General features: G+C 28.5%; 2 protein-coding genes and 1 long non-coding RNA gene across 4 annotated transcripts; 1 reads left to right on the forward strand and 2 right to left on the reverse strand.

Annotated features, from left to right (window-relative positions):
* Positions 1-6,490: 6,490 nt before the first annotated feature.
* Positions 6,491-31,933, reverse strand: LOC119687576 (putative oxidoreductase GLYR1 homolog). 2 transcript variants are annotated; one of them, XM_038101934.1, is made up of 13 exons: positions 31,712-31,933; positions 31,528-31,650; positions 30,812-30,848; positions 18,537-18,619; positions 15,679-16,438; positions 15,450-15,560; positions 14,647-14,790; positions 14,450-14,576; positions 13,542-13,631; positions 13,303-13,392; positions 11,450-11,631; positions 7,018-7,046; positions 6,491-6,661 (listed from the first exon to the last, which is right to left on the reverse strand). In XM_038101934.1, the coding sequence occupies exons 2-13, from the start codon at positions 31,605-31,607 to the stop codon at positions 6,628-6,630; spliced, it is 1,767 nt and encodes a 588-aa protein (XP_037957862.1). In that variant the 5' UTR covers positions 31,608-31,650; positions 31,712-31,933; the 3' UTR covers positions 6,491-6,627. The 2 variants fall into 2 exon arrangements, with proteins under 2 accessions (XP_037957862.1, XP_037957863.1); XM_038101935.1 differs by lacking the exons at positions 6,491-6,661; positions 7,018-7,046 and having other exon boundaries at positions 11,044-11,631.
* Positions 31,934-38,241: 6,308 nt separating this feature from the next.
* LOC119689703 lies at positions 38,242-43,509 on the forward strand. The gene is made up of 4 exons (XR_005253474.1): positions 38,242-38,517; positions 38,588-38,733; positions 40,350-40,550; positions 42,768-43,509. It is a non-coding gene; the product is annotated as an uncharacterized LOC119689703 (long non-coding RNA).
* Positions 43,510-51,023: 7,514 nt separating this feature from the next.
* LOC119689706 (retinaldehyde-binding protein 1) lies at positions 51,024-57,496 on the reverse strand. Its single transcript, XM_038104595.1, has 6 exons — positions 57,333-57,496; positions 55,164-55,409; positions 55,006-55,094; positions 54,863-54,903; positions 52,216-52,390; positions 51,024-51,211 (listed from the first exon to the last, which is right to left on the reverse strand). The coding sequence occupies exons 1-6, from the start codon at positions 57,415-57,417 to the stop codon at positions 51,029-51,031; spliced, it is 819 nt and encodes a 272-aa protein (XP_037960523.1). The 5' UTR covers positions 57,418-57,496; the 3' UTR covers positions 51,024-51,028.
* Positions 57,497-72,089: the final 14,593 nt, after the last annotated feature.

The raw sequence follows: 72,089 nt of genomic DNA on the forward strand, positions 1-72,089 counted from the left end.
AAAGTTATGCTCACTGTTTTTTTCGACTACCTCGGTGTTGTTCATTACGAATTCTTGCCAGAGGGTCATACCATCAACAAAGAATATTACCTCGCCGTTATGTAGCATTTGCGTGAGTTCATCCGTAAGAAAAGACCAGATTTGTGGAAAGCCAACAATTGGATTCTTCACCACGACAATGGTCCATCGCACACGGCTCTTGTTGTACGCGATTTTTTGACCAAATACGGCTGTCAACACCACTGTCATCGCTCAGGCACCATATTCGCCAGATCTGGATCCGTTCGACTTTTTCCTGTTCCCGAAACTCAAATTGCCCCTTCGTGTTAAGCGTTTTGAATCGATTAAATCGGTAAAAGAGAATTCGCCGAAGGAACTAAAAGTCATACTTTCACCTACGAAAAGTGTATGGAAGATTAGGTTAAGCGTTCGCATATGTGCGTCGTTTCAGAAGGAGCATATTTTGAAGAAGATATAATAAATTTGGAATAAAATTTAAATTTGTGTGTTTTATTTACAAAATCCGGGTACTTATTGAGCAGAAGGTACGTCTATAAAAGACGTGTAACAAAGACGTTTAACAAAGTTTTTGTAGTATTATTTTTTTTTGCTTATTCCCATTTCTAATTAAAATCCATCGAACTAATTAGCTCCTACCTCAATAAATCACTGAATTAAGGGTTTAAGAGATGACCAAATTATCGTTCCGCAAGAACTCGATTATGTTTTCGATCAGGTTTTCACAAGAGAGATTTAACAACTCTGGCTACAATAACAGTTAAACTTAAAATATGTAAATGTAGTCCACACTGTTTGTGTAGGATGATTAAATACATGTGCTTTGAAAAAAATTTATAGGCCACATTTCTATTAACAAAAGAATGAAAGAGAAGAAACTTTTAACCACACTACAATGTATCAATCTTCACAGATGGACTCCGGGGTAGGAGCAGGAATTTTCGTGCCATTTGCATACATAAACCATTATTTGAGGCTACTTAATTACGCCACGGTTGTACAGGTTTGAGTTTTAACGATTATGGAGGTATGTCGACAAATCACATCAAGAACTGATGTAGTATTGAAATTTTTATTGTCGATCAATCGGCAATTGAACCCCTTCAATCCTTCATCATAATATCAGAACAAGTTAAAGAATGTAGAGATAATATTGGTTAGCTAAACCGGCTAACTGATATCAGTCTCATCTGAGTTCCTGAATAAATGAACATTGATGTGTTCCTTTGTTGTTTCTCCAGATGTATACCTACGGGTAACCGATTTATGTTTCTCTGAAAATCATAAAGAGAAGTACTTACCTCTATTTTCTTTGGCTAGGTCATGTGTAAATCAACTGTTAACATAGCCCTCATATAACAGGATCATGTCTTGGGAACTGATTAAAAGGGACCACGTAAACACTGCTAGGTTTACTAAAGCTCTAGCGAGTGCGAACCCAAACAGAGAGACTGTGAATTCCTTTTAACGAAGAAGTTGTGGAAACTTACTGGAAAAAGAAGAAATTGAGCATTTGCTTTGTCAATCTGCAACTTTGGCTTCCAGAAGAAACAGATTTTTAGTGAAGCAATTTTTGACAGTTTGTCAAAACGCGAGTTCTGTTGAATCACACTAGTTTAATCTACCTAAATTACAAAGACGAGATCTACATTTTCTATAGTGAAATTTTCCGTGGAATTCTAAAATCTCTGAAGATTCTTTTTTCAGTGTACCGTTTTCGAGCTATGTGCGAAAAACAGTTGATTGATGTAGCTGATGTGGCTAAAAATGTACAGATGAAAAATTAAACTGCTAATTTCACATATGATACTATTTTATACTGATTTGATATTATACTGACTTTGCAGTTGAGCTGGTTGTGCCTACGAAAGGCATTTTGTGGTTGAATATGCCTGAACCGCGTATTGAGGATGATATAGTCAACATGAGGAATGAAGTTGTGGTGGGAGGATAGTACAACACCAAGGTATTTTAGCTTGGTCACATGCCGAATGGAGGTATTATCAAACTTGATGACAAAGGCGTCAAAGCCACCAATAAGATTTCTTTTTAAGCATTGAAGAGCTGTGGCTGAGATCTTGCCGGGGTTGAGCTTAATCTTCCACCTGGTGTAATAGTCAAGGAGATTCCTAAGGTGGGAATTCAGCTTGTTGGAGATGTGGAAAGGGTTAGGCGACAGCATGGAGACGAAGCAGTGAGGAAAGTCGAACTGGCAGAGTTTGTGGATCAAACCTCCGAACTATTTGATGTCGAAGCCTTTTTCAATATCAAGACTTACTGCCACAGTTGACTGCTTGTTTTGCAGGCCACTCTTGTCCACAACGGCAATGTACTTTCCACTATACCTACCATTAGCGCATACCGTTGGGATAAAGAAAACCTATAATAAGTCATAAAAGCTTTGAAGTTAATTCAATATATAAAATTTATCTTAAAGGTTCGTTTGTGATTAAAGCACAATCAAAGATAACAAAAATGTACTTATACGCACTCTTTCAGTATTTTCTTTATTCAGGGTAATTGGAATAAGAACTGGTCTTTAATGTGATTTTAAGAAATTTTGTTGTTTTCTATGTTTATTAGGCAGTAGAGTGACAAAGGATCATTTTATACATTCATTTTTCCCAAAAACAGGAGATCACACCATTGGAAGTCAAAATATCGCGAATAAAACTCTTATTAAACCGTGTCAGATAGTTTTGCCACCTTTGCATATAAAACCTGACCCAATGAAAAATTTTGTTAAGGCTGCAAAAATCGAAAGCTCTCCTTTCAAATATCTTATTGATTTCTTTCCCAGGATCATTTTTGCCAAAATTAAAGAAGGTATCTTTGTTGGACCACAAATCAGAAAACTGATGAAGCAGGGCTTTCGTTTAAGCAAATGTTTATCGGATTCTTGAGCACGAGAGATATTCACATTATAAAGAAATTCTTTTATTTCTGTTTGAAAATTGCAAAGTTCTTGGGACAATTATGTCTCTAAAAATGCATTTCTTGCACTCTCATTTGGACTTTTTCTCTTCAAACCTCGGTACAGTAAGTGGCACACAAGGTGAAAGGTTCCATCAGGATATCTCTGCAATGAAAAAAAGACACCAAGGATATTGGGATGCAAACATGTTGGAAGATTAGTGTTAGACAATTACAAGAGAAATTAAGATATATGTGAACGCACACATAGGTATACCTCATTATAATTTATAAATACACTTTGCAATAATGCAGTTCCACGTTGAACGTTAAACTTTTAAATAAAATGCAATATTTTAATATTTAATAATATTATTTTATTTTTAAATAAATTCTGTTTAATTTTAAATAATGAAGTTTTGATGTGATTTTTCTGACTTGTCGAATAATAACTTCTGCAATTTTTAATCGATTTTTATGTTCAACCACTCAAAATGTTTGTATTAAAATAGTCCCAAGCATTAACTAAAAAAAAAAACTTTTCAAATATTTTTGTGGGAGTCACATCACATCTGTATATCATCTGTATATTTTTAGCTATAGCAGCTAAACCTATCAAGCTACATAACATTGACGTTATATTTCTTATAACATTCGCACAAATTGCATCCTTACCTCATATCCTTACTATATGAGGTAACTTCACCAAAAAAAGTAATGGGGGCACATGCAGGGTGATGTTTTGAGAAAAATCTAAATAACGGTTTTTGCAAATAACTCGAAAACGGTACACAGAAAAAAGAATCCACAGATTTTCGAATTCTACGGAAAATTTCAATATAGAAAATAAAGGTCTCGTCTTTGGCAATGTTTGGCTGTAAACAAGTGTCATTTAAATTCATTGTCATAGAATCAGTATTTTTTTTTTGTATCTAACATTTCTGGCCAGGAATGTGGTAGTAAAACGACGAAAAATCGGTCACAATCAGCGACGATATATCCGCTGACCTGTCACTGCAACTTACTGTGACCCACAGAACAGAAACCGTTTTTGAATTAGCTTCGCTACTTACCTAGGGAAAAATGACGTCTATACATATGGTATCTGTGGGAATTGACGGAAATAATTCCAATACGTCGGTAATACGAGTGTTAATAACACATTTATATAACGCCCATTATTACGAACACTGTCGTATTTAGGTAGACATTGCGGCAGCTGATCACTTAAATCATAGCAGGTTAAATTCCAAACAACCTCCTCATCCTCTCCTACAGTACCAGACTCCCTACCCTAATAAATATATTCATTTTCTAATCCATTCATATTAGGTCCTCTATAGTGTACCTTCTGCTCAAAAAGCACTCGGATTTTGTAAATAAAACACACAAATTTTAATTTTATTCCAAATTTATTTTATCTCCTTCAAAATATGCTCCTTTTGAAGCGATACACATATGCCAACGCTTAACCCAATCTTCCATACACTTTACGCAGCTCCATGCAAGTATGGCTTTTAGTTCCTTCAGCGAATTCTCTTTTACCGATTCAATCGACTCAAAACGCTTAACACGAAGGGGCAATTTGAGTTTCGGGAACAGGAAAAAGTCGCACGGATTCAGATCTAGCGAATATGGTGCCTTAGTGATGACAGTGGTGCCGTGCTTGGTCAAAAAAATGGCGTACAACAAGAATTTTCCATAGTAAAAATCGCTAAATGCACTTGAGGTATTGAGGTAGTCTCAAATTAACAGCTGCTGTAAACAAACTAATTAACAGATGGCGTTCAAATTTGTACCATATGTCAAGAAAGAGTGTGCCAACTTAACAAAAAAAATGTTTGAAAAAGGTCTATTCCTTAAGGAGTAGTTAACAAACAACAAAATCAAAATACTTTTTGAGCAGAAGGTACATATCATGTAAATGTTAAACTTCATTAACTCGGCAAACTTAGCGATTAATATTGAATTAGTCAGGTTAGGAAAGCTTGGTATGGCAGCCAAAAATTTAATTGAGCACAAATGCAATAATCCGTTGTGATACCAGTGCAGAAATATTGTCCGTATTGCTATCCTGAAGAACAACTTTAGACTTTCGAGATGAAAGTCTAAATAATTTAGTGCACGAACAGTACCCCTTTGCTTTTTTTTAATTGAAAGCAAACTAATTTAATTTAAACTCTATATTTAAATTTAAAGATTTTTGACTTTGTCAGGTCACTTAGAAAAGGTTTCAAGGTGCTTAAATCTTCACCTGGTCAATTATGGGTACTGACACAGCTTTGCTTCAAGAAGGCACGACGTCATTTTGCATTTAAAATAAAGGAGAACCAAGCCCGACTAATCTATATACTTGATGATGACAGCTCTGTTAATTCGTTTAAAAACATTGTCCCAAAGATGTGGATTATTCTGCTAACTAATGATTGGCGCTGATACGGCGTTCTTTTTCAACTCTCCTATTCAAGTAGAAAACAGACTATGTCCACAGATTTTGAATATTGTTCTAGGCACTGATATATGAAGTGGAGGAGTGCAGACTCCTAAGACTTAAGCCGTTGCATATATAATAGAACGAGTTAAACAAATCCTTTAAAAACGAAAAAAAGTGAAAACGCGCAGACATATAGACAAAGTGAGTATACAAGAGTAATTATAGCAATGCTTAATTTGTTTATAAAAATAACTTGTATTTCTATTTGTATTTTAATGTATAAGTGTTGCTAAAAAAAAATGTAACACACATTTTTTTGTGTTATATATATATATACATATATGTATAACTATATATATATATATACACGAAATTTTTAGTTTTTAGTTTTTAATTGAAAATATATTAAAAATTATTTTAATAACTACGTATTTATATTTTATATTTATATTATTACAAATGTGGTTGTACAACATATATATGCTAAATAAAATTTTTATATAGTTTTTATAAACGTTTTCTCTAATGATTTCAATTTGAATATAAAATGAAATAAAATGCTACTTAGTATCTGTGTGAAAGATACTAAGTCTAATTTCATAATAACATTATAATAATCCAAAAAAAAAGTAAATAATAAAAATAATAAGAAATTTTAAGTATAATTTTGTTTGCTTTTTGTTTTTGGTTATACAAGTTTAGATTTTGTTTCTTTCTTTCTGGAATTTGATGGATTTGATTTATTAAAAACAACTTAAAGTTAAAAGGATAGTACATAGTTTTTAATAAATTTTACTGACATTAGTAGTGTCCAGTCCCCTTTCAAGTGTTTTGTTTAAGTTAGGCATACATTAATTGTGAACCAAACAACAATACTAGCAATTTTTTTATTTTGCATTTAATTATAATTGAGTTTATTAAACAAAAAATCAAAAATGATTACAAACATGGATGCACTCAAAATTTGAACTTTCAATTAAAACTCGATATAATTCTCAAAACTATTTCAAGCAACAAATTATTTTCAAATAATTTATTTTATTTCCCATTTATTTAAACATTTTGCATTTGTTTTTGTTTTTGCGTTTGCTTTTGCTTTTGCTTTTATTAATTGTAATTAATTGTAATTAATTGTAAATTATTGAGCTTAGCTTGCGATTAAAGTATTTTTAATTAAAATGCTGTAATCAAATCAATTGTAGAAATTGTAATTAAGTAAATAGTCACTAGAAAATTGTTTTACTTTTAAGCAATGTTGAACATTACGGATACCAACTTGGGGTTTCGCTATCAGCTCTAAAAAAAGATATTAATTATATTTATAAAAAAATTTTTAATAAATATAAGAGAAAAATTAAAAAACAAAAATAAAAATAAAAATAAAAGGCCGCATTATTGATATTATTAAAATTTAGTATTTTTTACAACAAAACACAAAAAAGTACCTCATTGAAATGTGGTGGTGTATGAATTTATTTAAAAAGTAAATTATTTTACTAATAGCAATTAATTGTTATTTATTATTTTTGTTTTTTAATCTTCAACAATACAAATTCATTTAAAAAGAATTTTTTTGTTTTTGTTTTAAAAAATTATTGAACATTTTTTATATAATTATTAATAATATTGCATTTAGATTATATTGCAAATACCTTTTTGGAATTGTTTGCTCAAAGAAAGACTAAAAAAAAAATTATAAACAATATTATTTATATGAAATGAAATAACATGAAAGAATTACATTATTCAATAAAGTAATTAAATTACATACTCTTAAAACAATTGTTATTGTTATAATTATACATTTATTATACTTTATACTAATATTTTAACATATAGAAAAGAAAACTCCAAACTTAGCATTACAGTTTTAATATTAGTATTAACCCAAAATTTTATATATGTTAATATTATATATTTATACTTTTAAACTTGTAAAATTAAATATTTCATAATGTTATTAAGAACTGGGTACATGTTATTTTATTTTAAAATACACTAATATTTACAATGCATTTTATATATTTATTATTTATTTCTTTTTTCATTTATATAAATTTATATATTTTATACCCCCCAAAATATTCAATTACACTATTAAATTTAATTTAAAAATTTTAAACATTATGTATCTTATAATAAGAATGTAATTTTTTTAGTTATATTACAATTTTGTTGCTGAAATAATTTTTTTATTTTGTAAATGATAAATAAAACGATGATTTTATGCATGTAAAGCAGAAATGTATAAAAAAAATTAAATAGCAATGAAAATTAAATAACTTTAGTTATTGCTTTTAAAAATTAAAAAAATTTTACTTTTATAAATTAAAAAAAAAATTATTTTTAATCTTAAAAAATAAAAAAAAAATTCGCTTTTATAAATTAAAAAAAATTAGTTTTGATTTTAAGATTTAAAAAAATTTATTTTTGCTTTTAAAAATTGAAAGAAATAATTAATTTTATTTTTAAATGATTTAAAAAAAATTGACGGCTAAAAACGGAAGTAAAAAGACTAACGATTATAAGCAATTACAGTAATAAAAAATTTTGATTTTAAATAATATTGAAAAAAAAAAAAAAACAATAATTATAACGATAAACTAAAACGAATTAAATTTTTTATGATAAAAACAAAATAGAAAAAAATTTATTTAACTCTTAAAAAAAAAAGTTTTAGAATTGTGTCTGAAAAGGATTACTTCTTATTAAAAAAGCAAATAATAAATATATAAATGAACACTCTCTCAAGTGGACACTGGCAGAATCAACAATTCTCTTCAGTTCAGAGAACTGCCCGTTTAAAAGAACGTACGTTAAGGGGTAAACTTTGCTTAAGGGGTATTGTTGCAGCCATGTTAGCCATGGCGTATTCCGGCAAGCAAACTGTTTATGAGTTGCTACGTGATGGAGAATGTGGAATCCATCAAACACCATTTTCATGACAGAATTATTGGTATTATATAACTGCATTTTGAAGACAAGATAATATGTCAAGAATAGTATATGAAGCTATAATGAAAACAACGATTAATCTGGGATCTAGATCGATTAATCTAGGATCTAGATATTGTTTCAATAAATATCCCCGACTCAATATAACTCTAATGGGGGGAAAGCGCTGATGAGAGTTAAAATTGCCTACTCCTGTCAATTCCGAGGGCATCACAATGAACAATATATGTCTCTCCGAGTGGAAATGTTGATAATTATATTAACACATGTCCTGAGATTAGATTGAAAATCTGACGTTTTTATTTTAAAAATGAAACTTATCAAGAAATGTGCGCCTATGAGAGTGTTCACACTGTATTAGGAAATACATTTGGTAGAAAAATAATTATAGTTGCACAAAATTAATTTTAAAATTGAAAGCAGATATAATAATTAAAATCGTTATTGTAATTTCAGTTGCAAAAAAAAAAAAAAATTCGTTTTAGTTTCTTATTAAAATTTGTCGATAATTGAAAATAATAATTAGACGTATTCGCTAGCTCGCAAGTGTGGCAGAAAACAGCAAGCTGCTGGCCTATACTGGCCGTTCCTCTTAACTCCGTATTCATTTTAATTTACAATTTATATTAATTATTTATTTTTATACAAAATATGATTTGCTTGATTTATGTGCAGATATACAAGATTTACTATTTGCTATTTGCCAAAGTATAACACTTGACAGCTTGCAACAGTGCTGCCAATGTCTCGCTTAACGAATATAGGCTGGCTAGCAAGCATGCGTTTTTTGTTACAATTGCGAGGCACCGAAAACGCCTCAAATTGTCAACTTTTTTTTTTCAAATCAATCAAATATGGAATAATTTTGCAAATTACTTTTTAAAGAGACATTTTTATATAAAACTATTAATTAAATAAAAGCAAAAAGTATAGATAGAAATATTATTCAAATTTAACAAAATGGTTGCATTGAGTTGTGTATCAAAAAATTAGTGTAAAAAAATCCTTCCTTCGAAAGGTAAACTCTATTCTTTTTTTTGTTTAGAATTTAATAAAGAAATAAAGGTTAAATAGTATTTCCCTGCTATTTTTATAAGTGTGCAGCACGACAAATGAAAATGCCTTATTATATTGAATAAAAAAATCTAATTTTATATTGAACAAAATCGTTTTATAAACTGAAATGCCTTATTGTAAATAATCGCACTTAGAGTCATAACGTTCATAACAATTGGTTTTAGAAAAAGGCAACTTTGGTAAGGAGAGAGAGAGAAAAAAAAAAAAATACAGTGAGAACTCTCTTCAGCTAACACAGACGGTGACGGTACCGGACCGGACCAGCAATACCGTACGGTTATGCGAACATTCCGTTTCAACGAACATACTTTGTATGAAAAATAAGAACGGGAGGTAAAAACATTGCACGTTTATGAGAGATTTCCGATTTCCTTTTATGAGAGGCGTCCATTTGAAAAGCTTTCAATCTTTCAACTGTGAGTTCGTCACTAAATTACTGAGTGTACCCAAAAATGGCAAAATATACTTCTTATTTACTAGTGATATTTATATCAAAAAGGAAATATAAGAAGGTAATATAAAAGACATATTATGTCTCTATTGCACATATTACATTTTTATAAGAAATACAAAAGTGTATAGAGCATTCAAATTTAAAAATGTGTAAAATTAAAAAAAGTCTTACACTTGTTAGGATTAAGTTTCGTTATAGATATTGAAAAAATATTTAAATTTTGTTAAAAAAATAAAGCTCGAGATTTAAGGAATATATATGTCAGCTAAGTAAGCTTTCAGGTAAGTGGTAAGTATTTAACAATATGTTAGCTGATTTGTATCAAGCTAACAATATTTGTTTTACTCCTTACTTCTTGACAAAGTAATTTTTATGGATTATTAATCAAAGCAAAAAGTGGAAATTGTAATATTCCTAAATAATTTTATGGTTTCGAATTATGTACCCAAGCTTAAGTGTTATATACTAACTACACTATCTACAACCATTATATTAAATTGAATTATTTAAACATAATTATTAATTACTACAAGAATTAATATAATTATAGTAACTAAATATAATTACGTAAAAAATTTTAATTAAGTAAATAAAAAAAAAAACAATTATATTATTAATAGCAATCATATTTATAATAATCATCAAATATATCAACTAAAAAAGCACATAAAAAAAATACGAAATTATTTAAAAAATAATGTAAAGCAATAAACATTTATTATTCATGTTTTGTGTATATGTGTGCATCATCATGCAGTCTATGTACTGTACAGTTGACCAGTTTTAAAACCACGTTTTCCGATATCTTCAAGAGGTGCTTAATAAACATATTGGCCAAATTTAATAATATTCAAAGTATGTATTTGTATACATATTATATGCACATATATATATATATATATACATATATATTTATATGCAAATTCGTGCATATATAGAATTTAACATTCTATACATATAGTACATTTTAAGTGAATAATGCCACTTTCCTCATCCTGTTAAAATGTTTTTGTCCATAATGTACCAATGTACCGCACGGCGGTAAAGTTTCTTCAATTACTATTATCATTATGATTGTTACCATTATGATTACATTTATTATATTGACATATATTAAACTTCTTATTTATGGTCTAATAAAAGTGATTGCTATCACTTACTTATGTATTTTTAAAATATTAAATTCAACTAAAATGTTTGAGAAATCGCTTAATTATAAGCAATTGTGGATATATTTAAGCACGTCTTAAATCTATGGTTTAGCATACACTCATTTCAGCGTACTTAACTATACGACATACAATAGATATTACATATATATGTGTGTATAACGTCAGTTGTTTGTCAGTTTTTGATATTTTTGTTTTTTTGTTTTTTTGAATTTGTAAAATTTTGTGTAAAAATACAATATTTTTCATTAAACCTCACTATTTTCAAAAATAAAGTCAAGGAGACATTCTATAACTAATAGAAAGAATAATAGAAAAAGGAAAAAAGAAACTTAAACAATCATTCTTGTTGTGTGTAAAGATAAATTTGTAGAAAATTATTAATTAATATGTCGCAGTATTAAATAAATGTTAAAATCTGGATCTTACGAAAACAGCGCTTGAATCATGTTCACTATATCCCAGCCGCTTTGTATGCTTAAAGACTTCATTCGTTATTGCTGTAACAGGCATAGACTGATCCAAATTTTCTGCCATACTTAGCACAAGACGTAAATCTTTCTGCATGTGACTTACTGGTTGTTGTGGGTTAAAGTCACCTTTGGCCATCTCTGAATGACAGAAAAAAAAAAAAAATAATATTAAAATGTTATACATTAAAATAATATAGATTTCAATATATATTATAATAAAAACAATGGACTTTTAAATAATTGCAGTAGACTAGAGGTACTGCTTGCTATTATGTTTGGTTATTGTGTTCGTAACTCGCAGAGATCTATCAAGCAGATAACATGTAAGGAATTACAAAGACTTCTACATGGGTAATCATGTGGGTAAGATGAATCTGAAGTGTGAGAGGAGAGAGAATTGTTTTTGCGTCAGAATGGATCGTGAATGGGTGAAATTTAAATTCAAATCAGCCTTGATCAAGGCGGAGAAATCTAGCTGCTTCAATAGGGCGACTCTATGTTGTTGTTATTGTAGCCAGCTGGGAAGTAGGGAACGGTACTTGGCCATTGAAACTGACAAGTGGCTCCGTAGCTCTATAGATGGACTGGACTTAAGTTAGTATGTGCATGGAAACAGATGGATGACATCATGGAATCTAGTACGTTTGGCGTTTATTGTTTGAGTTTACATTAAGTCCCGAGAATGGAAAATATGCTTTATGAGTACTTTTTAAAACAAAGACACAACAATGTCCTCATATCAGCAGGTATTTTGCGATCAAAAGCTATTATTGAGTTGCATTCCAAAATTTACCAAACCAATTCAAGTTTCAATGCTACTAATGGATGGTTTGAAAAGTTTAAGCGTCGACATGGAATCAGATTTTTAAAAATAAACTACGAGAAATTGTTTTCGAAACCTCATGCTGTTGATCCATTTGTGCAAGAGTTTAAAGATTACATTGATTAGCGTGGCTCGACGGTCGACCCTTGAACAAATCTACAATGCCGGCTAAGCCGGTTTATATTATCGGATGCTCTGATATCATACTCTTGTCATATGTAGTGAGACAACGGCATCCAGAAGAAAAGAACAAATAACTTTCTGCCCTGCGAATGGCACAGAAAAACTGAAATTGTTGGTGGTTGGAAAATTAAAAAATTCTCGTGCCACTAAAAGTTTTTTCAATAATCCAGAAATATACAAATCTAGTAAGAACGCAACGATAATATCATTTATTTTTTAAGATTGATTTTATTGCGAAGTTTTTTCACATATTTGTTAAGTTTAATATATTTGGTAAAATTAAAATGTACACAAAAGACTTTTTTTAGATCAGAGAATTTTTTGGAATTTTTGGAAAAGATTTGTCACTAAAAGCAGTGAACGTGACATGTCACCAAATTGCGGAATTAAAAAGCGATGATGGTTTAATTGTAGCAATGCATCTACCACTCAATCTACCACTTACTGAAATTCATAACGAATGGAGCAAAGAAGACAATATGCCATTAAATATTTTACAAATTAAAATTCGGAGAGAAAACGCAGAACTTTCAATCATTAACATTTATATAGCTGAGAACATAACTTCACAATATTGACAAAGAAAATTGAAATTTCGTAGAATATGTGAATAAAAAGGTTTTAGTTTGCAATAATAACACATTATTTTTTCAAGAAAATTTAAGGTTTGGTTGTCGCGAAAATTTAGTTTACGACACAGCTCTGATTTTTAATTAGTCGCGAACACCGAACGCACCTGCACTAATTTTAGTCGTCACCATTGTGACCAATAACAACGTTTTTATATTTTATAATTTACACACCTTTTCCCTTTGCGAGCAATAGTTGTGATTTCATCGAAGTCAATTCAAAAATATCAATTATATCCTTTAGTGAAATTGAGAAACGATCAGCTGCAAGTAAAAAATTTTTGTATATATAATATATCACAATCTATGCAATAAATTCATTTAATTCTATATATATACTTTTAAACTTTTAGTAAACAACATTAATGTTGGTATGTATACATATGGAAATAAATCAATTTTAAGAGATTTACCTAATGCGAGTGCTTCTGCCAATCCGACCAAGCTTACACCTACAATAGTTTGTAGAATAAGGTTCACCTTGCATGCATTCCCGACCTCAGCTAAAATAATGGAAATAAAGAAAAAAATATCCAAATTAACTAAAATTTTAACAATAGCAATTGTTAATCAATCGACTAAATCAATATTAAAAACACATATTAAAACATATTTTATATGAATAATGATTGTAATTAAAATTATAATATAAGGTATGTTTTATATTAAATTGTGTGTGCATTTGGACAAGATTACAGATAGACGACGTCATGAGTAGAGTTACTCATGACGAATTGGGAATAGACGTATTTTTCTGTAATCGTCAATGGATACAAATTACCTATTACTTTTTGAAAATGACCAATTTGAAAAATATGCCCTATATAGATATATATGTTATACGTATTAAATATAAATACACACAAATTGAAATGACATTATAATATCAAAATGAGATTTGGTATTATAATTAATAATTATAATATATTACATTATTGTTGTATTATATTATATTATGTTACATAAATTATGTATTGTATACGTAGTATACACGTTGATTTAAATACAATGAACAAATAAAACATATACATATATAATGAACAGATAATACATAATATTTAAATTTTTATACATTTATATTAATAATTTTATTTATGAATGTAAAACTAATATACATATATTTAAAATTAATATTCATAATTTATACTATATGAAAATGATTAAAAAAATATACAAAGTAAAATGTAATATTGTTCAATATACATTATATATTGAAATTTTCAATTTCTAGGGATATTATATACGATATATAAATATTTTATAAATAATGATTTATAAATTTTATACTAAGACAAATAATCAATTTGCTTTTAAGACTTACCTCCCAAAAAGAAAGTATTCTTTGCAATAGTTTTAAAGCAGGAATGACATTCCTCAAAAACAGTTCGGTCACCACCAGCTAAAATAATTAACATGCCATCTTCAGCTTCCTGTCTGGTGCCATGGATCTATAAGCATTAAGAATATTTATTAATCAATTCGTATTTCACATACATATAATGTATTGTTGTGACATACCTGTACTTCTAAATAACGACCATTACACTGTGTAATACCTTCAGCAATATCCTGTGAAGTTTCTGGATCTATTGTTGACATTTCAACGTAGGCCTTGTTGCAAAGGTCCTTAAACTGTAAAACCCCGCAATTACCAAAAACAAGCTAAAAATACAAAATACGCATAAGTTCATGATATCTAAAATGAAATCTAATAAGATACTTTCATATCATATCGTGCGTGTGTGTCGCACCAAACACATAACTATAGTTCATTGACTTAGACTAGCTTAGGTGGTAAGTTTAATTTTGATTAGTAGATCGAAATCACATCGATTTATAGATTTAAGTCCATTAAGTTAAAGTAGTAAACTGCAGATTATTAATTATATGAAAGTGGATATAAAAATCATGAATACCATACATCCAAGAAAAATACAGGACTTTATTAAGGTGTATACAGAATGCATTTGCAAATTTTTAAACTTAGAAGTGCGTTTTACTATGTGTAGAGGAGAATCGTTTTGATAGGCTGGAGGTTTGGGCACAAAACAAATATACAATTAGATTTTGTTAATAGTCTATTTGTGTAGAATAAAAATACAAATCTTTTTAATGATAAGTGTGCAATGTAATATCATATATAACTAAAATCCTACTTTTAATATACTGTGTCCACCTAAGTAAAATTAATTTGTTTATTGCTACTTCCTAAATTTGGATTACAGTAAACCAAATCGTACCCGAATTTAATTCCCAATATATTGATACTTTTTCAATTGCAAGCATAACAATACTTTAAAACTTAATTTGTTAAAACTTACATCCTTCGAAGCTTTAGGGTCAGAAACACAGCAAAATATGATATCTGCAGCCTCAACTACATCCATTGGAGTGTCTTTAACATCGGCTCCAGCTTCCAAGAATGGTTTGCACTATAAATAAAAACAATTATTATTATTGACAAGCATAAAAATAAATATAATTAAAAATTATTGTGTGTGTGATTTTGCTGCATATATATTGCAATACCTAATTAAAATATATACTTACTTTAGACATCGTACGATTCCAAACGACAACTTTGTGTCCTGTGCAAATTAAATCCTTAACAATGGTTGAACCCATTACGCCTAAACCAAGAAAGCCAAATGTCAAATTAGATGGTTGTATATCACGTTCAACTAATGTCTGCGAACGTACATTCATATCAATAGCTTGAGCTTCTGGGCGTGATACCACCGGGCGGTCCAATAAAGCAATGGTGTTCATATTACGACGAGATGTGCTGCCAATAGCATTTAATGCATCAGTGTTAATTTTGCGGCGTATTGGTGTTGCATTTATTTCAGCTGCACTGTAGTCATCATTAATGCCATGTCCAGCACTTTCTGAGTTATCACGCTTACGTTTGGTATTTGCAATAATTTTGGATGAACGACGACGCTTTGTGGCCGATTTTGATGCTGAATTAGATTTAGCTTTTGATGTGCTAGCAACTACAGTTTTAGATTTTGGTGTACGCTTTGTTGCTGATTTATGAGCGACATCATCTTCAACACCATTATCAGCAGCTCCATTTTCAGCATCTTCATGGGTGTTATTAAGGCCGTCGCGTATCTTATCGAAATCAGCTTCAGAGGAATGATTAGCCACATTAAGCATCACCATAGCGTCTATCTCCTCTGGATTATTTATGTATTTTTCAATATCATTCATAGCTCCTTTAAATGAATTGGGTTTACCAACTTTTGATAACTCCTCTTTCCATGTGCCCTCAAAGGGTCTTATACTAGCAGTCTCAATCCAAGCACTGAAAATAAAGAGCCAAAAAAAATATTTTAAAATTTCTGCTATTGTCTATTATGCAGATAAATTGAAGCAATTGATTGGAAGGCAATAGTTCGCTAGCATTTGTTCGATACTTATCGTTTTGGTCGGTCTATAACCGAAAAAGTCGATAAAACAGAGAACTAAATTTGAGAAGACTAAAGTGTAAAGTGTACGTAGACACGACATTGCTTGTTAAGTAACTATCACAATATTGCGTTGATAAAATGGCCTATGGCTTATAGTGCCATATGGACGTTTTAAGAAAAAAAAAAACAAAAAAAAGGAGGTAAGGAATGAAATCAAAATTAAAAGCAAATTTTCCTGAAGACACAGAATTGCTTTTATAGCATTAACCTTGCTAGATTAATTTCTATTTATAGTCACATAAGTTAAATACTACTTGGGATCAGAGCAAAATCATCTGTTGCGCTCAGGATGATGCACAAAGCGTATTGTTTATTTTTTTGACTAAACTGTTGGTTTAGCGCTTCGATGCTTCAATTGCTAAAAATAAAACGCACCCCGTAATCATTATGCGCTGAGCACTTCAATAGCGCTTTATATTATTGTTGTGAATAACATCCCATGTAATGTGCATTAAAAGCGTTACGAGTGTACTTCCAATGACATGACAATGGAATAAGTTGAGATAAAAGGCATCATAAATTAAGATAAAATTGAGAACACTGACATTTTACTCTCTGAATATACCTATATGTGTTGTTGTGAGCTTCGTAGCACTAGGACAGTAAAATTAACCTCAAAGAAGAGGATTGTGAAAAGCAAACGTTAATTTTATGATGATCAAACACTTGAATTCTATAATAATGTGCTTTCCCAAATATGGCAGAATTTGATGAAAAAAATGAGTTTTTTGGGGTTCTTAACACATTTTTTAAAATAAAAAAAAAATTATTTTCTTAATGATCAAATATTTTTTAATAATAAATTTGTTTTTTAACGGACTAATTGGTCGTCAATAGTTAAATAACACACTTTTAAAAAAAATATTTGTTTTTTAAAAGATTCTATTTGAAACTATATGATGACTATAGATTATAGTCGAAATATCGGCTCAAGTAAAATCTTTTAAAAAACAAAAAAATTTTAAAAAGTGTATTATTTAACAATTGACCAATTAATTATCAGTTAAAAAAAAATATATATATATATAAATTCTATATATATAAATTATATATATATAAATTATATATATATAAAATTATATATATATATAAATTATATATATAGAATTTATATATATATAATTTATATATATATAAATTATACATATATAAATTATTTATATATAAATTATATATACATAAATTATATATATGCAGATAAGGCAGTGAAGCGAAAGAAAGAAATGACGGGAGAAGAAAAGAGTTTTTTTTGGTAAAGACACACGCGTTTTTTTTGAGAAGTTGAGAAGTTTTTTTAAAAAGTTTTGATAAGTTTAATATATTTTGAAAAGTTTGAATTTTTGGGGTTTAAAAAAGAAAGAAAGACACTAAATTTTACTTTATTATTAAAGAAGTTTAATTTTGATTGAATAAAAGTCTGAGACTCTGTAAGAGTATCGAAAAATATTGCTTTTGTTTTTTTAAAGAAAATAACTACATATATATAAATCATATATATATAAATCATATATATATAAATTATATATATAAACTTCATTTTTTTTTATTGTTATATTGATAATATACATGGATTTTAAAAAGTGAATTCATTATTATTTATATATAACATATTGTGTATACTAACATAACACATGGAAGATAATAAGGAAGAATTAACATAGTTAATAATGTTTAGGTTCGATTTGTGTGTGTATAGTTATTATTATATGCAGAATTCCATAGTTTTGAGAATGAGTTATACAATTACAACGATGCTCACTCAACAGTTCAATTACCCATGACAACACATTTTTGTATCTATGTATCTGCTTGCGTGTGTATTTTTTACGACTGTGACCAGTAGCAAAAAGCGGAAAAGAATTGAGAAATTAAACAACTAAACATTAAAACAGAATTACAAAATTTCAAGAAAAAATAGTTTTTTGTACTTACAAATTTCTTGTGCCAAAGAAGAAAACGCATTTAGACTCAGCCTTACGAGTTTGGTTTATTAGATCAACTGGCGGTTCAACAACCTTAAATATATAAAAGAACTTTGTCAAAATATATGTGTATTCAAATATATAGAGTGAATTAGTTAAAGCTTATATATGCTATGCTTCTTTCTCTTAGTTTTCTTTTTTCTTAGTTTTGAATCAGTTAATATATATTAAAATAAAATTAAACTATAAAAACATAATAGAGTATAACAAAATATATTATATAATATATAAAAAATATAACTAACAATTTATATTTCTATAATATAACATAGAAATAAATGTTATTAGGAACAAACTAATTTTACTAATTATATATCTCTTATCGAAAAATATATCTGTACTCTAACTTTATGAATATATATGCATAATAATATATATTCGTAACAATATATATTCATAATAATATATATTCATAATAATATATATTTGTAACAATACATATTCATAATAATATATATTCATAATAATATATATTCGTAATAATATATATTCATAACAATATATATTCGTAATAATATATATTCATAATAATATATATTCATAACAATACATATTCATAATAATATAAATTCATAATAATATATATTCATAATAATATATATTCATAATAATATATATTCATAATAATATATATTCGTAATAATATATATTCATAACAATATATATTCGTAATAATATATATTCATAATAATATATATTTGTAACAACACATATTCATAATAATATATATTCATAATAATATATACATAGTATAATTCAAAGTATTGAATCCATAACAGCTCATGTTATTAAAAGCACTCTTAAATCCAAAATACTTATAATCAAAAGGCAAAAACCAATAACAAGAACTGAGATTACTACTTAAACTAAACTACTTCATATCATATCGGTTTCCAGTTTTTATTAATTATCAAATTCTATTAAGATTCATTTGCAAAGCAAATGTTAAGCATATTTCTGGAATCTAAATAAAATCAGTATTTATATGAAATATTTGCTGATTATAATCGAGCATCAGTTATTTAAGAAAAACAAATAAATTTTTAGAACAAATTGGTAGTAAACAATTGGAACAATCTGGTAGGCCGTACTAGAAATTTGTCTAGTACGGCCTAAGTTTTGACAATCTTCAAAACCTAATTTTGTAATTCCGCTTGATAACAAGAACTCATGTACAGCAGCAACTACTTAATGCAGTGGTTGTAATTCGCAATAGTTAATCGTCTAAAAAGACGAATAACTCCGGTATATATACGCGGTCCCTCCTGGAACTCTGAAAGAATTAAATCCAGATGAACAGTTAATGAAGATTTTACTTATATCGTGTGGATAGGCTATTAGAGTAACTACTACGGTCAGTTAGTCAATAAGCAAACTTAAGGGTGAGTCCACTGAAGCGTTAGTTAAAAGTTGTGAAAAATATAATAAATAAGACAAACACTTTAGACATAAAGAGAAAACTGTATTAAAAAAAATTCAAAGAATACCGAACATAGCTTTTAATATACGCAACTACAGATATATTACATATTCTAGACTAGATATTCCTCATGAAAATTATTAATTGACAATGAGTGTTTTCCTACAATAATGACCATTTATAATATATAGTGAAAACTGTTCTTATGGACACTTTTGTTAAATGGATTACCTCCATTAGGTTAAAATTTGCTTAAAATTAAGTTATTTTTATTATTATTTCGTACAGTCTTATTTCTTTTACCAGTTACTTTTCAACACTAAGAATGACGAGAGTAAAATGAATACTTCACAACTATAACTAAATTAATTTTTTCGAATAATATTCAATTATAACCAGATTCCTCCAAACACACTCCTTCCACACGGCCTAGATTCTAGATTCATATTTTCTCAGTAATCAATCTGCTGCGTTGTTGATCTGAATTAAATAACTTCCAAATAAAAACAACTCTTCAATGACAATAGTTGTGATAGTATATAACAGAGTCTACATTTCGTAGATGCTTAGCTACATGAACAGCCTAATTGAGAAAGGTTAGCGGTATTTTATCGTCTTAAGATCGTTCTTACCACTCGGAAGACTTAGTATCACTAACGTCACTTGTCAAAGATATCACTGTTCGTCGATAAGGTGACCTTCGTTCAAATCGAACGAAAACAAATACCTACTATTCTAGTAGTGCACTTCTTCACAGTTGTCGATAGGACAGATACAGCTCTAGATATATAGATAATCAATTTAAACCAATTAATCAAGTTATGCATACGTTATCTTAATATATGAAAAATATCAAATTTATGTGATATAGATTAATAAGCGCCTAGTAAAATAAATCTTAAAATCAATAAATCTTTTTAAATAATAAAAAAAATTAAGAAAATCGGTTAGGGTGATTTTACCAAAACAGTCTAATAGTGAACTACTGACGGGTTAAAAAAAAATAGAAAGCCAAACTATAAAGGTTAGACATTGGGATTAATGTCTGATTTAATAATCTTGTATTTACTAATTATGTACAACAAAAAAGATGTATCATAAAGCGGACGATCTGACATGCGGACGTCTAGCTTAGCCTATCAATTTGTTATTATTTTTAACAAATTAATTTAACATATATTTTAACCGAACATAAATGCTGAATCTGTTGAAGTACGCTTAAGAGGGCCTTTAACTAAATTACGAGGCCTTCCTTGTTACAACTACGAATAGTTAGACTTTTACTAATGAAGAAGAGTATATCGCATATAAAAAACCGATATACTATTAAGTATATAGTATATAGAAAATGTAGCTGTTAGTGAAGTGACGTTTTATTGTTTCAAAAACTCAACGTCATTTTAAGTGTAAAAAGAAAACACTTGTTTATAATAATATTTCAAATTTTATCATACAAAAATTATAATTCACATTTAAAAATGCTTTCAGAAAAGAGACGCTCTTGCCTACAGAACAAATACACTGCAAATAACAATTACTTTCAATAAATAGAAATCTGTTTTGTATTAGCGATAATTTGTTTATATAAGCAAAAATAAACACTTTTCTTTTTATTTGTTGTTATTTGAATAAAAAAATAAATTGTTTGACTTATAGGTGGATATGCAATATATGTAGACTATAAAAATATAAGTCATGAAACTAAAGTTTACAGAGTTAAATTATGATTTTCAATATATATATATATATATATATTTTACCAAAACAGTCTAATAGTGACCTACTGACGGGTTAAAAAAATAAAAAGCCAAACTATAAAGGTTAGAGATTATGATCATTATGCCTGATCATTATAATGTCTGATTTAATATTCTTGTATTTTCTAATTATTTACAACAAAAAAGATGTATCATAAAACGGACAATCCGCATGTCAGATCTTTTATATATATATATATAAATAAAATATCGAAATATCGAAATTTAATTTGAATGATAGAATAAATGGGTTGAATTGAGTGAATGAATGCAGAAGACAACACTGTATTGTTTTTTATTAAAAAAAAATAATATAAAAGAAATGTTTATAAATTAAAATGGCAGATGTAATAAGGCAATGCAAAAACAAACAGTTTTGAAAAACAGAGCTGAAGGGAACTAAAACAAAAAACACATTATTAACTAGAAATTTTTCCGAACCCTAGACAATCCTCAGATATACTTTCTGCACTTTTATATCCAATCTGCACTTTTTAAATCCAATTTTCTTAGGAGTGATTTAAACAGGTAACTGAGTAGAAAACTCAATTTTAATGTCAAAATACTTAAGGCAATATTTGCGTTAAACTGAGGGAATGCTGTCCTAAACTAAACATTAGATTTATATGTCTGTACTTAATCAATTCCTGTCTTCTCGTTTGTCTATATTGTGATATGTTCTAGAAAAGGTGATTTATATGAAACCCTTTGACAAAATTCAGAATTTGATATACAAAAAATGTTAATTATAATTATTAATAACTGTCATATACTAATTGTTGTCATAATTATAACTATTACTGTTACTATATTATTATTATTATGTTATTGTAATATTATTAATTTCATTATATATTACACTGTTATATTACTATGACATTATCATTATTATATTATTACTATTATATTATTTTGAGAGGGTGTGAACATACAAGGTAGCTGTATCAGCTATACCGCCACATTGACATAGTTAAGCACGTAAAAATTCAGCGGCTTGTCTGGCTTGGTCATGTCGTGCGAATGGAAGAAAGTGCATCGGCTAGAAAAGTATTTGATTTGGCATCCGTAGGTGGAAAACACGGTAGATGATATCCATATCTTCAGTGGAAGAACCAGGTGACCAACGATTTGGAGGACGCTCGGTACTATCAACTGGTGACAGCAAGAAATTAATAGGGCTGACTGACGGAGGCTACTCGACGCGACCAAGGACGACTCACGTCTGTAATGGCCAACTAAGTAAGTAAGTATATTATTTGTATTATTATTATTTAATTGATATTATATTATTAATATTTATTTGTTATATTATAATTATTAATTTGTTATAATATTATTATTATGGTTATGTTATTATTATTATATCATTATTATTATCATATTATTATTATTTTATTATTATTATTATATTATTATTATTATTATATTATTACTATTATATTATTAATATTATATTATTATTATTATTACTATTATTATTATATTATCATTATATTATTATTATTATCATTATTATTATTATTATTATTTTATTATTATTATTATTATATTATTACTTTTATTATTATTATTATATTATTATCATTATATTATTATTATTACTATTATTATTATCATTATTATTATATTATTATATTACTATATTATTATTATTATTATTATTATTACTATTATTATTATCATTATTATTATATTATTATTATTATATTATTATTATTATATTATTAATATTATTATTATATTATTAATATTATTATTATATTATTATTATATTATTATTATTATTATATTATTATTATTATTATATTATTATTATTATATTATTATTATTATTATATTATTATTATTATTATATTATTATTATTATTATATTATTATTATTATTATATTATTATTATTATTATAATATTATTACTAAAATGTTTTTATAACAGCAGCCACGAGATCTACGACAGAGACAGCAAATTCTGTACCTTTTTCCCCATAACAATTCAACCTTACAGATTGCTGCGATGGCTTGGATCAGCAGACTTAACTAACTTATATAGAAGATGAACGAGTAAAGATGATTAATTTATAATCATCTCATTTATATGAAAGCTCTTTGTATGGTTAACTATCCTTATAACATAAGCGGCCTTAATAAGCAAAACTGCTTAAATATGACAAATAGAACCATGGTATATAAAAGAAGTAATATTTTTCAATACAGTTGTGTTTTTCAAGTTGAAATGTTAAGGTCAATCATGAGTCAGTAAAGATGATCGTGGAGATCTATACACCATATCATGATGGACATTTTTATAAACTACTAAGAAAACGAAATAAATAAACATTCTCCTAATTTGAGCAAGGAACTATGACCGATCTGCTAAAGCTCATATTATGTAGAGTGACACGGGAATATTAAAATCAAAATTTTTGTTACTTTTAAAGCAAATAAAAAACTGAGCGTGAGAGAAAAAAACAAATGTCGGTTTAAACGCGATCATGATAGCTGAGGCTATCTGTGTCTCGTCATCATGTCAAAACCGTGTTTTATGTATATATATATACGTCCTTCAAAATTTAAGCACAACCGAAAAGTACAAAAGTAATAGTAAAAATACGGAATTGACAAACTGGTGTGACACTCTGCATAACATGCATTTTCGTCATAGCCCAAAAGAGCCAATTTTGACGTGTCCGTGAGACTATATAACATGGGCCTAATGGTCCATGTAACCTAATGGTTACAATTTTACTATATCCTACCCAATAGTTCGTTTTATTTATCATTTTCTAAAATATTATTTTTATATAAAGCATATATTAATTTGGCAATTACAAATAAAACCAAATCTGTATTATCAAATTATGATTAAAATGAGATTGATTTGATAATTCGATAATTTAGAACTATTCTATTCAAATATAATAATAAACAAAAAGTAGTCCATTGTCGTAACTGATATTTATAATAGAAATTACAGACAATTTATTACAAACAAGTTTAAAAGAAGAGCTTATTCTATTGAGATAATTATGAACTCATATCCCTCAGGACATGAATTCATAGTTCAAAACCAATGTGTCATGAAAATATATTAACCTAGCACTAATTTATGTAAACCTACAATAAAAACAAACCACAGGCTTGACAAAACGAGATTAATAGAAGAACTGTACTGTTGTAATATCACTGTGCTATAGAGACCTATGTGTCACACCTATTTTACTCGTTTTCCAGACATAGATATGTTAAACCGTTTTATCTTAATATTAATATTATTAATATTATTGAAAAAACACATGAATCCTCTCCTAGTAAAATTTTAAGTTCAGCACAGTCTTTAGGAGACAATTTGTCCAAATTGATCGTCTTTTGAAGAACATATTTTTTACTTGACCTAACTTTTAGAAGTGCCCGGATCTACGTCCCGGAACCATTTATTATTGCTAACCAAAAGCTAATTACACTTCCATTAATTTTTATACGTTTGCGAATTGAGCCATTTTCTTAAGGAGTATAGACACTCTCAAGTCAGGTTAACACTATAATTCACTTTAGATTTTAAATTCCAAAGAAGGTAGGTAATTGTGATAAATTTCATGACATTCGAATTTTATGAGAGCAGACAATTTATATAGTATTATTTTTATATGATGCAACGTCGATATCCAGTATGTTAGAGATAGATGTTGAATCTATCAAATAAAAGAACATAAGGTTAATATATGTTTTTATGATTTACACAAAAAAATATAATAAATTTAAAATGTAACCTAAAAGTAAAAATTAATAGAATTAATTTTTAAATAAACAAAGTCACTTATAACTAAAATAAGAAATAAAATTATGAAAATTTAAAAATATTAAATTGTTAATTAATTAAAAACATTGATTATTATTTTTATAGTCTTATCACCCGCTGTCTTATCATATACTAGATGATAAGACTAAATTCCAATCCTTGGTTATTAGACATCTGAGAAACATAATGAGAAAAAAGTGACAGCACTAAAAAACTATGCAAATCGTATGACGACATACTCCAGTTACAAGCCACTGTGACCAAACATGTATGACTTAAAAAAAAAGTGTACTGAACGAAACCTGATAAAAAATACTATAGTGGTTTTTAATTGCCTAACTATAAAGGACATGTGAGAACTCACATTTAAATATAATACCATGTATTACAAAATAATTCCACACGAACTAGTCTAACTATACAATTCTCTAGATCAAAGCCATTTTCTGTAATCAGTTGGTCCACAACTGAATCGTTTGTTTATATCTAGGAAATGCGTTACTATTGCAGTGAAACTCCAGACATCGACCATGTCAAACAGCTGGTTCCTCCAATTGATTGCAAAGATAGTTCTCAATACAGAACTAATGTTACTACCTATCAGAACAACAACATCTACACTACTATCTTAATAAGATCCTGAGTAATATAATGTCATGCCTGAAAAAGGACGAGATGCTTAAAAACATTCTTTAAATAATTAAAATTATGCAAATGAGTTTTTGACCCCTTCTGACATCAGAAACTTTCCAATATTCTGATTTTCATTCGTAAAGCGATATGTCTTGTGAGGACGGTTAAAGACACTTACATTAAGAAACATCTAATGTTATAGTACTAAGCTTTAAATTAAAGCTCTTGTCCGTGTACTTTAGTTTTATATATATCTTGTATAATATTATTAAACGCAATATAAACTATATTTGTTTTCGTATTTCTCATGTTAAGACCGCTTTCAGTAAAATTTAATCTTTATTCATCTTTATGGACCATATTTAATGTTAATTTATTCATCGAACAAATTATTTACAAAAAATTACATTATAATAACAATTAATTTTGTTTTTCATGTTGGTCATTTGATTCTTAGTGGATTAGCATTCAAAGTTTCATAGTTGAAACATATGGTACTAAATCTGCTTTTGATGACACATTGCTTCACTGTTAATAACTTAGCCATATGCTTAAAACGCATATCTACAGCGAATATAAGCGTCAACCTTAACCACGCTCATTATATTTAGCTGACTCTGCGATTTATAGAACATAAGCACATTAATTAAAAACTGTTTTAGATAAAGCATTATTTATTCCTCACAAATATATCGAAGCTCATTGTGTCCTTCTACACCAATATTTATTGAAAATATAATACAAGTGCTAAATACCCACTCTCAAAAATCTTATTACCAAGACAAAATAATAAAGCTATAAAAAATCTGTTCCAAATGAAGAATTATGAAAATTCTCAGTCAAGAGATTATCAACACATTAGATTATCGGTATTGAAGAAAAAGTATGGTTGGATTGGTCGTATTTTACTTAAGTTTGTGATAATCTTTTTCACACAGCGTTGACTACGAGCCCATAAGCTACTAGTCATCATGGAAGATTCCGAAAAACGTGGAAGGTATCCTTACTGAAATGGATAAACCATTTAAACGAACTACGATTAACAGCATATAATAAAAGATTAAATTAAAAATCTTTTCTGGAAACCTTAATATACAGCTCTTAAAAAGGAAGCTGTAGTAAATAAAAATATATTTTCAAAAACATATTAATAAATATTTATAAAAATATATTAATAAATATTTATGAAAATTTATTAATAAATATTTATAAAAATATATTTAAAAATATATACATATTAACAAAAATATACTAATAAAAGTATATTAATAAAAATATATTATCAAAATATACTAAGAAAAATATATAAATAAAAATAAATCAATAAAAATACATTAATACAAATATATTTAAAAAAATAAATTAAAAAAAAATATACTATAAACATATAAAATATAACATATAAAATATTTATTTTTAAAAATATGTTATAAAAAATATATTATAAAAAATATATTATAAAAAATACATTATAAAAAATACATTATAAAAAATACATTATAAAAAATATGTTATTAAAAAATATATTATAAAATATATATCATAAAACATATATTATAAAACATATAATATAAAAAATATATTAAAAAAAATATGTTATAAAGAATATATAATAAAAAACATATTAACAAAATATATATTTATATATATTTGTTGGTATAATTTCTTTTGGAAATAGTGAACGGAACGTGGTCGTCAAAAGTAACAAATGGTTCCGGGACGTTGAGCCGGCAACTCCTGACAATTAAGTAAGCTAGAAAAGTGGTTACCTTAACCTACATATTGTTTGGATAACCTGTTGGATCTCTAGACACACTAGATGAGAGTACTTAAATGTGTTAAGCGAAGGCCCAATATCTCGTTAGTCATTAGTGTATTTTAAAAAATAGTTCAATGAGTTATTAAAAGCGATTAAGATTAAAATTGATCTATTTAAACAAATTATAGATATGGAAAATGAAGTTAAGCCACTCTAAATATGATACCAAAGCAAAGACAATACACTTTTAAATAGTTAATTTAAGAGTTGTAACAAATGAAGAATGCAGACCATTTTTGCACTATTTGTGATTTTATGCCAGACCATTTATGACTACATCATATCTCAGTCAGATATCATGGCTACATCTTGTTACAGGCTTAGTTGGTGAAAACCACTTTTTTTAATAGAAATATTTCTAAAAGCTTAGGATTTTCTTAGAAAATATTTTACCTCAAGTATTGATTTTAAGGAACCAAGATAATTACTATAGAAAGTTTAAAAATTAGTGTTTGTGAATCTGCACTATAACTTATAAAACAAAATAGCTTAGCAAAATGCTTAAAGCGGTTCAGTCAATAGATTGTTTTATAATTTGTGAAATATAAGTTTTAATGATTAACAAAGTTTTTAAAAATGTGTTAGTTTTATTATAATAACTAGCACAGGAACTATTAATTTATATAAAAGCAATATTTAAATCTGAACCACAATTGGTACTGGGCCTAAATGATCGCAAAATTTTTTTTGTTAGATATTGCCATAATAAAAGTAATATCCAAAACTATATCGACCTAAATAAAATATTATTTAATTTGTTAAATTTATTAAAAAGATAACGCAACAATAATAGATAGGGGGAAAAAATATAATTAAAGATTAACTTTAGAGAGCCTCCAAAGACTAAAAATACATAGACATATAACTATGAATAGGAAAGAGGATAGTGGCAACATCAGCAACAACTACCTGATTGTGATTGTATATTGCTTCTACATATATTGTATTGTATATTGTATAGCATTTAATTTATTATTTATTATTTAAAACTGAATTTGACTAATTTACAATTTTTTTATTTTATTCACATTAGGCTTTTCCAAAAATCAGAAATATTTAAAAAAGTGAACTCTTAACTACTCTAAATGATTAAATTTAATTTTAAAGAAAAAAAACTGTTTTCCTAATATAATTTATTTTTTTTTTTAATAAAGAGTTTTATAATAGAAATGAATTATTTGTACGTGTGACATTTCTAATTTTAACGAAATATATTTATAGATAATAAAGTCGGTTATATGAGTGATCATAATGATCTACTTGTTTCGTGTTGAAATAAAAGAAAAACGTAAACAATCTTATTATATAGCAGTTAATGGATATAGCTAACCGATTTCAGTTATTTCAAGAAATAATGGCTAATTAAACACATACCTAAACTTTGAGTTCATGTTGAAAGGTATGAGCGGCACTTAGTTATGTGAAATGACAACTACCCACAGGAACTAGATTCAACTGTTTCAGAAATATCTGCCGTATTAAAGAGATACGATTATTTGACTTCAGCCCGTACCAGTTTTAGTACTCCATCTACTTTAAGGTAATTATCAGTTATTTTCAACTATCTCTACATTTAAAAAATAACAAAAATATATATCCTTCATATACTTCCGATGAGATTAGTGAAAAATAGCTTCAGGCTTCAGCTTTTAAGACACTCATATTAGTTACAATAGCAACAGATAAAAACTATATCGTCAGTTTCTAGAAATCCATTATGACATATTATATTATTTCAGCATTGCTAAGTATATTTCATTTAAGCTTATTGTTTGTCACACAAGAATCTATAAAGGAGTTGGTTCGAAGAACGGAGGGTTCTACGTCTCGGAGCCACTAGTCGCCAACAACGACCAAGTACCGTTCGCCAGCCTCCAAAGGAGTTTTACAAGGCGGTTTACAACAACAACATAGAGCGTATAACATAAAAGGAATCACGAATACAGATATATGAGTTAGGATGTGGATAGGTAATGGTATTGTGAGAGTGCAGGAGATTATTTAGTAGTAAGAATGGGTTTAAAGATAGTTGGGGGAATCGACTATGGTGATGTTTGATGAATTAAGCAATTTTGTAGTTTTTTTCAAACATTATCTTGTTTTGTGTTGTTAAAATTAAAATATTTTAATTGATTTTTAAATACAAAAAAAAATATTGTAGTAATAATAATATTAGACTTAATTTAGAGAATGTAAACCCGTTAAATCCAAGTTGAATATATTTTTTCGTTTATTGCTTTGTCGAAACGACAATAAAGGTTTGTCAATACAACTGAAAAATTGAAATTAGTAACAAGGATTGTTGGCTGGATCGATGTACATCATTGAACTAATGGAGACTCTATATACTTCACTGCATTACAAAATAATGTTAGAAAACATAATGTGTTAACGCTTATTGAACATAAGCGTAGTCTATAAAAACAAATTTACAGAGAAAAAGGAATAAAAATTGAATACAAAACTTCTATTATGTATTAGAAAATAGGTCTATACATAATATAAACCTAACCCACGCTCACAATGGTTTCCGGTAGCCAAACCAACGTTCTGTTCATCAATCGCAGACAGTTTACGTTGCTGCATTTATATAAACCATATATTATTAATAATAAACAATTAATTAATACACTAAATATATATATAAGATATAACTCTAAAGTTAAAATACTAAAAAATAATTTACAAAAGTAATAACAGAATAAACCAAAATTTTAATCGGTATAAAAAATTTGAAAACAAAGCACAACATAAGCACTAAAAAAAAGTACAGTCAATAAAAATAGAGCACAGCGCGCTTACCATAGCAGGCCACGGTGGGAAGCCTTTCATTTTAGCCCTGTAAAAAAGATTGAAAATATTAATATAATAAACTTTTTTATTTTAAATTATATTTATCAATTTAGAAATAATAGTTTTTGTTAATAAAATCATACAAGTTCAACATAAAACTTTAGCATTTTTTATTTAAAAAAAATACCAAAACTTTCCATGAGAACGAAAAACGCGCGGGAAAAATTGCTTTACTGGCAGTAGCAGAAGTAGAAACAAATATAAACGAAGCTGCAGCAGCGACGCACAGAAACAGCGACGCTGTTTCGATTGACACACACACATCCAGCAAGCCAATAAAACAACAATAATAACTAAAGCAAATGCAGGCAAAAGAAACGCAGCACGAAACTACAAAAAACACAACAACAACATAAGCACATACATTTAACGAAGCACGGAGCGCTAACGCTGCACATAGCAGAAAATTATATTTAATATATAATACACTTTATATATTATATTATATATTAATTTAACATCATAAATATAATCTGTTTATTAATATTTTCTGACTTCAAATTACACTTTTCCAATGGAATTTTTTCACACATCACAATGAGGTTATGTGCGCCATTTTTATTATTCCGCCTTATAACTTATTCCATATATTGTAATTATATATACAACTTTAATATACACAAAATTTGATTTTAATTATATATTTATTTTGTTAAAGTGCTTACCAAATTAGATCCTTTGGTTTGTAAATTATTAAATCCATTGCATCGATACTCGGCAATGTCATTTTTTTTGCCTTTGACATCTTTAAGAATTTGTCAAACTTCAATTGAAATTTAATTTTGTAGCTAAAGATTTACAAAACTTTAAATTAATTGATTTATTATGGGCTACTCTGATGTTTACAACCTTTAATTAATATTTATGTTGCCTCAACAATTAATATTTTTCGCTGTGTTTGCTTTAACAAATTTACAGCGCGCAGTTACGATTTTTTTTATTTTGCTCGTATTTCTTCGTTATGCTTCTGTTCCTTTCATTAAATTTAAACACTGACAAACAAACTACCAAAAATTATACAACTCATACAACCCACTAAATTCCGTGGCCAAAAATGTACTGACAAGTATGAATTCAATACCAAATACTGAAATTTCTAGCGAAATGTGCATGTAGATAAGTAAGAACGCGTCACATTGAGCAGAGTTGTATTTTCAAGAAATTATTAAATTCTTAAATTTATTGATACGCAATATGTAATACATACGAGCATATATTTTGTATTTTCATATATCAACTAATATATATAATTTACATATATATACAAATAATTTATTTATAACTTAATATGTATTTATATTTATATATTTAATATATTAAATAAATTTATATATATGAAACAAATTTTATAAATAATTTGTTAAATTATTGAACTTATTGATGTGCAAACCATACGAGCTCATGTTTTACATTATTATCTATGCTTATAGGTTTATTTAATATTTTAAAAATAATAAAATAAATGTTTTACAAGTATACAGCATACAATTTTTCATATATATCAAAAGTACCAATATTGCATTCAGAATAATATCGTGAACATTTCATGTAATATACACACATATATAGTATACATATGTAAATATATTATGCATTTATTTATATATACAAAATTTATTAAAAATCATTTATTTAGACAATAACCAGTAGAGATATATAATAATATAATCACCATATGTAATACATATGTTTTAATTACAAAAATAATTATGTATGTATAAGTAATTTTATTTTAAATGGATTTTGTGTGTAATAACTATTTTTGGTCAAGTACCTAATTTATGAGAGATTTATAGCATTGACAGACGAGCGCACTAAATTATCATTAAGCATCCTTAAATGATCATTTTAAAAATACCCTGACAGACGGTATAAATTATTATATTTTTTGTTATTGAAGGAGCAAGAGAATTTTAAATTCAAAATGGATAAGCAAGAAAAATTAAAGAAACTTGCTTTCATTAAATATAAAATATAATAAAAATATATAAAATATATAAAAAAAATATAAAATCCAATGTTTTCAAATATATTTTGTTTACATTTTGACAACCAAATAACAGCTTGAAATTTGTTCAATTTTTTATTTCGTTTCACTTGCATATGCAGCATTACCATTTCTAAAAACCTAAATGACGAATAAATTGGGTTAAATTCTGTCATTTAAAGACCATAAATGATCATTTAAAACTGCTAAATGAGCAAATAAATTATAATTTAGGCTCTTAATGATAATTTTGCTCATTTAGCAGTTTTAAATGATCATTTATGGTCTTTAAATGACCGAATTCATTGTAATGCTTCATATGCAAGTGAAACGAAATAAAAAATGGAACAAATTTCAAGCTATTTGGTTGTCAAAATGTAAACAAAACATATTTGGAAACATTGGTAAATGTAAGTACTTGTAATATTTATATATATTTTATATTTTTTTTATATATTTTATATTTTTTTTATATATTTTATATTTCTTTTGATTTTAGATGACTTAAATTAATAAACTTAAGCGCCACGCATGGACGGAAGAGCATGAGATTTTCCTTACAGAAACTTCTTAATGATAATTTATACCGTCTGTCAGGGTATTTTTAAAATGATCATTTAAGTTTGCTTAATGATAATTTAGTGCGCTCGTCTGTCAATGCTATAAGTTGCGTTCTAAATGAGGGAAATTCTAAGTTGTGCCGATAATGTTATGATGTGTCGATACGTGTTGATAAATGGCTGAATGTGTGCAGTGCAAAAAATCCCAAAAAATTTCCCATTTGGTTTAGCATCAACTTAGCTTAACTCGCACATGTCTTTAATTTATGAAAACAAAAAGCTTTATTAAATACTATTTTATAATTTTTGATTTTTTGACTTTTTGATTTTTCGGTGCTTTCTATTTAAAATAAATTAACTTCAATTAATAATATATTACACAATAAAATAAATATATAATTGAAACATTAAAATATATATACATACATATATTATATATCCTATTAATTGAATAAAAAAAATATTTTCTTAATTATTTTCTTCAGAAAATAAATATTTTCTTATTTTATCGGTATGTTTTTTAACAGCTCAGCTGTGGTTTGTTTACATTTTTAATATGAAACATATCACAAATATTTCAAATTTCCCAGAAGGGAAATTTATTTTTAATGGTTTCATTTGACATTTTTGGTCCCATTTTCTTTAATATATTTATAATGAGCTCATTTATAAGACAGCTCTTTATATAGTAAATTATGCTCATTAGCGGACATAAAAACAAAACTGACCAAATGAGACCAGCGGATTTATGGTATAAGTATAAACGTTCTAAAAATTAATACTATAATACTGTTAATACTATATACTATATATGTTTATTAAATATTTATTTTAACTGGATTGTTGCTGTCGTTAATATATTTTATGTTTTCAAATTACTTTACGGAAATCGCTTTAAGAAAGAGATTTCCATTAAATTTTATAATTGCTGGTGCGCTTTATTTTTAAATATTTCATTCTTTTTATGTAATTATATGTTTCCTTGTTTATATGTATTTTATAAATTTGTGATTACACTTTAATAAGTTAGTTAACATATAGCGAACATCAATTTAATTTTGATTCCAAAATAGCGATTAACTGCAATTTAAATTCATATACCATATTTACATAACACATTCACACTGTCTTATTTAGGCACTTGCTCATTTATATTAATGAATGAACGATCACATTATTGTTAGCTCATTTATACAGCTGATACAACTTTAAAAAACTTTTATAGACTTTACTTAATGATATATCAACCAAAAGAATTAAAGAATTAAATTAAAGAATTAATATATTAAATAATTTTTACGCATTTTTTATTTAATTAATAAAAACAACGGTTTTATTACACATTTACTTTAAAAATTTACCTTTACTCAGCTGTTCTTTGTTTTCATTTTACATATAAAACTTATGACACATATTTCAAATTTTGATAATTTCCCCTGTGGGAAATTTATTTTGAAGAGTTGCATACGACATTTTTCGCCTTATATTAGATGATATATTGATAATTTCATTTATATAAAAACACTTTGTATAGAAAATTATCCTCATTAGTGACTATAATGAGCAAAACCACCTTAATGTGACGTGTGAGTGTGCTATTACGTGCGAAAATGATATAGCTTAGTCCTTAAGATATATGAATTTGAAACTGTAAATTTTTACACAGATTATATTAAAAATAACTGGACGCGCTACATGAAACAAGTGGAATATTTTAAATAAAAATCCTTTTATTTATATATATAATATGCATAAAAATATTATGAACGCCATACAAAAATAAAACAACGTGTACGTTCAAACAAATTATAATTTCAACGATTGTAAGAAAATATGGTTTTTGCAATAACGGAGTCACAGTTTTAAGATGTACAACATTATTCACATATGTAAATTTTTACTATAACACATTTAATAATAAACTTCATATTATTAGTAAAATTTCTAACTATGTAAAGATTACAATTATTTTTTGCTAAATTAAATTGCTTACTCTCAATTTGCTCTTAACTCTATTTAAGTTTTCTATTAGTAATGTTACTGCAATCCGAAGTGTATATCCTTACAACTAATTTTTGATTTGAGTAATCAAGTAAAATATTACAAAGCATATTAAAAAATTTAAAATCTATATGCAGTTATACTCTATCTACTCTAAACTCTATTTAAACTCAACTGCGTTAACGTGCTTGAAAATATCTTGAGCGAAAATATCGCATCCTTTGGTACCTTTTTTACGACGGAATTTTGAAATTATAAAACATTTAATTAAAATTTGAAAATACTGTATATATTAACTATATAATATTCGTAAAAATAAATACATGCATATTTGCACATAATTGTATTATTATTAAATATAATTAAATACATTTTCTATGTGCACAACTTATTCTTATAAAATTAGAGTTGTATTTAAGTACACATTGTTTAGTAAAAACGTTTTTAAGAAGAGTATTTTTATACTTTATACATCATTTTAATTTTCTATAATGAACAATTACTTTTCTATTAATGCTTCTAAGGTTATTGATGTGAAAACAAATAATATCTATTATATCAAATTAAATATTGATCGTTTGATAAGATAGTTTTAAGGACTATTATTTTTTCTTGATATTATTTATACATCAAAATTATATAAGACCCTTTGCATTCACTTGAATTAAACAAAGTTTAATAGGATCCTAAAATAACAATAACAACAATTATACAGATAATTTTTGTTTAATTCATTAATTGTGTTAATATAATAATTCAGCATACATAAAATACACATTTTTTTATATGTACCACAATCATGAGTACCGTCCAACTGGACATACAGACGGCTTTTAAATATGCAAATAAATAATGTTTACATTCTATATTTAATAGTAAACAAATTATCACTTGATTGAATAAATAAATATTGTGCCAGTAAAATTTTTATTAATATAACAAATATTAGTTAATAATATTTAGCAGCAACCCAGATTTTTAGTATGCGCCCTAATAGTCCAATAATTTGCAACTCTGAATTGTGCGTACGCTAAACCAGTTTATTACAAATGCTGGCATAAAAATATTTAAATGTTTTTAATATTTATTTATTTTTTAATAAAACATAATAAAATATGATTTGTTATGTTTGCAAATGAATTATAATATAATGTGTTTTTCATTTATTATAATTGGTTGGTTTGAAATTAAAAATATTCATTATATAATAGTTGGACCCTTTTTTGGGCAAAACGCTATTCTAGATAACACCATTGATTAAAGGTCCATTGATGCTGCTGTGTGATAAAACTTTGGAGTGTTATAAAAAACCTCACATATTACCCATATTAGGACAAATAATGAGCAATCAATTTCTATTTTATTATATGCATTAAATTTTAAAAAATTTATTTTTGTATTTGTTTATATTTAAAAATGTATATATAAGTTTTATGAAAATACAATTTTTATAATTTATTAAGTACTAAAACAAAATATAAGTGCTCGTTTAAGGTTACAATAACCTGCTGTAATTATTCAATTTAATTTTATGTGGAGATTTAATAGGACGAATACTTTCAATTGAACATAATAGCCAATTCACACAGTACTGTAATTGTAATTTAATTCCGATTTACTTCATTACAAATTCAAGTTTATATTAATTAAAATTTCACACAATAATCCAACAACAAATATTGTAATGTGTATAAAGTTAAGTTGAAATTAAATTAAGAACCAATAGCAATTAAATTATTTCTGCACAAAAGATCTTTCACACCGCAGTGCATGCATAGCTTATCCATAATAATAATAATACAATTATTTAACGAATAATAAGTCATATGAACTTAATATATTAGCGCAAATAAAAAAACAAAATTGAAAAACAAAATTATGATAATATTATGATTTACTGTGTGAACATATTTATAGCGAAGCGAGTCACATGTGCAAAAGTATATTCCAATTTACTTGTGCTGTGTCAATAGGCCAAAGTGGAGATATGTGGAGATAATAGGATAATATATCAGGTTTAACTATTGACTACGGTAAAATATTATCAATTTCATGAAGGAAGTATAGTGATGATACACTACAAAAGACATTGTTAAACAGATTAGTTATTTGTTGTGATCTTTCTTAATGAACTGGATATAATTGTTTATATGTTTAACAAACAAAACATTTGAATACAGCTCTGTTTCTTCAAATGTTTGTTATTCATGGCATGATGAATAAATTAATAATATTTTTTTTATTAAAACATTTAATTTCTAATACAATAAAAAAGATTTATTATTATTTATTTAGTTATTATTTTTTCAATGCAAGATTTTATATATGTATTCAAAAAAGAACTCATATCATTTTTATCAATTGGATAAATGCAAAGCAAATAGTTGCATTTTCCTTAAGAAATTTACACTTAAATATGCCAAATAATAGCATTCAAATGAAACAAATGCTTCCACGCCAGATTTCTATTTGACAATCAATTCAGTTATCAGTTTTGATAGTATGAAAATATAGCACACATTATATCGGAAAGCAATTAATGAACAAATCCGAACAGTAGTGTTGACATAGATGTAATTTCAAAAATTAAATTTACTATATGTATTATATTAAATTTAATGAATTTTTAATAATATAATTTAGTTTTTCGTTTTCTTCCTATTTTTGTTTTCAAGTTTTGCTTAGCTATTCAGTCATTTCATGGCAATAAAAAATTAAAGTGTAGAATGTCTTCTTTGTGCCCATACTCAATACACATTGCAAAAATAATACGCTTTTGTGTAGTACCATTTTTGCTTATTGTGCAATTTTCGTTAGGGGCAACCCGCAAAACCTAGATTGCTGTCAAAGAGCATTTGTCAAATTTTCGCAATTCGCAATTGGTTTGGCGCCACTCCTAATACATTTTCTATGGATAAAGAAATATTTAATATGTGGTTTAATATTTATTTATACAATGCAAATTTTGCATTCCAAATTGAAAACGAAGGTGTACAGCAAATAGCGTAGAAACATGGTTTAGAATGTTCCATTTGAGTTTGTGAAAGTAATTCGATGCGAAATATGGCTATTAATATTACAAAAAATGTCATAATTTTGAATATAAAGTATTGTATATTTTGACTTTATAATTATAATTATATAATTGGCGTTTACTAATGGGTATTTTGTTTATAGGTGACTACTAAATATGCAGTTGAATGATATAAATGCGATTATCAATTTTTATAACTTTTTTGATATCAGCTGAATTGTAATATGAAAGGACAATGGTTTAACATGACTACATTCATAAACTTCTAAATATATTTGTCATAAAATATGTAAGTACTTAAGCATATATCTATGTTTTCTAACTATGCTAAGAGTAAAGCGTTAACATTAGGTGTTCTATTGCAAAATAATTGTACATTCCATAAGTTTATATATTTACTAACTGCCGGCATTCTCTCCTAAGTGAAGCATAGGGCCTCTTAAAGTTTTAGTTTCAGTCATCTGTATACTCAAACGTGCATTTGGCGCCTCCATATCCGCTGCGCCTGCTGCCGTGGCAGGAGATTACCCTTGTACCTGTTGCCCCGTGGAGACTTAGTTCTGTTCTGGCTTTAATTCGTGTTTGTTACGTGTATATATAAAGATTAGTCAGTGAGTAATGGGTTCAAAGACTATGGTGATCCGCTTTCTCAGTGATTTCTTGAAGAGTTGTTTGTCCTCACCAACTTCCTGTGACGCTATGTCTTTAAAAAGCCGTTCAGATTAGTTGGTCATGTTCCCTCCTCCTTTTTCAACCGGTCTTGGAACCGACTGCGGCAAAGTGGAGTTTATATTGACTTTTTAATATATTAATAATAGTTTTAAAGTAATAGGAAATAGATATTACACCTTTCTATTGTAGAAATAGAAGGGTTAAATAGAAGGTTAAATAGTTTTGTTTTAAATAAATTTTGATTTTATAATAACTCTGCACTCAGATTCATTGCCCTTTCAATACAGGTCAACGTTTCACAATTTTTTATTTAAATTTTTTGTAATTACATGCTGTATACTTGATATAACTATATTAATTATTAATCGCTTTAATTTGTTAATTATTTGCTGGGAATAAAAAATTTTTTAATATATATTTAATTTTTTCCATTATAATTTTAAGCAATAACAGTTTTATGCTCTTCAAATATTTGCTTTCACACTTGTACAATATAAAAAATATTCTGCAAACCAACTTCGTCTCCAATGTCCGGAATCTATGTGGCATAGTTTCTCATTTCATAGAACCATATAATGAGTAAATGTTGAAATTATATCATTATCAGATAAAATCGATCATGCTTCATTGTTACTCAGTCTGATATTAATTATTAGGGAAGTAAATAAAAGTATTCTAGAGAATGAACTATGGACTACATTTTTAGATTTTACAGATAAAATTGTTTTCTGATTTGATGCATGCGACATATTACTACCTATTTTCAAAATTCGGACCTATACAGATTGTCCTTGCATTTTATAGGTAGTCATAGCGAATTGAAGATTTATTGGAAATTAAAGTTGTTAGAATTCGAATGTCAAGTTTGCCGAAACAAAAGGTGTTCGTGTAAGTAGTCCCGCTGGGACCTGCTTGTGAAGTCTCTTTGGGGAGTGTTGAACCGCACTTAGTTGTTGTTGGCGACGAGTGGCTCCAGGACGCATACCTGAACGTTCGTGGAATCTATGAGGTCTAATCAAAATAGTTGCTTCGATTATTGTTTATATAGAAAACTATATATCAATACAAAATCAGTATAAACAGTTTATTGCATTAATAGTCTTTAAATAATATGGTAAATAAAGTCTATCTAAACAGTAGGTGGTATTACAATTAATTTCTAGTGAAATTTTTTTTTATAATACTCTATTGCCATATTGTTTCTATTCCATCTAATTCGTTTTTTCCTTTTAGTTGTTATCATTGCTGTGGAACTTAGTCGTGCACCAGTCGTTGATGAAACTAAACAACACTTACAATACCTTGTTCTAAGAGCAGTCAAGTTTACATCATGGAACCACTTACCAATACAAAGTAACGCTCTGAGCTTTAGTTCTACTTTCATAGTTTATCTGACAGAAGTGCTAATAAACTTGTTAGCAGCATTGCTTAATGGTAAATAATAATATAACCTAAGTTCAAATCGTGGTTAAGTCATGTTTGATAATAGTTGTCAACACGAAATAATATTATATATTATCTTTAGGTTAGGTTAGGTTAGGTTGGAGTGGCGGTCTTGTGTACCAAGAAAGCAGACGCCGGGACCTGCTTGTGGAGTCCCATTGGGGATGTTGAACGGTTCTTAGTCGTCGTTGATAACGAGTGGTTCCGGGACGTAGACCCGACCGTTCTTGGAACGTGTGTGATTTAGTTCGTTGAATGCACTTTCCACATAGTAAAATTTAACAAAAATCTGCTGCAATCCTTCGGGCAGTTCTTTTAAATCAAAGTTGAATCTCTATTTATTCATAAAAATGTTCCGGTATTTATACCGTTCAAAACTTATGTACTAACAATATGTAATATTTCTTATTTACTATCTGTAACCAATCAATGCATTGGTTATCCCCTTATTTTCACAAAATATTTATTAATATTTAGATATATAATCTAAATCTTTATTCTTTTTTCTACTTATAGCATTTCTTTACTTTCTTAATTCAATTTGTTTATAACTATATGAATACTCTAATGTCACCTTTGTCCATTGAAATTTGGGTTATTTTAGTGCTACGACCACATATGCTTTATCATTTGGCTTGCGTATTATGTTTTTATGTATTATTAAAAAACAATTTCTTTTCATAATCATTGGACTTTACTAAACTAGATGAATCTTAAGACTAACTTATATCTAACAATTTCACTTATATATATATATATATAGGAAGGAATCGAAGTATCAAATCCTGTTAAAAGAATTCGTTGTTTGTTTAGGACACACAACGATAATAAAATATGATAACATGCTGTCGGTCACTATTTGATAAGGCCAGGACCGATTATAAAATGACGTGTTTCGGAGTTTAAAACAATATGTATTATCTCATACTGTTTAGGTAGTTAAAATATAATAACATAACATATTGGTCACTATTTGATTAGGCCAAGACCGAATTTTAAACAAAATGTATTATCTCGTATTGTTTTTTTAGTTACAATATTTACACAATATGATATTCTATAAAAATACTATGTGTGTTACTGAGGATTGTTTGTTTAGCAAGAAACGATCTTCTGTTATTTTTATAGTTCTGATGTTTTATATTTGTTGATTATATCGTCTACTAGCGACATATCTCGCGCGTTATGTTAAAAATGCATATTTGTACCTGCATGACTCAAACATATTTAAAATGTAACACTATAAAAAGCCAAAGCGACAGATCGACAGAAGTGCATTCAATAAATAATGTCACAATTGCTTTGCCAATAATGCAATGATTTGTCATATTAAGCTTTGATGTAGTTCATGGGCACAACACCTTCCTAGTTTCTAGTTTTTATTTTTATAAAAAGGACACTGTTTTATATGTACAGTTCTTCTGTTTTAGATAATTAACAATTACTTATCTCGCAAGAAACCTTTGTAGATAAATTAGATCCATCCAGTTGTATGTATATAGTTTAACAAATCTTTTGTTCTTATTGATGAACGGTCTGACAGACTGCCAAGAAAGAACTTCTCCAATAATACATAGAAAATGTGTGACTCCTTGTTTCCTCTTCGTTCAAATTTTCGCAACTTTAACAAAAAGTGATAAACGGTCTAGCAGTTTGAACTCGGTCCCTGTAAACAAGTTCCCCTGACCTGGTCTTGTTATGCAAAGGTCAAATCGAAAGGTTTCCCTGACCTGGTCTTGTTATGCATATAGTTTATATAGTACTGTAATACATAAAATACATTATGCGTAATATACGTATATGTTGTCTTCAACTTTTTACAATCTTTGTTAGTGAAACATTTCTCAGAGATTAGCATGATGTATGTTGTATTTGTGGTTAAAGCATATCTAATTTTTTAAACTTCAGACAGTTTGGATTGCGGTCTTTAAATTCATGGTAACGATATACAATTTATTATGATTAGAATGGCACTTAGTGCTATCTTTATTTATTGAAATCAATAAACACATTTACATAGCACACTTATGCTTTAATGACATGGATGTAAATCTGAAGATTTGGTAATTGTAGAATGTTAATAATAATAATATTAATTATTGTAATAATTTTTTCATTTTTAATAATAAATTAATCATTTCTATAATTATAATATAATTATATAAATATATATATAATATTATAAATAATTCTAACTTTTTTTTATAGTAATGTTACCCAGCTGAAAAGGAGTGAAGGAAAAGAATGAAGCATCTACAAGAAAGTAGCCAGTGAATTAAAAACCAATAAATAATGTTTAAAATAATAAAGAGAGGATATCTGCTCTGCCACAGAAGAATGGCGTTGGAGTGAAAGAAGGGGGAGACCTGCACACACTTGGAGAAGACAAATTGATATGGAAATATCACACATGCGAAAAAGCTGGGGAGAGTTGAAGCTGTACTATCCAACAATCGTACTGAGTGGAAGATCTTTGTTGCGACCCTATGCTTCTCCTAGAAGTTAAAGGATTCTATATATGTATATATATCTTCTCTGCTATACATACTAGATTTAAAAGATTCTTTGTTTCTCAAAACCAAACAGAAACTTTTAATTTTATTGATGTATTGCTGGATCAATAAAGTAATAAGAAAACAGAAGAAAAAGAAATGAGCTGATAGGAAGAAAATATAAGAATATTATATATAGCAAGAATAAATTGATGCTAAAGCGGCCAATAAGGTAAAGAAAAAGTGGAAAACAAAATAGACAAAAGTAGTGAATAAGAAACTAAAATAAGCAAAGCAAAAGATGAATAGAAAGACGATTAACAAAATTACGAAACAATAACAATCAAAGATATTGTAAATATGAACAAATCTAGAAATAAGAAGAAAAAGCTGGAGGTGAATACCAAGATGAAACCGTTAATAAATGAGAATAAAAATAAAATTAAAATTGGAACAGATCAGACAATCTTTAATTGGGAAATATACATATGTGCGAATATAGTGTTCTAAAAAAGAAATTAATGCAAGTAGACTATTATGTCTATTGAGAAGTGGCTATGGGCTGTCTTTAGGTGCAACACCATTATTTAAGTTTTTCATTATCACTATTACCAGGCATTTAGCTTACCAGAATATAACCTATATATGTACATTCATAATTAATGCATTATGTCTGTAAGATAAGTTAAAAATTTCTTTGTAATTACTGAAATTATCTGAAAAACCGACTCGAAGTAAATTTCTGGCAACGGGTCTTTCTTCATTCGCTATCTTTTGGTTTAGTAAAAGGAATAAATATTTTTAAGCTTAAAAAATATATTGTTCATAAGCTTCACACATATAATGTATATTAAAATTATGAAAATGTTTGTAATTTGGGGTTGTCATTTAACGACCGCAAATGTCATATTTTTATACTTTAAGTCTAGCTTTTTTAATTTTGATGTATTTCAGTTTGTATACTATATTTGCTCCATAGCATCAGTTTTCTATCTGGTCATGGCTATTTTCAAAAATATCTATACAGAATGCAAAAAGCAGAGCAGCCCAACTGTATATATTGCGGATCAGTCGAGGACAATGCTGAGCATAATTTCTTCAACTGTGAAAGATGGCGTGGAGAAAGAACACTACTTGCAGGATATATAGGTCACTTTACAGTCGATAATATTGTAGAAAAAATGATAGAACGAGCAGAAAATTGGAACAAAATCATGCAATTCATCGGAAATGTTTTAAGGTAAAAAAAAAAAGATCTGGACGCAATCTAATCTTAAACGAAGAGCAGGAGTGAGAGCCGGAACACATACTCTGAGATTGAAAAAAGTAGACAAAATATTAATAGAAGATTAACTATCTGCAACAGTAGCGGGGCCTTGACACAGGGCACACCGATGGAAGTCTTAAATGACTGATAGGGACACTACCTCCAAGCAATACTAACGGGGTAGAACAAGGTCTCTAGGAATGAGGGGGAGTGCTTTAGCCCGTGCGAGTCAGGCACTCACCTTCCGGGGGATCGGATTGTGGTCAGTGCGTAGGTATTCCACTCCTTGCTGCAAAAAAAAAAAAAAAAAAAAATAGCATCAATGTGGATTTATATCGAACTTCGAAATAACATTCTTGAGGTTTCATTGCAAAATATTTAAATAAAAATGAAAATAAAATATAATTTCGGTATTACACCGCATAACTTTGCAAGTAATTGTCAATAAAAGACTTTGTCAAATGGCTTCCAATATACTTCTTTTTCCAGTGTCCGTTGAATTGTGTCTCTTGTCCCATAGATTGGTTCACAGCTGAGTGACAATTTCTAAAAACCAGATTGATGAGATGTTATTACTTTCTTTGCACTGATCATTGAAGTAAGCTTTTTGATTAGAAGTCTTATAAACACTTTTTACAAGACTGATAGAAGCTACTTTGTCCTATAAGAAGAAACATGGTAAGCAGATTTATCCGGTTTAAGAATCATAACGATCTCAGGAAAATATACTGGTTCCAATAAAACTGCAGTTATTAGATGAAGATTTCTTCTAAATGAAAACATTGTTAAGTGATATGCACAAAAGCGTCACTTAAGTATCATTTAATCATGTCCAGAGCGTTTTACTGCACTCTAAAACTGTGGTTTCTTATCTGAACTGAGTACAGTTGGAAATTATTCAGAATGTGTATCTGTTTCTCGACTTTAGTTTTTTGCCTATTCGTTCTATGTGATGTTCTATGTGATTTTTAGCGGGAGGTGCTGAGTTGTCGGTCTTTTAGATTTTTCGTGTATTTTAAGGAAGTATTTTTTTCGTTTGTGTGTTAAGTAAGTTGCTTTAGTTAGTCCAACAACGATGTAGTTGTCGTTTTTAGGCTATGATCGCCAGTGTTAAGCTGTATCCTATCCACTATCCAATTGTGTAAACGTCCTCAATTTGCCGGATAGTTCAAAGCACTCGCAGTCTATTAATTTATTTGTTAAATTTAGTGATAGTATATACGGAAGAATGATCAGAACTCAATTCTGCCCTATCTTCAGACACATTTACGAATAAAAAGAAGTTAATCAAATCCTGTTGTTTATCTGTATCTAATCATATGAAATTTCGCATTACCATTTTTTGTGTCCACAGAAATACAACACAGTAAACTGCTTTACAATTTTATATGGATCGGCAATAATTGAAAGCCGCATTACCTAATACCTACCTTACATTGTTATTGTACAAAAAATTCAAAATTAGTTCAGATTTGTTATTAATTAATTAGGTGCACTAGATTTTACGTTAGAGACCCAAATTTCAAAATTTTGTTGAAAAATGTGAAAGTGTAGCAAAAGCTTCTGTTAAACAGAGATTTTCATAAATGGACATCTCTTTTAACCGATCAATATTGCTAGTCTTTATTTTTCAGTTGTTATAAAGAGTACGTTATTCTGAGCAGACGAATCTACTAACTAGGAAGGATTTATTCCCCGGTGCAAACCTGCTTAACAGAGCTTAGAATGTTTTATTATATTCATGTAGATATTAAATATGTGACTTGAATATATGACTAGAATGCAAATTGTCAAAACTCCATTGGTTCATATTTTCTATGGAAAAATTTAAAATATTTTTTCCGAAATATGAGTATTTTTATTTTAAAAACTGAATGCTCTTTTAAACAGGAGCTCACAAAATAATTTCATCCAAATGAGAGATGTTGAAATCAATTTCTGTTAAAAGAATGAATGTTACTTTTTATTAATCCTCTTCTAATTTAGAAATTCTAAAAGGACATTAGACTTGATTTACATTCATCATATACAAAAGAAGATAAGAATAACAGTCAATTAATTTCTAAACTTCTGGAAAATAAAAAATTTTCAGGATTCGTCCATCTCTAACTTGTTTTTCTTACAAATTCAACTTAATAATTTAGCTCAAAACTTGAAGAAATTATTTCTGGTAAAATATACAAACACATATAGCTTAGTAATATGTATCTCGCCAAATTTATTAGGAATATATCGATATACTATGATGATGGTAAATAAGAAAAAAACAAATTTGTTGACTTTATTGCTTTATAAAAGCAAAATGCATGCAAAAATAAGATATCGATGACAATTCGTTATTTATCACAAATAAAATCGCAATGTTGTTGTCAATGGTTACATTATTAAGTCCACCAGTTGCCAGTTAATCACCTTAAATTGAACAGTTTTTATTATTATTAAATTAACTTAACTACTATGCAGTAGGTTAACCTCTGGGTCTCAAGCGTCTACGGTATATGATTCCATTGATTCCATGCCGAAAGAGAATTTCTCTTGGAAATAAACGTCTAGGGTACACTCTTCCGTTGTTTCCATGTTGACGATAAAGATTTCGAAATTCCAATAAAAAACGGACATACTGTTGAACTTGTGCTCTTCTCCTTCGTCGTGCATATTCCCTAGTCATATCTTTAACCTATCAAATAAGAGGAAACATTAGTTTAGGAATAGAATTATTAGCACCTTATTAAAATGGTTCTCACGACTAAGACCACTTTGACAAGTGTGAACGCGATCACTATAATTTTAACTGCGGACATGTCGTTCTTAAACAATTTTAATGCAAATATTAAAATTTTAGACAAAATTAGAATTTATAAAATACAATTTTATGAGAAAATTGAAAATTGAATTAAAAGTAAATGTAAGTTTCCGATCTTTGAAATATTTGAAATTTTTCTTTTGAAAAATCAAACTGCTTTGAAAATTTTTCTATGAAGAGATGATTTAAATTTTCACATGTTGTTAGGACGTGTGCGAGTTAGGCTAAGTTGCGTTCTAAATGAGGGAAATTTTAAGTTGTGCCGATAATGCCGTGATGTGTCGATACGTGTAGATAAATGGCTAAATGTGTGCAGTGCAAAAAATCCCAAAAAATCTCCCTTTCACAAAATTCCAAAAAATCCCAAAAAATCTCCCAAAATATCACTAAATCGATTTTAAATAAAAAAAGTTGCCAGGGTTGCCATTTTAATATTTTCATATGATGTTCGATAAATAAAAAAGCGAAAGAAAATGGTAATAAAAAATAATTTTATTAAAATGTTTTGTTTTATTTATATTAAAAAAAAATTAATTATCGTTATTAGAAGACTTTTAACCGATAAATGATCACTTCTTCCATGTATTTTTCATTATTGAATGAGCATTTGCAATAAATTTTGTAAATACTTGTATTTTTTAAAATTTTTATTACTTTTTTATAATATTACAAACATTTTTTGATAAAATTTTGTTATAGCGGCTGTTTTCAAAAACTAAGTGGATTTTTTTCATTGAGTTGGCAATATTGTTTTAGAAGTTTTTGGCGTTTACATAATTTTAAAAATACATTGAAATACATATTAGTTGTCAAAATGCAACTCAAACACTTTTTCAACTTTGTTGCTAAATGTGTACAGTACAAAAAATCCCAAGAAAAATCCCATTTAGGTCGTGTGCGAGTTAGGCTAAGTTGCGTTCTAAATGAGGGAAATTCTAAGTTGTGCCGATAATGTAGTGATGTGTCGGTACGTGTTGTTAAATGGCTAAATGTGTGCAGTGCAAAAAATCCCAAAAAATTTCCCATTTGGTTTAGCATCAACTTAGCCTAACTCGCACACGTCCTTAGTTTAGCATGAAATTAGAAAAACTCACACACACCCTAAATAACACAATTACTGAGTCTATAGTTGTTTATGAAAGTATTGCAAAAATATAACAATAGTTATAAAATAAAAACTGATAAATTTTATATAAATAGTTATAACAAAATTCTAAATATCATTTTTAATGATTTTATAATTATTGATTAAGGTATTGTAAAAATACAACAATAGTTTTGAGTTATCTAGATGCATAATAAAATTCTAAATAGAAAGGCATTATATGAATATAATAACTAGTTCACACACTATTTTTGATTTTTATGTGCAATACTCTTTTCACCATAGTATGGTAAAAACCACTAGGCACCTAAGCTTTGAATTTTACCAAAATTTGCACAAAATAGTAAAAAGCTTTTTGCTTGATAAAAATCTTGACTAATTGTCAATACCTGATAATCACTACTTGTCAAGTTCATAGAATAGGAGGGGTTAATATCATTATACAATATCATATATTATTTAACAAAAAATATCGATTTCAGTTGAATATCAATTGATATGTAAACAAAGAAAAGCTTTAATACAATTTTCTGTCATATGAAAGTCTTTCACATACACAAATCAACTTATGGCAGTGGAAACGACTAAAATTTAATTAACTAATGATTAACAGAAGTTGTTTTAGCTGCAGTGGGAACATGATATAAGGATTATCATTTTAAAATACAAAGGAAATTTTGAACGCTGGATATGCATATGTGTTCATTATATGTTAAACAAAAAGAGCAAATAAAAACAAAAACAATATCATGTTGCTAGAAAGATTCTAGGCTGATTACACAGTTATGAGCTAAGTCTCAAAACCGACTTAAGTTTTTCTAGCAAAATTGATCATTTAAGCATGACTTATAATAGTATGAAGACTTGACCGGTTTTTAGTTTCAACTGCATATTTTAGTTAAGCGGGTGTGGAATATATTAGAACTTATTGAGTAGTGCTTACTAGTCAGAGTGTACTCAGCGTGCACGCTGCGTCCATTTTGCCATGAGACACATTAGATCTTAAAGTACACACTAGCTAACGTGCCCGCAGCATAATACCTTGAGCGCCATCTGTCAATTAGTTTGTTTACAGCAGCTGTTAATGTGAGACTACCTCAATACCTCAAGTGCATTTAGCGATTTTTACTATGGAAAATTCTTGTTATACGCGATTTTTGACCAAACACGGCTGTTAACACCACTGTCATCGCTCAGGCAACATATTTGCCAGATCTGGATCTGTGCGACTTTTTCCTGTTGCCGAAACTCAAATTGCCACTTCGTGGTAAGCGTTTTGAGTCGATTGAATCGGTAAAAGAGAATTCGCTGAAGGAACTAAAAGCCATACCTTCACAGGCCTACGAAAAGTGTATGGAAGATTGGGTTAAGCGTTGGCATATGTGTATCGCTTCAGAAGGAGCATATTTTGAAGGAGATAAAATAAATTTGGAATAAAATTTAAATTTGTGTGTTTTATTTACAAAATCCGAGTACTTTTTGAACAGAAGGTATTGCGGTCTTGGCGAATTGGTTCTTTAATGTGCTAAATATATTGAAGAATGGATGGTGTATATACTACTCAAGGCGAAAAACCAGTATTTTCAGCAAATACATCGAACAGTTTGGTGTGTTTGCAGTATGCAGTTACTACGGCTTTCAAACTGTGTACTGTTTCGGAGTAATTTCATTGCAATTTATACCAAAGAAAAAACTGTAATTACTTCAGTTAAAAACTTTATTACAATTGTTTATGTGATTTGCAATTTTAAACAAATAAATTTCAATTACATGATATATCTATCATATCGATTGGTTATGAACACACTTATTTTCAATAATGTTTCTGTATGTCAATAAATATATCTATAATTAGTTAAATATTATTCAGTTATTTCATGTTATACATATATAAACTTTCACAACTCGAACTAAAACGAGTGCAACAAGGTTTTACAGAGCAAATTACATATAATTCTGCTTTTATAACTCGAACATCTATAACTCGAATTTCTCTATAACTCAAATAAAAATAATGTAGAATTTTTGTTTTAAGTATGAATCCATTTTGGTGTAAGGGGAAGTCCCCTTTTTCCAAACCAAATATTTAAAGTAAATAAATTAACGTCCAATGCTTCTCCTAAAGCTTATATTGACCTTGACAATAAAATTTTTACATCAAGAATTCCTACAGATAACGATATTATTGAGCATTACGGGTCTAAATTAGTGGATCCGCTACTAAGCCGAACGGAAAGTGATGATGAGGGTTCGGTGGATGAAATTGTTCATTAGCCTTCCAAGAATGAAGTAGAAGACTCATTCAAAATTCTGAATTTTTATTTACAAACGAATGATACTCCAACTGATGATCACTATAAGGCTTGGAATAAATTGGAATCTTCTTTTACTGAAAATTAGAAGAAGAAATGAAGATCGCAAACCTTAATTTCTTAATGTTTCACTTCACTATAATTACTGTGCTGTATTTGATATCATATGTAATTCTAATTTCTTTTAAAAATAAAATAAAATAAAATAAAATCTCTAACTTGAAGTCTCCATAAGTCGAACTTTTTCTTTGCAAAATGGTACTTCGGGTTATGGAAGTTTGACTGTATATAATATATGTTAATAAAATAATGAAAATGTTTTATAATTTTTTTCCAATATTTTTATTTAATAATAGTATTTTGAATAAATTTACCTTCAAAAAAATATGAAATAATTCTAAGAGTATTGTCAAAAATATAACAAACTAAGGATATGACATATTAAATGCATTATAGTGCATTCAAATATATATTTTTATTGATTTCTTAATTAATTAATGGATTTTCTGTAACTCTGTATTTTTAACAAATACTCTGAATGTTTTAACATGTGATTATAAATGAAATCCACATCGAAAACATTGTCCGGATTTCCACCGTATTGTGCTGGCAAACAATCGTATCCAACCATATTTCGCAATTTATCAAAATTTTTTCCATCGTGAGAGAAAATCTAAAAATAATAAAAAAAGTGTTTAAGTATATTGCAATATTGCTATCTGCTATCTGATTAAATGATAGTAAGCGAACGCTTTCGTAAACAGATATTTCTTCTAACGGTATTATGTTACCGGTCCCCATTCTAAATTTTTACACAAACCACTGTTTCTGAAACAAATACCATAGATCCCTTAACTTAAAAGATAATGGAGTTGACTTGACAGTTGTTTTTGTATAGTTTCCGGTATTTCTGGCAAAATTGCTAGCAAAGTCACATATGAATAGAATAAGTATCAGAGAACTGCACAAGTTCGTCCTTAAATATGGAGGGCAATCGCTAGACGGTGTTTCGAATTGGAAGTTTGCAAAAGAGCAGTAAAAATTAAAATAAAACCTACAAAAACGCGGCAAGCTTCGTTTCAAGCTGCGACGATCGAGCATGGCATCACATGGAGCTAAGACGTTCTTCTCAATCTTTAACGAAAAACGTTGCTTTCTTTTCTGAACAAATTCGACTTAGATTCAGATATGATATTATAAAATGTAGAGTGAAAAATAAATTGTGTGAGAAATATTAACGCTGTTCAACTAATCAATCAATCTTTGAGGTGCCAAAAAATGGAGAAATTACTGTTAAACGATTGTTCATAAAATAAAGAACATTTTTCTTAGAAAAAGTCATAATTTTTTGTAAAAAAATATGTTTTTCGAACGGACAGTTCAGCCAGATTCGTAATTAGGGGGGGCGCTGATACGTTGACAGAAACAGTTATATGTTTTAACGTGACTTCTTTTATTCCTCCCATCAGTTTCCATTCGCATTTAGACTGTCACGGTACTATTTTGTGATTAATAATAGAATATTACGATGAAAGGTATTTAATTTTTTCAAAGTATAATGCATTAAGATAGAAAAGGGGAGATCTATGGCGCATGAATGCCCCTGTTTTCGAGCTTTAAATTTATCTGAGCGTCTCATTTTATTCTTGATAAGATTACTAAGGTAATAAGACTTACCTTTTCTTTCAATTCCTTGCTCATGAAGGGCATAACAAGTGAAGAAGTTGCATTCATGATAAATCCTTTCTGTATGAGATGTACAACGCGTGTTGTCAGTGGTAAAATATTGTTTTTTTCATTGATGAGTCGTGCAATTGTTGGTGAAACTTTGCGCAAGAAATTTTTTGTAGTACTGCAACGAAATAATTAATTTTCAGGTTTGTGATATTATAAGAATATTACGAAAATAAAAAACATAAACCATCTGTTATATTAAAAATAATTTAAAACAAGTCCATTTGAAATAAAATATTACTATATTAATATTTATTATTACTATTGTTAAGGGATGTGGCACTGCGACCGTCGGGTCTATTGTGCCCCTTTTCAGGATTAGAGTAGGTCTCTAAGCCCTGTTGCGTCAATAAAAAGTAATATAGAACCTACTTTACAGAGTTTTATTGCCTCTTCCGTAAGAATATACATTCCCAGGAGCCTATTTCGTATTTGCATTAGCGCAGGGCATTCTAACAACACATGTGTGGCCGATTCCTTATACTCTTCACAGAATCTACAGTTTGCATCCGTAAGTGTACCCAGTCTTGTAAGATGGTGCCTTAGTCTACAGTGTTTCTGTGATGATTCTAAGTTTTTCTTTTGATAGGTTCATACAATCCTTATCTCTTAATATCGCTTGTTGTTATGGGTACCAATAAGTGATTTGAATTGTTTTAATCCTGGTATATTATCCCAGTAATCGTTTTTATTCTGGTTCTCTTTTATTTTTATGAGAGAAAGGAGTTTACTGTGTCTTAGTCCTTGACAATATTTAAGAAAAAAATTATTTACAATTTTGTAATTGGATACTTAGATGAGATTCTGTTAGATGAGCTTTTTTTTTTGAAGCACGATCAGAGATAACTAAATCATATAGAAGTCCAATATATAAAAAGCACATAGACAAAAACTTTTCGATTCTGGGTGCCTGAAACTGTCCAATCGTAAAAAAGCTTTCCATTGGTACAGGTTTTAAATAATTAACTATTTTGATATGTTGTTTCTAAAAAATATATGTTGATGCGTTCTCAAGAAAATGGAATGTTGTTTGAAACTTAAACTTTCCCTTTCATCCACTTTCAGTTGACATATAATATATCTGTTGATATATCTGTTTTATTCAACGAAGAGATAAAAGCTTCGTGTATCAGTTGAGTAGCTTTAAGCGGGTACTACACATCAGACTTGGTCGTACAACCAAGTCTGATGTGGTGAAATTCGAAATTTGTGCCAAGTCTGGTGTAGATCTAGTAGGTATATTTACAGGTCTGCCGAAAAGTCGGATAGAGATCAGAATATTTTGATTTTTTGTCAAAATTTCTCGTGTTTTTTCGTATACAATCGGATTTTTGTCGGCTTACATGCAAAATTTCATTCTATTTTAAGTGATGAAAGCGAAAACATTGTTTAAATGCATGCATGATTTTATTTTGTAGTATATTTGTTGCTTTTTTTGCTGGGACATGTTCAAAAAGTGTCGACTCTGTCTAATGCGTAATATGTAAGACGCGTTAAACAGAAAGTTTAAAAACAGTGCAGAATCTCTTCAATCTTCAGTTGAACAGCAAAACCAACAAGGTCGAAAGTGCTGCAATACTGCATCTACCCATGTTGTCAGCCTATCAGAGCTACAAAGTTCTGAGATTTTTAAATGCGTGTTTGCGAAATAATATAAATGTCCATTCCTACTAAGCACACATACCGTAAATAGAGCTTAATATTAATACAACCAGCGATGTCAACAAGGTATACGACAGTTGCTGAAATAGAAGCAAGAAAGTAAAGCTAGACACCATGTCTACGAAAATTCCTAGCAAGCAAAATCTATGTAAGGCTACTAGAAAGTAAGTCTTCATTAAATCAATCGATCAAATTACTCCTTTTAGAGGGTTTTAATGCTTAACAAGTCTAGGCTATTACTGTAATAAATGGTATCCTTATGTCTGTTGGTCCATTGTGGCGCCATAAACTAGAAACGTTTAAAACTATTTAGAGACTTTAATAAAGACATATCTGCATATTTATCGGTACGACATACCAAATAATGTTGTGCCTAACGGATTACAGGGTACAATATCAATCACAGGGCGCAAGCAATATTTGTGCAAATCCAGACACTAATAAACTGAAAATGTGGAGGTTATTGATTTTGTATGATTCCATCGATCAATGTTTATGATTAATATTTTCAACAGCTTTGAGATAATTGAAAATAATATTAAATTATGTATTAATTATATATATAATTTGTGCACACACACAAACAAGCAAAAAGTTTTAATCTGCGGAATTCATCTACAGTGTCTTCAAACAAATATTAATCTACCATGATTAATATTTAGAAAGCAGCACAATGTGTTCAGAGCCGACACTTTACTAAAAATTTACCATGATTGACATTATATATTGTAATATTCTATATTTAATTGTATCTTTATTAGTGGCTCAATTGAGGGCATGTTGTTCTTAAGGTTTTTTGGTAAGTGTGTATCACCATAAAATAAGTAATAGTTTTCTTTACTTACTCTTAATACCTATTTATGTTATAAGGTATTCTTTAGAATTATATTTAAGTATTAAAGTTAATTTTTTATGTAGAGTTACTCACCCTGCTAAATCATATATCACTGTGACTCCATATTTCTGGACCTAAATTTATATACACATTGGTTTTAAAATTCTGATAATTGAATTATAAATTGAATTATAATTTAAAACAAACTAATTTTATAATTAAAAATTACAAATTACCTGAGGCAACATCATCATCGACTCAAATATTAAATCATCCATTTGTACGATATCATGTATATAGTTTGGATATCTATCAAATGCATCAACTGTGAAGTACAGCAACATGTATATATTAATATATTGATATTTAGAACATGTAATTGTCTGCGACTCACCGGTTTTAAATATAACAACAGCTCTTCCAAATTTATCCGGTTTTGGCATAACAAATTTTGATAATGTCGAATAGAAATGATCCCGATAATATTCTACCGATCGTTGCGCTACCCAATCTGGGTGCTTATATTTAAAGTCATAATAATGGATAATGGCTTTGTAGGCACGCTCCACTTGCCATGTCGCGTAGTTAAGAAATTTACTAAGTAGGGCATCTTCAGTTCCAATCTTCAAGGTAACATTATCTATGTTAAATTAAAAAAAAAATATTTTTATTATACGAGTATAAAATAAAATACAATAAAATTTATAACATAATATGAGGGCGGCAGAATGGTTGAGATTCTGCGGTCCTTCATGGAGCTTTTTCGAACTTAAAATTAATGAATGGCTGCAAAGAGCCAATTGCTTTCAGACAAGCTTAAGATTTCATGCCGAAACGTATAAAGGCCAGAACTAGGGTGCTTCTAATGCTAAAGAGAAATGGTATCCGACTTGTCACAGGGTTTCTCACTGGATATTGCGCAGTAAATAAGCATCTAGCGAATCTAGGTTTTACTAGAGACGATAGCTGCAGTCTTTGTTGCGAATAATAGGAAACAGCAGAACACATTCTGTGTTACTGAAGGATATATGACTTTAAGACTACACTTCGAAAGAAAAACAAAAGTCAAAATTTAAAGCGTACTAGTCATGATCCGAAAAATTATGACACCGGGTAATATCTATTAATTATCTGGAGAGTAAAAACTTAGAGTATTGATATAAATGGTGTGTATAAAAAATGAAATAGCAAATATCAACCCTAAATAAATGAAAACAACTTATTTTTCTATTACATCTTCCAAGTGATGATCAAGTAAAAGAGAAATATATTGTAAGAATAGATATCAAAATCATTTTCTTGATCTTGGGCTTATTTTGTAAACATTTTATAATTATGTTAATAGTTTATAGTTTAAAAAAATGTTTAGATCCAACATTCTACGCCATTCTTTATTAGTCTAAGCAGCTTCAAAGTACAAAACTAGTGCACAGTCTTTATAGTTGAAGTAAAGATAATCCATGAGAAAGGTAATTTATAATTTCGTAAGATATAGCATAGTTTTAAAAAGCGATATCTTATATTTATTCTAACGGAAGACAAAACTGTTATCAAATATCTCGTACAGCTCCCTTGGTGTCTCGGATCTTAGATCACAGCGAAATTGCTGCAAATTATAGACCATAAATCACTGTAGTCCTGTTCTCCTTATAGGGCAGCATAGGGCTTCTTTGATTTATTAGACATACTATAACTGCATTAGTTGAGAGTACTTCATACTATGAAATCATCTGCTATATGTTTAAGTATTGTATATAGTTATACAATACTATACTTTCCAGGCAAAGGGTTAACTTTCTCAAAGGTTTTCATTTGTAAAAATTGACTAAACAAGACACTGTTGTCTTATAAAAGGTTCTTAGCTTTATTATTAGAGCTAAGTGACTAAGTGAATGAGAGGGACTTGACATACCTAACCATTAATACATGAGTATTCAACACATATGGAGACTGTAGGAGGTGTTTCTTTATCGAGTCTAGTCCGTTAGTCAATTACAATGTTTAGTTTTAGTTTGTAGTGTGAATGATCAGAATTATCAGATCAAAAAGTTTGTATAAATTTTAAGGAAATTAGGTTCATCGAATCATTTAAATATCAAATAAGTCATAGAAATATTTTCAGAAAAGTGGAAAAACATTAATGATTATGTGAGGCCTGGGCATCCTAACACATGCATCAATAATGAAAATGTGATATATTTCAAACAGATTATGTTTGGTAATAGTAGAGTTGTAATTAATGGGCCTACTTTTTCAGCAATAGGAAAATCATATGTGCTTCAAACTATATATAAGTTATATAATTTAGAAAAAATAAAATCATAAGATTCAAATTAACTTTAAATAATTAAAAACAATACAATTTGAATGTACTGATATTTTATCTAAATTAAAAATTTATCTAGAATTTTAGGAAACTGAACGACAGGCACTATTTATTTTATCATATCTTCTAATAAATAAAACTGTTGAAGAGTGGAACTTGTTTGGATGATATTCTGCATAAGGGCTGACACGATAACTCCGGATTCGTTAGATGACAAGGCACATCTGGAATACTTACTCTCTACTAATTTTCGTAATTGCAATATTTTTTCCTTTTGTTCTGAGGTGTAATTGAATTCTTCATCTAAAAAGGATTGACCCATTATTTTCTCGGTGAATTACACGGTGCAGCAAAAAATAAAATCTTATAAAATTGTTTTAAGTTCACAGTTAATTTTATTTATGGTGTTTTATTAATAGTTCACTTAATAATATTTTGTAGAAATAATAATTATTAATATTATTGGTAAATTATTGGTAAATCACACAAATTTCAATCAATTCGCAATATTCTCAAATATTTCACAACAGAGCTTCCGAACGCGACGCTTTAGTGTTTACTTTAAATGTAATGAATATGTTATTAAAAGACAATGAATTTTGTAATTTAAATTAAAAAATTAAAATTTTATTAATTTATTATTATTTTGTATTGTTTTGTTTCTTTTTTTTTAATTCCACTTGGTGGTCGCGCACTTGTTTGTTGTTCAGAGTGTGTGTCGCATTTTAAACGAAGACACAGCTTTTTGTACTCCCGAAGCTTGGCTCAAACGTAAAAACTATTCGGGACCCTATAGCCGGCATGACTGAATTTATTGTAACATTTCTCTTTATTTAATAAAACAGTATTTGACCACATATTATAAATAAATACGGAACGAAGAACTGCCTGTGTAAATGCCTACCTCAAACTCAAGTGGTGTTTGGTTTTTTTTATACAAAATGCAGTTCTGACAATCAAGAGAAAGGCGTACTACGCATAGATTTAGAATTATCTTTAGTGAGGAACATTTGAAGTTAGACGCGAAAATGATCAAAGACGATTAGGGGCCTGATTCATACTAAAATTTGTGCCAAGATAGTAAAGGTTAAGCGCGGAAATTGCTTGCTCTGGTTTCATCAACAACTGTTTTCAGAAATTTAGCTGATTCAAGAGTATTCACTGAGATATGCCTCGAATGGTGATATGCCACACTCATTGTGCATAAATTAGAACGTTTTCTGGTTTAGAAGATTTGTGCAGATACTCATTAGACCATATATAATCTGCGTTTTATTTTAAACTGATTTAACTAATAATATAGAACTATATTAACTATTAGTTAGTGTTAGAGTTGATTGGAAATTAGAAAAAATATATATAAGATTATATCTGTAATTAATGAGTGTTCAAATTTCTGAGTGACCACAATGAACTTCCCGCGCAACCTAGTTTGGCGCCTCCAACATTATACATATACCATATTAATATAATGCGAGTACATAGAGTTGACTGGTCTTGAGAACTATTTGGTATACTTCTGCAAGTGGCGTAAGATAGACTCCTTTGCGGCTCTCTATATCACGTCATTGGATCATTATGTTAAAATCTTATAATAACAAATATACCAAAGACAGATATATCAGGCTTTAGCTTGAATTTCTGATATAAGATATAAAAGCGAAAAAAATATTGAAATAGAAGAATGCAGTTACTCCATCTCGAATTTTTTAGTTTCCTTGATGAACGTAAGAAGAGCGAGTGAAAGCAAAATATATATTATTGCAATTTAAAAATACAAATTTTGTGTTAAGACATTATTAAATACAAATTGCTCTCTACCATTTGAAAGTCGGGCACTCACTTTTCGGAGCTCCAGATTGTTGTCAGCGCGTTACACTTCTACCTGTCACAAAAAAAAAAACAAAAGATGGTGCTATATATTTTGTATATATATATCTAATTTACTTTAAACTTAGATCTGAGTATGTTTATCGATTATATGTATTCCATCGGTTTATTTTTTAGAAGTCAGTTTTGATATAAATTAAATAACTTCATTAAAGAAAATGTATTACATACCCAAATTCGTGACTAAAATAAGTAGGAGTTTCTAAAAATAGGACTCGTAGTGATGGCATCTATTGTGTTGGTAAGGTTGATCCTTCATTGGTATACTCGCAATATACTCTATATGTCATGGAATTTTGATAAGGCAAATCTTTCCGCACTGAATCTATATTATCGGTTATAAATGCCAATAGATAGTCTCACATAAGTGAGCTATTTTTAAAAACTCTTGTTTATTTTGGAATGTTTGGTATGTACTAACATCATCCGCAGTTATCTTTGAAAGGAAACGATCTATAAGTTGTCTTCAATTGACTAATTTGTGTAGCAAAAATATTAAGCATAATTCTATGTAGATATATAATTACTAACTTAAATAGCTATATATATATTCATTATATAGTTACTGTTTCTAAATTTACTGAATTAGCATAAACACAATGAAAACATCTTATACATTTTCGGTAAGAGTTGCATTGATATGTGACAGGCCTATTTCAAATGACTTTACAGTTGTTTTATGTCTGTTAAGCAATTTTTTAATTACACTAACTCCACAATTTGTTGCTATATCAGCGGTACCGGTGTGACCCAGTACACACTTTGCTTATCTCAGTAACTGATAGATAAAGATAAAGATATTGTAGATAATTTGATTTAACTTGACTAATATCTTCTCAGTTGCAATGGATAATCCTTACTGTTTGGAAATCAGTACATTAGTACTGTAATATATAGCTTAAGAGTGTCCAAAAATATATTTCCTCATGTTTATATCTAAATTTTCAGTTATCTATGTGTTTATGGGCCGACTTGTCCCTATGTAACATTATTGAGTTTCAATCTTGCTTAACTGGGATTAGAGTTGATGTGTCAAATATTTATTTGTATGGTAGTCTGAGCTCTTAAATAATCGCTGCCTTGGTTTATTTGCAACAATTTTTTACTAAAGAGTGCTTAGTCTATTTTATTATTCAGTGTAGTACCGTCTCTACGGATTTTTCTTTAATCCCAAGATTCTACGTAAGTAATTCACTAGTCATTGTTTTAGCTTATAAGAAAGGACTGACTACAGACTAATCGGTCTGAAATCATGAGCTCTTGTGTAAATGATTTTTTCACTTTTGCATTAACATTATTTTTTTTACATTTTTCATGGTATATTGTTAGCGTATAAATGCGCTAAAGATCAATATTTTCAATCGAACTAAAAGTCTTTTCCAGGAGCATCCATTGAAAATAGATAGCTAGTATCTATTATCTATCTACTACTACTAGTATCTAATAGTGAAGTGGCTTTTTTTGTGAAGTCTTGTTTTTGGAGATCTCTTATTTGATACCAATAAATGGTGATTTCTTGAAAATCACCAGGTTCTCACGAGTTAATTCCGGTTTTTGTTAAGACACGATTTTTAAAATATTATAAAGAACACAAATCGCATTCAAATGACAAAATGTTTCACATAAGGTAGTGGACCTAAATGTCACATTTTCAATATCAGTCAACACCTAACAATATTAAGGGTTGTCAATACACACAATATAATTAGTTATCATGTGTTCATAATTTATTTTTAAAAGTTAATATACAAAATACCTTTATAGCACCTAACATATAATCCTATTCACTGTATGTAAAAATAATGGCAAGAAAATCAATATAATTTTATAATAATGTTATATCAAATGGTTGTTAATTCATTAATCACAAGTGCTTGACAAATTACATGTACATTAAAATGCTTAAGTTCTCAGATATATAATAATTCTCGTGGCAGTATATATTGACATAGAGACAGTGGCGTAACTACAGGGAAGCAACTGGAAGCAACGCTTTCGGGCCCCCGAATTTAGGGGGCCCCACTATAAATTTTTGTATTCATTGTATTTCTTTTTAATAAATTCTCAAAAGTGGGACGAAACGTTTTTTTTTGGAATAACATCATATTGCATTTTATAAAAGATACGTAAATTTTAAATTTAAAGTACATAATATGTACATATGTACTTCAAATAAAATATTAAACCTATTTATGAAATAAAAAAGTTTTTCTAAGAAAAATATGTGTCTTGATCGAGAGTTTATATGGAAGCTATATCTAAATTTAAACCCATTTGAAAATAATTTTGTACGTTGTCTTTTGCAAATATCAGTACTGTATACACCAAATTCCATTTGAATACCTTTATTAAAAACGGAGAAACCTCATATCCGATTGTTAAGTTTATATCACAGCTACAAGAAATAAACGTCCAATTTCAATCAAATCAAAAGATTAACAGGGTGCGCTCCCGAAAAGTATGTGTATAAAGTTTCATTCGAAGAGTTCAAAAGCTGAGAGAGTAGTTTGAACTGTAAAAGTATTCTGATATATACTTAATGGTATTTCCGAAGTTTCCTTTAATGCGTTACAAAAATCTTGATAAACCTTATATACCCTTTTTAAATTTTTTCGTGTAAAGAGTATAAAAAGAGGGGCCCCTTAGTATGTTGGTAGGGGCCCCTTAGTTAGAATTTGCTTACAGGCCTAAAAAATGTAGCTACGCCACTGCATAGAGATATGAACTTCCACGTTTAGGCGTATGGATTCGCTTAAATTCTATACGTAAGCTAAACGTCAATTGTTTTTATTTAAGTAAACATAATAATTACTTTTTATTATTTAATTAATACTGTCTTTCGTCTCCCCAAATTGCTTTATAGTCATAAAATACACATGCTATTTTTCGAAAAAGCAGTGGCGTGACTGTTTTATGAAATGTTAGTTCATTTATAAAATTCATATTATTTTTATACATGTATGTATGTTTGTATGTATGGTTATATCTTAATTTTTATGAGTATGAATATACCATTTAAGCACGTATTAGAAATATAAGAAAAGTCTATTGGGCTTGGAGATATCGGAGACACTAAACAGTATACAGAATATCTTTGAGTTATTTGAAGTAATTACATGAAATATACGGGAAATATTATAAGGGCAGGTGTACATTTTCAGTGCTCATCCAGATCTGAAGAGCACAGACAGATTTAATCACTAAAAGCGTTTAGTGAAAAAAACCTTAATCATCTCAAAAACTGCTATGGTTGTTCCAAAGCCTTATCTAAAAGTGCTTGTTCTTATATTAAGAGTGGTCGTAATGGAACATCACACATATAGATATGTTGTAATTGAATTGAATTTATGTACATTATAACATATAATTAAAAAATATGAAAATTTTTTATGATATCTAGATAACATCAATTTCTAAAAACGACTAAGAGGAAGACAAAGAAAGTGAAAGTTTAGTTAAAATAGTAAAAATTGTTATCAATTGAAGAGACAATAACTACACTAAGACGATGTTTTAAAGACTATAATCACCAATTTTAAAAATTTTTATGCTGTTATATGATATATATATATGTGCTGTTTATATTTTTACAATTCGGTTAATTATTCAGTTTATATTATTTTGTATAAGCAAACTTTTTTATACCACCACTGGCTGTCATTAGCCCCATTAAAGCCTAAGTATAAACTTTTTCATTTCGAGCTGTAAATGTCAATTTAAATGTGGCAATTTGAGAAAATTTAAAACGAATATTAACAGCGCTAATTAAAAGTGTTTTACCTGTTAGTGATGTCAATAGAGGTGCTAGGCTGGCTGGCATTACATAGAGGTCTAGGTTAAGACGGAAATTTTGTTTTGTGTCACCAAACAATATAGGCAACTACATTTGCAGCCACTACACATTATATGAAGTAATAACAAATAAAAAATTATTATTCCAAAAAAGCATAAACAAATGATATGTTCGTGCTGCTCTTTGGTCGAAAACACAATTGTTTATATACATAAATAAATTCCTACAGACCAGCATTTATACGCACGAGTACGGCTATTCGACTGAGAGTTTGTATAATAGATAATATATTTTTTATTACCGATTTATTGTTTGAGTACAATAAACTGGCTACATATCAATGTACACATACGGCATATTAGTCATTGAATATATATTTCATATTAGAAAAATTAAGGGCTCCTGCTTTGTAGAGTAAAAATAAGTTTTTGAAGACGAATTGAATGAAAACATTTTTAAAAATAATTAGAAGTATTTTAAATAGTTTTTAGAAAATTAATAAATATACTTTGTTAAGGAAAATTTTGTAAGTGATATTTTATAAAATATCAAAGACTTCATCTAGTTTTATTTGAGATTGGAACTTTATATAATTCCTCACGTTTAGAATTTTAGAAATTGTGCAGATGATGTATAAAAATGATTTATTAAGTTTGACAAGAAGTTTATAATGTCACGGAAGTTCACATGAAGATGAATTTAACAAATACTGACTGTGGTGATAAATAAGTTCGAGGAACGGAAACTAAGAAATGGAGTTTTAGCTGTAACTTAAAATTATTTCGGTACTATGACAAGAAATCTATTTCGAATAGAAAAGGAGCAGATAGTGAGAAAATTCTTATATCCAAAAATTTTTGAACCGTGTAGTTGTTTCGGATACTTATTTTGGGTGTTTAAGTGGTGAAAACGACTTTATTTTCTACTGTAACCTCCTTCAGTTTTAATACACTTATTCCAGTGATTCCTTAATTGATTGATTCCATCTTTGTAGTCGTTTTTCTGTTGGACTGGAAAAAATTTTTCTACAACAGATATATTTCAGATATATTTTTTCCACTTTTTATGAGGGTTAGAAGTTTGCGAGAGATGAATCTATCGAATCGATTATTTATTATTTTTATTATGACTTGTTCTATTAATTATAATCACAATTTAAGAACTTAGTCTATTCACATTTGCTTTTCAGACAATCCTACTACGCGCTAATGCTCTAAGCTCGCTGAATGATTTGTTAGTTTCCCTGTTTATCGATCTTCTCCATGTAGTTTTAGGCCGTCCACGATTTCTTCTACTTTGTGGATTCCATTCTATCGAAACGATTAATTGTTGATTTTGTTGATGTATTTAGTTGATTTTAACACTGGTGTTTTGAGTTGCATGAGCAGATGCGTTGTGTTTCTGGAAAGCGATAAGGTTTTTTTCTTAAAATTAATTTTTAAAATCAATCATAACGACGGAAAACTACGTATTTTATTAATAGAAGAGTTTTTATTTGAGCATTATTTTTAATTAATTGAATTTAATTAAATGAATATATTAAATTGAATAGGGCATTGACAAAAATTTGGCATCAGTGGTACTTGGAAATATTCTTTGGCGTATAAGTCCACATAAAATTGTTGGACTACAAGTGTCAAGCTTAGAACTCTGAATATGTCATATTAGAAGTAATGACTTCGTGTATATTGCTCTTATTGCAATCAAACATAAATGACGATTAAACTCTTTTCGCCGTTTTGGTATCACTAGCCGAAAAGTTTTGGAGCCAAATATTCCGTTTTATTTGAATTCTTAGCATTTTGTTTTTATTTGGAATCATGATGGTTTATTTAAGTTTCATATACAATGATAAAATGACGCACAAAATCCTTTTTAGGCCATCTAAAATGTTTCAAATGTTTTTGACAAAGTCACATTTGTATACGTCTCTGTTACTTTGTAAGGGAATGCGGCACCCGTTTTGCTCAAAGTTTTGAAAATCTCAAACTTGACATAGAATAACGTTGTATGCTTAATAATATACTTAGAGCCTCTATTAAATCTCTCTCAGTAATTCGGCGATCTTCTAAAAACATATTCCAGTGTAGATGCAGTTTTCGAGCATTCTTCATATGGATTCTCATTTTGATGGCTGCATAGATAATACACTCTTCTGATACAAAAACTGGATATGTGATTTAAGTATTATTGGTTAAGGTTGTAGTAATTCACTCCATGGGAACTTTTTTCCATATTTCTCTTTTATTATTACCACTTATTTATGATTACTACACATTTTTTGATTTAGTTTTGTTTAAACACAACGTGATAGTTCAATTAAGTGTTCTTATATATATGTTCTAAATCAAATTAAGCTGATAATTAATTAAACTAATATTGAATTAAAAAAATGCAGCCATTTAGTGATGTTGCCAAACCAGAACTTAGCAATAGGGCATGCATATGTTAGAACGAGGTATTCTAGCATTATTCAATTAAATCGTATGTCATGCGTTTAAGTCAAGAATGTCACACGATTTGATTGAATCATGTTAAAAACTTGGTCTTTAGTTCTAGAAACTAATTGCAGTATTATCAAAAAAAAGGTATTATTAATTTTTTAATGGTTTATCTTAATTTATTTAAATTTAAAATCAACTATTACTTTAAGTGACTAAAAATTAATACGAGTATTGGCAAAACTCACACATTTTTAAAATTTGTCATAGCAAACAGCTGTGATATAACAGCACCTTTTTGGCTAAACCTTGAAAACCTATATATATATAAAGATATCTGACGAATAAAGATTCAAACTCAATGGTGGATATAAGTTTAATATAATTTGCTGAGAAATACCGAAGAATATATTGTATTCCCTCACACATCTTTTGAATATAAGAGATATAAGCAAGTAGCTTAGTAGTAGTAGTTGTAGTAGCAAAAGTTTGATAAAACGTCATATTTATGATTTAGTTTTATGCAGTACTGTTCAAAACTGCCATAAATTTATAAATGATTAGTTATTTTAAAGGCTCATCTCAATTTACTTTTGCTTAACATCAAATGTTATACCATGTTCCCACTGCAGCTAAATTAACTTGTAATAGTCAAATTAAGATTTGGCATTAGATGATTTATGATTGCAAAAGAGCAGAAAGTTCTTTCAAAGTTTTAAGTTCTAACTTAAAACACTTTTTATAAATTTGTACAGATTATAAATATTGCTACCATTTAACAAGACTTCAAAATAAAAAAGACGTCCATGTTCTCTGAAAATTGGAAATACACCGTTCAATTTGAAAAGACCACCTCTAGATTTCAAAAGTACATATGTATATTATGTATATGTGGTGGTGAGTTTTTTGGTGGTGAATGTTTGTGTGGTGAGTGTTTTTCTAATAAAAACTATGCAAAATGTCATATTGCAGCTGTCGGTATATGTCATGAGACCCCGACCTAGCATTTGCGACAAAAGAATGGTGTTCGCTACGTTTGTACAATATTATAATATTATTGTGTAATAATTTTAGATTCCTACTCCGAATACTGGTTATTGAAAGACTCAGTTCTAAACACATATTTTCCCAATCTTTGGTCCAATATATGCCTTTGTCAATTGTTAGTTCAGCTTGTATTCGAGGAAGCCTTGTGGAGGGGAGATTAAGAATTTTTCTTATATAGTCGAAATGTGCTTGCACTGTGTCTACAAGTTGCGTTGGTAAACCCATTTCTAAGTGGAGCATATAGTTTGGGGTGTTAGTGGGTAGAAATAGTATCTTTTTTATAAATAATCTAAAGAGAGTTTCCACTTGTTCATAGTGTTTGTAACCCCAAACATGGGCACCGTAGAGTACAATTGAACGTGCTGTCGTGTAGAAAATTTTTAATTTATTTATGAAAGTTATTTTACGCTTAGAAAAGTACTTTGCCCACGTGGAGTTAATTTCACTTTTACTTAATGAAAGTTTAGAGGTCAAATGTTTATTGTACGAGAGGTTATACATAATTAATATTCCAAAGTATTTATATTTATTAACAAATTTTATCTAACTTTCCCCAAACTTCCACGACAACGAATTACTTACTCATTCTGAGCAATACCTAAACAGATCATCTATTATGATTATGAGTCCGCAATTAGGACTAAGCATTTTTATATGAGTTGAGTTGATAGGTACTCCACCTATTAAAAAGTAATGCAGATCATTTAAGTATAGGGAAAACAAAATCGGGCTGAGCAGGCATCCTTGTTTTACAGCTTGAGTGACTTTAAACGAAGAAGACATAAGATTACCGTCCCATAGGCGACTGCTGCTGTCCGTGTATGATTTCATTAGTGTGATCAAAAACTTCTGAGATAAACCTAAATTAGTTAATTTAAAAAATAAGGCATTTCTAGCAATAGTGTCATATACTTCTCATAAGCAAAAAAAGTATATGTTTTCTTATTGTTACTTAAATTTAAGTGTATTATAGAAGTCAGATTGAAAATGTTATCAACAGTTGAGTAGGAAGTACGAAGTTCGGCTTGGTACTCGTTTAAGATATTACTAAGCTCAACCCTGCTATTCATACGCGATAGTAGTATACCAGTAAATATTTTATAGATAGTGTCAAGCAATGATATTCCTCCATAATTTGTAACTATTTTGGGATCTGTTTTTTTAAACATTGGTGGAATTATCGACTTTGAAAACGAAGATGGTATGACACCGTGAAGAAATATAAAATTATATATCGCAAGTAACTCGATGAAGAAACTTGGAAGAGCGTTTTTGTAGACCTCATAGGGAATGCGGTCGTTACCTGGTGCTTTATTAGAATTGGTGTTTGAAAGTACAAGCTGGAGTTCACGGAGTTCAATTTATAACACCACCGATGTCCTCTGGAAAGTTTAAAAGTTTTATACTCTTGGTGAGAAGCTTCGCATCTTTTGATACTCTTCTTACCGAAATAAGTGGAGAATCAGATACTAATAGATTACCGTCAACTATTAATATTACTATTATCTGTAACATAGGCATTTAAGTCTCCAACAATGCAGTAAACGGGTTTATTAAAATTGATTAAATAATTGTTTCAGTTTAGAAAAATCTTCTATCTATTTTGTGCAATTCAAATAACGTGAAATGAAGAAACAGTCAACTTTGTTAGCATAAGAATATAGCATAACAATAAATGAAAATACTGTATACCACTGTGTTGAAGAAATAATAATATCTCCTATAGAGAAAATAATATATATCCAATAAAGACATATATCTCAAAAAACAAAAGATTAATATGTACTATATACAGCCAGCAAGCTCAAGTGGAAAACTGTCTACCAACCACTAAATATGCTTCATGCTATTTCTGATCCGAGTGTAGTTATAAAAAATAATAATAATAATAAAGTATTGTTTCCATTGAACTTGAATGGTAATCTGAGCTTTTCGCTGACAAAGAACACTAACTATCTCAAAAGGCTTAGTTACCATATTGTGCTAATCAGCATTAACAACAATACCTGGCTAGAACCGGTAAGGAGAAAGCAGACGCATTTTTACAGTATCTGACCTACTCTTTTCAAATTAATGAGACGCTTACTGAGTTAAGCTCAGGTGTAGTTTATATACACTTTATTAAATTTTTAAATAATCTAACTTTAAATAACGAAAATTAGTATTGCTATATCACTACTTTTACTGCAGTTGCTTAAAAAGTAGAGTATCATGCCCAAGAGAATAAAGAAATTAATCAGATATGTCAATATAAGACTGTAATGGGCAAAATGCGTAATGCCAATGAAGTGGAGTTAGGTAAGAAGTTTAAGATAGTGTTCAATAGAGTAAAAAACTTCGTCCTGGATTCAATCAATGGAAGATCCAACAATTAAGTGAGTAGATAATAGGAAATCAATATAGAAACCGACAAATACAAAAACACACAGCTCTATGAGTGTTGGTATAAAACTGCTCATTACACCAAGGGAGAAGGAGAACTTTATAGGTGGTTTTTTTTTACAAATTAATAATGTACAAAAATTATATGATCCGATTAATATGCCGTCTGTCTGTCCGTAATATAATTTAGCCCTAATAAGATGGCAACATTTGAGAAAATACACATTATTTTATTCTTATCACTATCTTAAATAAATATACATATAGTCAAAGCTCTTCAATTTTTATTTTTCATATAAAGTATATGTTTTCAAACGAATTGATCTTTCTTCAACTGCACTACTGATCTCGTTAATGCCAGCTTAACAGACCTCCCGGTGTATATTTCTTGAAATTCGTTGATGCAATTGTGAGTAAGGCTAAAGAAGAAGCAGTCACAAAATTGCAATAAAATTGAAGAATAACCGCAAAATAACTTCAAATCACTTGTTCTAAAAGTATCAAAAAAAGAAGCATAAAATTTGAGCTATGAGAGAAAAAAAAAACATTGACTGTATTTCTCTTAAAGTGTAAAGTGTTATAATTAAGTTATAATGTTTTGTAATAGGTATTAAAAAATATATCACACTATGACTTAACAGAAGAGGACGTGCCTAGCGTATATAGAGGGATGCCGATATGTCTGAAAAAATATTTTGTAATGAATAGAAGAGCAAAGAAATAATACAGTGCCCCTGATTGATCGATGGCGAATGTATAATTGGGCTCTTGGATTGTTGATTCTGTCTGAAATATGATTAATCGATGTCGAGGATAGGGATATATCCAGACTGTCTTGTGCAGTAATTGTCAACAGTTGAACTTAGATTATTAAATGAAGACCATTTTTTTAGTAGAATTAAATTCCTAAATAATATATCAATAGATATTAAACAGAATCAGAATTTTATTGATTATTTCCGTAAAATAACCTTTTATTTGCTTTTCAGTTTAGTAGCTGTCTTGGCATGTTCTAATTAACTTTTAAAATGGTTTATTTATAAAAAAAATTTACAATTACAAATACTGTAGCTATTTTTTTAGATAATGGATTTGCTCAAAAGCAGTTCTAGTTCAATAAATCTTATCAAATCTGGTATTGTGAGTGAGAATAGTAATGATATGTGTTTGGTTGTAGCTCAAAATCATACATTATGAGCAATGGTCACTTGACTTAAGAGTTGATTCTCTCTACTGCCTGACAGTTATTTCAATTCAAGCTGACAATTCAACTATCAGCCAGAAATTAATTACGTCAGAAATTGCTCTATTTTATCATAATAACGCTAAACCACACATCTTTGAAGAACCGGTAAAAAATAAAAGAATTTCTTCAGTAAGTTTTGGTTTATATATCGCATAGACTTGATATTGCTTCATCAGGTTATCATTAATGTGGAAATGATTTATCTGGAATTATGACTTATGACTGTAAAACTGATCTCAAAATTCAAATAGAGGATATAAGGTGTAAGGATATAAAGCTTTCAGCCGATGTGATGAAAAAATTTAGAAAACAACATAGTTTTTGTCTATTTTAATTAATAATATTAATGTACATTATTAGCTATAATTTTTTCTTGTGAAGCAACAACAATGCTCTTAAAATCTTTAGAGTTAGGTTTTAGTCACAAAAATCAGTCTATTGTGAATGTTCACTGGAACATTCATGTGACGTTTAAGTCACACATGAGTATTTCATATACTTTTTTATATATTATAATAATTTGTTATCGGGCTAATTGGTCAAATTTAAATATAAATAAAAAGACACTAATTTATTATTTATATTTAAAAATCGTTTATACTTTATTTCCGATATTTCGACTATCTTCGATAATCATCTTCAGGGAAAACTTTTTTATATATGAGATAATAATGCTTATGTCAAAAATAAGCATTTAATATATTTGAGTGATGCCAATTTGTTTCAACCAGACTTAATGCTGTTTTTTTGTAACTCTGAAAGAAAAAGTTATGGCTACTATTAATACTGTCAAAACATAGATATCACTATTGAAAGGACACCCATGTTTTGGGAGGGCACTTTTTCTAAAAGCAAATTTTTGGACATTCTCTAAATTTGCGCCGTTTGGTTGGACAACTCCCTTGAACGTATAAAGATGGTGGATATTTACTGTTGGTTTAAGAGAGTTTTCACTGTACCATTTATTTTTTTCTAGCTGTTAATATCACACCTCCATTTAACAGTTTATGACGCTGAACAGTTTATTAATAATTCGGGTATCCAAACAAAATCGCTGATAAAATTATCCCATTTAGTCCATAAAATTAAAATAAATATTCCTATATAATTGAATGAGATTTTTTTTGGTTTTTGTATTTCTAAAGCAGAATAATTATTGCTCAAATATAAATTAATTAGGCGTAACAGATACAAAATTTTAGTCATTGTAAGCAAACTTTTTTGTTTATATTTTTCAATTCAATTTAAAATCACAGTTAATGTAATATATAAAAAATAATAAAATAAATCCCTAATTGTAAAATTGTAAAATAGAACATAGAAATTGAATTAAATTAAATGTGATTAAATTAAGATTTAAATCAATTACAGGCGTACGAGTTCGAAACATGTACTTCGGTTTTGTATGTAGGAATAAATGTGCAAATAATCAATAGTAATTGTGGTGTGAATTAGATTTTAGCTATTTTATTTAATAAAATAATTTTTGATTACAACTGCTCAATAAATGCTTTAAGTAGATAAAATATATATATATACATATAAACACTAGTTAGTTAAATTTTTTAGTCAACTCGTTCGATAGTCATGCATGCTATATTTGTAATTAATTAAGCACCGCATCTATAAAGGAGAATATTGCTAAGGTTGCTTATTTAAGATCCATTCTATTGTAACCCGAATAATTAGCAGGCTTATATATTTCTATTAGACTAAAGGCTTATTTCACATTCGTAAATTAAGTCTCAATAGTGACTTAAGACATGCTTTAGATCTACACTTGACACTGACTGAGTTCGTACTTAAAACAGTTTTGAGAGTTAAGATATCGCTAATATATATATCCGAAGTCTATTAAAATTAAGTGTATATAAGAAATAAAATGTTCTTCATCATTGTTGTAATTCTGTTGACCTTTTACATATATTTTTGCGTTCAGATGGTTATAAAAAGTATTAATGAGCCACTGTTGCTTAACTCTGCTCAGAAACATTCTACTGTTCCATTAAAAACGTGGACTAGTTAAGTTCAAAGTTTTTGTTCACAGTTTAGATTTTGATCACGTTTCAGAAAAGTAAATTAAACGAAAAAGTGTCAAATAAATCAAATTCTTCCTGCCATCTTTGATTCGCCATGTTCGAATATTCTATACATAAAGTCCGTTCAAATGAATTAAAGGGATACCGGTATCGAAT

Source organism: Teleopsis dalmanni, chromosome X (genome assembly GCF_002237135.1).
Source record: "Teleopsis dalmanni isolate 2A chromosome X, ASM223713v2, whole genome shotgun sequence".
NCBI classification, from domain to species: Eukaryota; Metazoa; Arthropoda; class Insecta; order Diptera; family Diopsidae; genus Teleopsis; species Teleopsis dalmanni.

Bases quoted from the DNA above. Each gene is read 5' to 3' on its own strand.
- LOC119687576 (XM_038101934.1), bottom strand. From the start codon at position 31,607: ATGTCAAAGGCAAAAAAAATGACATTGCCGAGTATCGATGCAATGGAT. The intron at 30,849-31,527 runs GTAAGCACTTTA...TCTTTTTTACAG, and splicing joins AAACCAAAGGATCTAATTTG to GGCTAAAATGAAAGGCTTCC. The intron at 15,561-15,678 runs GTAAGTATATAT...TTTTATTTATAG, and splicing joins GGAATCGTACGATGTCTAAA to TGCAAACCATTCTTGGAAGC.
- LOC119689706 (XM_038104595.1), bottom strand. From the start codon at position 57,417: ATGGGTCAATCCTTTTTAGATGAAGAATTCAATTACACCTCAGAACAA. The intron at 55,095-55,163 runs GTGAGTCGCAGA...TGTACTTCACAG, and splicing joins TGTTGTTATATTTAAAACCG to TTGATGCATTTGATAGATAT. The intron at 52,391-54,862 runs GTGAGTAACTCT...ATTTCGTTGCAG, and splicing joins GTGATATATGATTTAGCAGG to TACTACAAAAAATTTCTTGC.